The 72,089-nt window shown below is 44.3% G+C and overlaps 1 protein-coding gene across 1 annotated transcript; it reads left to right on the forward strand.

Annotated features, from left to right (window-relative positions):
• Nucleotides 1-23,059: 23,059 nt before the first annotated feature.
• On the forward strand, nucleotides 23,060-51,546 carry RETREG2 (reticulophagy regulator family member 2). Its single transcript, XM_082261012.1, has 9 exons — nucleotides 23,060-23,583; nucleotides 28,146-28,252; nucleotides 34,727-34,757; nucleotides 35,071-35,212; nucleotides 39,940-40,024; nucleotides 40,110-40,241; nucleotides 44,641-44,735; nucleotides 46,681-46,816; nucleotides 50,268-51,546. The coding sequence occupies exons 1-9, from the start codon at nucleotides 23,318-23,320 to the stop codon at nucleotides 50,741-50,743; spliced, it is 1,470 nt and encodes a 489-aa protein (XP_082117138.1). The 5' UTR covers nucleotides 23,060-23,317; the 3' UTR covers nucleotides 50,744-51,546.
• The last annotated feature ends 20,543 nt before the right edge of the window (nucleotides 51,547-72,089 follow it).

Here is a 72,089-nt window from a genome sequence, read left to right on the forward strand (position 1 = left end):
CTAGCACATTATGACTTTACTATCCAGGTAAGGAAAAAGAAAAAAAAAACAACAGACTTTACGTCCTCTTTAAAGATTTAGAGAAGATCTGTAAAGAAGAGAGGACCAAAATCCCTCCTGAGATGTGTGCAAACCTGGTCACCAACTACAAGAAACGTCTTATCTCTGTGCTTGCCAACAAGGATTTCTCCACCAATCACTACTAAGTCATGTTTTGCTTGGGATCAAATACTTATTTTACTCACTGAACTGCAACTCAATTTATAACATTTGTATCGTGTTTTTTCTGGATTGATATTCTGTCTCTGCCAATTAAAATACACCTATGATAAAAATTATAGACCCTTAATTTCTTTGTAAGTGGGTAAACTTACAAAATCTGCAGGGATCAAATAATTATTTTCCCCACTTTAAATAAAACGTAGGCACAAATATCTGTGTATATTGCGGTTTATTTACTGAAGGCAAATATGCTGTGCACTTTGCAAAGTACAGTTGCAGTCTACAAGTGCAGTTGCTCCAGAGCTTAGTAAATGAGGTAAATTGCAATGACCAGGCTGCCCTTATACCCAAATTCCCAAACACCGACGTCTCCCTAAATGTGTGACCCCAATGCTCTATGGGTGTTTTCTTACTGCATGCAGGCGCTATTAAGATGAGTTCTGTCATCCTCTCTGCTGCCGACTGCTGAGACAAGATTGGTTGAGACTAGGGGGGGGGGGGGGGGGCGTAGTTGCACTAGGGGTGTGAGGGCCACATGAAATGACCTGGGGGGGCCGCATTCAGCCCGCGGGCCTTGTGTTTGACACCTGTGAGTTAGAAGGTGCACATGAAAAGCGCACGTTATGCGGACATGGCGGCAATCCAAGAATGTGTGACAGCAGTTCTGCGATCGATTCCTAAGGAGGTCTTTGATGACCGTTTCCAGAAGCTTTATGAACGTTGCCAAAAGTGCGTTGTGAAATATGGCGATTATGCTGTTTAGTTTGTTTTCTGATACCATTCACCAAACTTTTTAGACACACCTCGTTCACTAGTAGAACCTCGCCTGAAAATTCTTATTTTGAGAAAGTTTGTTAGATTTCCTAATGGTTAGAGGCCGTCTAATCGACATTCATTTATGACCACAGTGACCAGAAAATTAGAAGGAGCAAGATGGAAAATTTTTCTTAAACTAAAGAATTTCCAACAGCGAACGTGGTTTTTATTCAGCAAAATCTATTCTTTCCAAAACTGAAAGCTGAAAGCAAATGAAATTTCGGAAAGCACTTTCCAACAACCTTTATCAAATCATCGAATGTCCTGAAAATATGAATTATAAATTATTCATAAATCTACGAAGGTATGGCCAGTAACATGGGAGCCGCTGTCAATCACCGCTGTGAAAGAGGAGGAGAGGAATGGCTTTGGCTCAGTCATACCTCCCAACTTTTTGAGATGGGAACGAGGGACACCTATTGGCAAAAGTATGTAGGCATAGGACACACCCCCCTACCACACCCCCTTAAAGGAGAATTATATTTGTAGCACCCTCCTAGGTAGGTGCTAGTGAGAGAGTATAGTTTTGAGCTCTGTCTGCTTACCAGAAGGACTGCAGGTAAATCTATGTTGCTCTCTGCCTATCAGGGAGCAGGATCGGTTAGTGAGGTCTTCTCATTGTGCTCAGTATACGATTCATTCAGTCTGAAGAGTGTTTCACGCTGGTCCAATAGGGACAGTGGGAGGAAACCTGACGAATGGGTGCATAGGCTTTTGATACAGTCCTGGTGATTGGCAGAGGGAAGATCGCCTCGGTGCATTCTGGGATACTGTATAAAAGCCGGGAGCACATGTGCTGCAGGGTCTTTGGCTGGAGAGCAAAGTCCCGGAGGGAGGGGGCGGCTGCCTCCTCCTCTGCAGAGGTGCCATATGGTCCCAGGAATTCGTCCTGAGGGCCAGAGAAGCGGTTGAGAGGAGCTGAACCCAGAGGTCCAGGGAAGCTGACTGATAGGGAAGACACTGGAGACCCTGGGACTGCAGTATTGTGAGTACAGAGACTCGTGTCAAGGGGCCTGACCTGAGGAGGGCCACCCCTGCTAGAAGGACAGTCAGTGGACTGGTGTCAGCAGAGGAAGAGAGCGAGGATACTAGGGAGAGTGTCTTGAAGATAACTAGTTGTTCACCAAGTCATCTTAAGAATAAGAGACTTAATCCACATTCATCCAAAGTGGCAGGATGAAGCAACAGCCTGGCTGTTCCACACCTATAGAGAAGCAGAGAAGATAGGAGTTCTTAATCACTGTGAATAGTTAAAGTTGGAGTATCCCACTATTTCCTTCTCCTATCCCCATTTTACAATAAACAACAAAAACAACCAAATACCCCTGGACTGATTATTGGAGTGTGAGCCAAGGAGAATTAAGGACTTGTCTTGACTTATGGCTGGTTGCTGGTAACCAGGGGGGAACCCACAGAGTGAATATCAAGCAGTCCCTACAGGGGCAGTGCTACATACAAAAAAAAAAATAATTAGTTAATCCCACAATTTTTTTTACCACTACTATTCCTTTATATCGGCTTTTGAAATTTACAAACGCAGCAATTTAGAAATTGGATGAAAGGTTTAGCACTGGGAAACACTTATTGAAAAAAGTGCTTTTTTGTACAACTATATAGATCAGACCAAAATGAGGGACAAATGAGGAGGAAAGAGGGACAGAGGGACTTTGTTCCAAATCAGGGACTGTCCCTCGAAATCAGGGACAGTTGGGAGCTATGCTCAGTGTCCCTCTTGTTCTGCCTGTGTGTGCTGCTCTGAGAATGGTGTCAGGTAAGGATGTAGTCCTGAACAGGAGCAGGCACATAGTGATGACTCTAGCAGGCCATTATTGGCCCTGGCAGGTACAGGGGCCATCCACGTACCTGGCAGTGTGACCTGTGTGCAGCTAGAAAATTCTAGTTGCCTGGCTGCCATGTTTAGCCAAAGTGTACAGTACTTTTCTAGCCAGTGCTCAAGAACAGGTATACAGATCAGCAGTTCTGACCCCCCCCCTCGGCTTACTGATTTTAATCGTGCACCCAGGAAATGATCTGATGGGCTGCGCGGCTGGCCTTAGAGGCTCACAGAGACCAGATTGTCTCTGATCGCCTCTATAGTCATGGAGGACCGGAGAGACATCATGGTGTCACTTCTGATCGAGGGCGGAAGTAAACAATTAATTTTTTTTTTTTAAAAACAAAAGATCAAAAAAATTATTTATTTTTAGCTAGAGGGGAGATTTGGGATCTTATTGACCCCAGATCTCTCCATACAGAGGACCTGTCATCCCGTATTTCTATTACAAGAGATGTTTATATTCCTTGTAATAGGAATAAAAGTGCTAAAAAAAAAAAAAAAAAATCAAAGGAAAAGTTAAAAAAAATAAAAATAAATAAATAATATAAGAATAAGAATAAAAAGAAAATAATGAGAAAATAGGAAAAAATCTTTTTAAAGCACCCCCATCCCTCCGTGCTCATCTGGAGAAGCGAACGCATACATAAGTAATGTAATATAATATGTAAATGGTGTTCGCACCACACATGTGAGCTATCCCCTCGAATGCTATAGCAATAGCAATAGTTCTAGCGCTAGACCGCCTCTGTAACTATAAACAGGTAACCTGTAAAAAATTTTAAAGCATCGCCTATGGAGATTTTTAGGTATCGTAGTTTTTCGCCATTCCTTTGCGCCATTTTAAAGCATGACATACTAGCTACATATCGCTGTAACATCATCTTTCATATTTTACAAAACATTGGGGTATATTTTATGTTTTGTTGTTTTTTAACCACCTCAATACTGCGCACTTTCACCCCCTTCCTGCCCAGGCCAATTTCCAGCTTTCAGTGCTCTCTCTTTTCACAAATAAAGCTTTATTTTGGGGGTATTAAATCACCAACGGGGGTTTTATTTTTTGCACTACAAAGAAAAAGAGAAGGACAATTTTGAAATAAAAAATGTTTTTCGTAGATTCTGTTTTAAAATTTTGCAATTTTTTTGCATTTTTCTTCATACATTTTGACCAAAAATTATACTACTATATTTCTTTGATAAAAATAGCCCAAATCTGTGTATATTATTTGGTCTTTGTGAAGGTTATAGAGTCTACAAGCTATGGTGCCAATCATGAAAAATTATTCATACCTGATGGCCTATCTCATTTCTTGAGGCCCTAACATGTCAGGACAGTACAAATACCCCCAGATGACCCCTTTTTGGAAAGTAGACAGTCCAAGGTATTTAGTAAGAGGCAAGTTTTTTTCAATTAATATTTTTTTCCCACAATTCTTGAAAAAAAATGTTCACAAAAATGTCATATTAAGTTATTTCTAACACATGGCATAGGCATACTTGCAACTACACCCCAAAGCACATTCTGCTGCTTGTACTTAGTGTGGTAATACCACATGTGTATGACTTTTTCACAGCCTGGCCACACAGAGAAGTGTGAATTGAAATCCAAGGAGTACTTTTAGCCAAATGCTTCAGAACTCATTGGATGGCGCTTCACAGTGCAGATGGACAATGACCCGAAGTATACTGCGAAAGCGACCAAAGAGTTTTTTTAAGGGAAAGAAGTGGAATGTTATGCAATGGCCAAGTTAATCACCTGACCTGAATCCGATTGAGCATGCATTTCACTTGCTGAAGACAAAACTGAAGGGAAAATGCCCCAAGAACAAGCAGGAACTGAAGACAGTTGCAGTAGAGGCCTGGCAGAGCATCACCAGGGATGAAACCCAGCGTCTGGTGATGTCTATGCGTTCCAGACTACAGGCTGTAATTGACTGCAAAGGATTTGCAACCAAGTATTAAAAAGTGAAAGTTTGATTTATGATTGTTAATCTGTCCCATTACTTTTGGTCCCTTAAAAAGTGGGAGGCACATATACAAACTGTTGTAATTCCTACACTGTTCACCTGATTTGGATGTAAATACCCTCAAATTAAAGCTGAAAGACTGCAGTTAAAGCACATCTTGTTTGTTTAATTTCAAATCCATTGTGGTGGTGTATAGAGCCAAAAAGATTAGAATTGTGTCGATGTCACATTATTTATGGACCTGACTGTATATGAAGGACTTGATCGATGGACTTTTTCGTTGTTTATTTAATTGCTAAGTTTTTTTTTTGGTGTTGATGAGATATAACATAGTAAAGGCATTAAAAGAGAAGCATTGTATTATTGCTTATAAAATATATTTTTGGTTATATTTTCTTGACCTAGGGGAGATTGCAATTTGGGTTAAAAGTTCTGCAGCACTTTTTGACATGTTGTATATTGGTGGATGTGGGAAACACATTACAGTGTGAGCAGCAACACACATTAATAGAGGTAATAGGATTGCACTTTGTACACAATTATAGTATGTATTCAGATTGCATTCGGGTGGCAACAGAGAAGAATAACATTTGCATATTCCAAGTTAGGGAAGCCAAATAATCAGCACGACAGCCAGCCAACTAGCATTTTTAAATGTTTAGCTATTGCAATCCCTGTAGTTTTCTTAATTCTGGTTTACTTGAAAAGACAAATTTAGCAGATTTTCACAGTAATTTATATAAAATGTACAGCCTTGCAAATGTTTAATAAATACCATGGACAGCGCTTGTCTCTGTACAGCTGAATCTGTGAATGCTAGTAGAGGGCTCCCTCTGCTGGAATATGACTGTGATGACAACTGAATAAAGTTTTAACACAAGTAGATTTTAGTATTGTGTGTCAGAGTGACTCTAATGAATGGCCTTCTTTAGTAGATGCTTTCTTTGATTATTTATTTCCTATTTATGTATGTTTATTAAAACTCCACTTGTGTAGGTACTTTGGACAAATATTTACAAATTCTTAAAGGGCCACTCCAATGCAGCATATTTTGTTTGTTGCAACCCTTTTGCTGCCAGAGCCCTTTTTTCTTCTGCACACATATTAAAATGACAATTTTAGGTCTGAAGATTAGTTAAAACTTCAAGACAGGTGAGAATGAAGGTGTATAGAGAATAAACAAGGATGATGTAATATGATGGATCACATTCTCCACCTCCTTCCCAAGCCTATTCTGACACTTCGCTCCTACATGTAAAAATCTACTTTTTTTTTGCTAGAAAATTACTTAGAACCCCCAAACATTATATGTATATATATATATATATATATATATATATATATATATATATATACACACACATATACAGTGCCTTGCGAAAGTATTCGGCCCCCTTGAACTTTGAGACCTTTTGCCACATTTCAGGCTTCAAACATAAAGATATAAAACTGTATTTTTTTCTGAAGAATCAACAACAAGTGGGACACAATCATGAAGTGGAACGAAATTTATTGGATATTTCAAACTTTTTTAACAAATAAAAAACTGAAAAATTGGGCGTGCAAAATTATTCAGCCCCTTTACTTTCAGTGTAGCAAACTCTCTCCAGAAGTTCAGTGAGGATCTCTGAATGATCCAATGTTGACCTAAATGACGAATGATGATAAATAGAATCCACCTGTGTGTAGTCAAGTCTCTGTATAAATGCTCCTGCACTGTGATAGTCTCAGAGGTCCGTTTAAAGCGCAGAGAGCATCATGAAGAACAAGGAACACAGCAGGCAGGTCCGAGATACTGTTGTGGAGAAGTTTAAAGCCGGATTTGGATACAAAAAGATTTCCCAAGCTTTAAACATCCCAAGGAGCACTGTGCAAGCGATAATATTGAAATGGAAAGAGTATCAGACCACTGCAAATCTACGAAGACCTGGCCGTCCCTCTAAACTTTCAGCTCATACAAGGAGAAGACTGATCAGAGATGCAGCCAAGAGGCCCATGATCACTCTGGATGAACTGCAGAGATCTACAGCTGAGGTGGGAGACTCTGTCCATAGGACAACAATCAGTTGTATACTGCACAAATCTGGCCTTTATAGAAGAGTGGCAAGAAGAAAGCCATTTCTTAAAGATATCCATAAAAAGTGTCTTTTAAAGTTTGCCACAAGCCACCTGGGAGACACCAAACATGTGGAAGAAGGTGCTCTGGTCAGATGAAACCAAAATCCGACTTTTGGCAACAATGCAAAACGTTATGTTTGGCGTAAAAGCAACACAGCTCATCACCCTGAACACACCATCCCCACTGTCAAACATGGTGGTGGCAGCATCATGGTTTGGGCCTGCTTTTCTTCAGCAGGGACAGGGAAGATGGTTAAAATTGATGGGAAGATGGATGGAGCCAAATACAGGACCATTCTGGAAGAAAACCTGATGGAGTCTGCAAAAGACCTGAGACTGGGACGGAGATTTGTCTTCCAACAAGACAATGATCCAAAACATAAAGCAAAATCTACAATGGAATGGTTCACAAATAAACATATCCAGGTGTTGGAATGGCCAAGTCAAAGTCCAGAACTGAATCCAATCGAGAATCTGTGGAAAGAACTGAAAACTGCTGTTCACAAACGCTCTCCATCCAACCTCACTGAGCTCGAGCTGTTTTGCAAGGAGGAATGGGCAAAAATTTCAGTCTTTCGATGTGCAAAACTGATAGAGACATACCCCAAGCGACTTACAGCTGTAATCGCAGCAAAAGGTGGCGCTACAAAGTATTAACTTAAGGGGCTGAATAATTTTGCACGCCCAACTTTTCAGTTTTTTATTTGTTAAAAAGTTTGAAATATCCAATAAATTTCGTTCCACTTCATGATTGTGTCCCACTTGTTTTTGATTCTTCACAAAAAATTACAGTTGTATATCTTTATGTTTGAAGCCTGAAATGTAGCAAAAGTTCGCAAAGTTCAAGGGGGGCCCAATACTTTTGCAAGGCACTGTGTGTATATATATATATATTTTTTTTTTTTTAGCAGAGACCCTATCGAATAAAATGGTGGGTGTTGCAATTTTTTATGTCACATGGTATTTGCAGCAGTTTTTCAAACGTAATTTTTTTGGGGAAAAAAACACTTTAATTAATTTAAAAAAAAAACTGAACAGTAAAGTTAGCCTACTTTTTTTGCATAATGTGAAAGATGAGGTCAGACCGAGTAAACAGATCCCTAACATGTTACGCTTTAAAATTGTGCCTGCCGTGGAATGGCGGCAAACTACAGTGCTTAAAATTCTCTATAGGCGACACTTTAAACGCCTTTATAGGGTACCAGTTTAGAGTTGAGCAGGAGGTCTGGGGCTAGAATTTTTGCTCTCGGTCTTAGGGTCCTTTCACACGGGCGTTCCGTTTTTTTCTTCCATTCAGTCACTTTTCTTTTTTTTTTTTTAAACGGACACGGATGTCACTTTTTAGGGTCCGTTCCGTATGTCCATTTTTCCTCCATCATTGCATATTTAAACTGTAATGGCACCACACATGTGAGGTATTGTCGAGAACATTAGGGTCCTTTCACATGGGCGTTCCGTATGCCATTTTTCCTCCATCCGTTTGCAGATGAAAAACGAACATAATGTATGTTTATGGGCTAATGGACGTTAGCGTACGACATCCGCTGACATCCGTTTTTCGTCCGTACCATTTTTTAAACGGAAGAAAAATAGGGTTCTCTTCCATCTCAAAAAACGGAACTTAACGGAACGGATGAAAAACGGATGTCAGCGGATGTCGTACGCTAACGTCCATTAGCCCATAAACATACATTATGTTCGTTTTTCATCCACAAATGGATGGAGGAAAAACAGACATACGGAACGCCCGTGTGAAAGGGCCCTATTGTTCTCGACAATACCTCACATGTGTGGTGCCATTACAATTTAAATATGCAAGCAGGAGTAAGGTGTGCGTTCGCATTTGCGCGTAAGCACAATCACTTTATTGCTATCACAACGGATGAACAACATCCCTTGTGACAGCATGGGCTGTGACAGGTCCTCTTTATGGAGAGATTTGGGGTCTATTAGACCCCAGATCTCTCCTCTGGCACCCCAGAGGAGCAGCAGCTGAACAGACTGAGATCGGTCCAAAGATACTATGTACTATGGAGTTACTCTTGAAGCAATTTTTGTTTGAATAGACCCCTATGTATTAAAGCGAAGTTCCGCGGATTTCCACCCCCCCCTGCAAAAATTAAAAGTCAGCAGCTACACACACTGTACACATACTGTAGCTGCTGACTTTTAATATTAGGACACTTACCTGTCCTGGAGTCCAGCGATGTCGGCACTGCAGATGTTTCCATCCGCTGTTGGGTGCTGCCGCCGCCATTGCCGGTAAAGGAACCCGGCAGTGAAGCCTTGCGGCTTCACGGGCGGGTACCTACTGCGCATGCGCGAAGAGCGCTGCGCATTCCTATTGGTTGGGCGGCGGTGGAAGGAGGAGGGGGCCAAAACTTCAGAGGGACGGCGCCACAGTGCCATATCCCGGAAGTGGGGAACGGTACCTGTCAAAAACAGGTACCCGTTTCCCCCTCCCCCCTGAAAGGTGCCAAATGTGGCATCGGAGGGGGGGAGGAAACAAATGAGCGGTAGATACACTTTTGGGTGGAACTCCGCTTTAAGTGCATGCAACAAGATATGAGACGAAACTCAAATGTTTATGTAGCACCACATCCCGATATGTATAATGCAAAAAGAGAAAAAAAGAAAGGTAGGACTTTGTAGGTAGCTACTGGTAATCCCATTAAGGAACTCAAGCACTCAATTATTAAAATGTATATGTTTATTAGGACGACATTAAAAAATGTACCGTATATACTCAAGTATAAGCCGACTCTTTCAACGTGTTTTTTTATGCTGAAAAAGCCCCCCTCTGCTTATACTCGAGTCACAGTCTCACTTACCGGTTCTCCGGTTAGTGCGCATGGGCCACCGCCGCTCGGAAAAGCCCGTACATGTTCAGCTATTCCCAGGCAGATGGCGCATGCGCAGTGAGGTGTTGGCACCGGGGCGGCGCCATTTTTAAATGTAAAGCGCCTCACCGAAAGGTAAGTGAGACTCCTCCGCAGCCCCTGCACTGCATCTGGTTAGGGGATGCAGTGCTGCGGGCATGGTACAGGACTCCTGTACCATGCCCGTAGCACTGCATCTCCTGTACCATCTCCTGTGCCATGCCTATACCATCTCTTGTGCCATGCCTGTACCATCTCCTGTGCCATGCCTGTACCATTTCCTGTGCCATGCCTGTACCATCTCCTATACCATTTCCTGTACCATCTTCTGTGCCATGCCTGTACCATCTCCTATACCATTTCCTGTACCATGCCCACAGCCCTGCATCTCCTGTACCATGTCCACAGCCCCTGTTTTGGGTCTCGTGGTGGTCCAGTTGGATCCAGTAGCTGCTGCATTTCCCACCCTAGGCTTATACCCAAGTCAATATGTTTTCCCAGTTTTTTGTGGTAAAATTAGGTGCCTCGGCTTATATTTGGGTCGGCTTATACTCGAGTATATACGGTATATCAAAACCAAATCATGAACAAACCTTCCCTGGTCAGGGTACATGTGTAGCTGGGGGACCTGTGGGAATACCCATTTAATAATAACCGCAGATTTTGCGAAAATCTAGAAGGTATTTAGGTCTTACGGGTATTCCAGGTCACTATTGTCAAAAGATCGCTACGCGTTTCGCTTAAAGCTTCTTCAGGAGGTCCAATTGTAGTTGGGAGATACAGTGTAAAAATGTATACATTAATTACCACACATTACATCACATTTTTCATATATTATATTCTTCAATATTACAACAATATATTATGATATCAAAATTTAAATTTAAGAAATATCATATAAGTATGAACATACTGGAGAGTAGAGCTGCACGATTCTGGCCAAAATGAGAATCACGATTTTTTAGCTTGGAATAAAGATCACGATTCTCTCACGATTCTCTGTGTAACAAAAAAAAATTGGGATAACTTTACTGTTACGTTTTTTTTTATTCATTAAAGTCTATTAATTGCGTTTGAAAGACTGCTGCGCAAATACAGTGTGACATAAAATATTACAACAATCGCCATTTTATTCTGTAGGGTCTCTGCTTAAAAAAATATATAAAATGTTTGGGGGTTCTAAGTACTTTTCTAGCAAAAAAAACTGATTTTAACTTGCAAGCAACAAATGTCAGAAAAAGATCCAGTCTTTAAGAAGTTAAACTTCCTTTCTCCCTGGCAGAGGGAAGGAAAAGTTACAATGTAATCATTTTTGTTTATAGTTACTGGGAGACTTTGCTGATAGCCGTTTGTCAGGAGGCTTTTTTTTTTTTTCAACAGCTGTTCTCTCTGCTATGCAGCTATGCAAAGAATCGAGCATATTTCAGGGTTAGATCGTCAAGAGGGGTGAATCGAGATCGCGATTTTCATACGATTAATCGTGCAGCTCTACTGGAGAGTACTCAAGGTACCTACCCAAATCCCAGGGGGAAGAAAAGAAGAAGAGGCATGAAGCACCCCGAACCATATGGTGGCACAAAAAAGAACCCCAGACACACAAACTTCAACCGGAAAGGGGGGGGGGGGCATGGGAGGTACAAACACCACAAAAAAAAATCTCTTTCTATGGTCAGGGCCTCAGGAGTATTGTTCAGGAGCCAATGACACTTATCAAAAATAATATAGGTGTAAACAGTATATAAATCCAAAAATACAATAAATTACTGTCCCAGATGCATATTCCCATGAATGAAAGAGGAAAAAAGTGGTTAATTAGAATATGTATTAAGCTGAATTATACTGTAAATTTGATAACACAAATCGGCTCTTCGTTTGATGGTAACTGTTGATGGATATCTCCAGATTTTGTTTATTATCAAATAAAAATTGGCCCATTATGGTAAAAAAAAAAAAATATATATATATATATATATATATATATATATTGTGATATTTGGGGGCGATAGCTCCAAGGGATCACGTGCACGAGCCAGGTAAACTTAAACAAAACGTGGTTTATTTTCTTCCACAACAGAAATAAAGCTTCTAGCAGCAAACAGTTCAGAAAACAGGTATAAAATAAAAGTCCACTTAACTCCAGCATAAATGGTAAATGAAAATATGATACCGGCTTTTGGCAGGGGCTTGTACCCCAAGTATGCAGTCCCAAGCAGCCGTCAAGTCTCCAGCCACCATGCAGCAAACAAACACTTGTCTTTAGCAGTTCAGTCTCCCAGGTGTATCTCCAGCTCCTTACTCTCCCACCCCCACTGACACCACTTCCTGTCTTTAACCACTTGCCGACCGCCGCACGACTATCTACGTCGGCGGTCAGCCCCTCACAGGCAAACTAACGTAGGGCTACGTTGCTTGCTTGTGAGGGTCTAGGGAGCGAGCGCGCGCCCCCGGGGGCGCGCTCCCGCTCCCGCGTGGTCACGGACCCCCCCGCGCGTGTGACCAGCGGACCCGATGTCCGCCGGTCACTCGGCGATCGGCGGGGGAGAGGGAGAATGTCAGGCAGCTTGTGTAAACAAACTGCCTGTCATTCTCCTCGCTGCAAAGACACTGATAAAACGGATCTGGTATGTAGATCCGTTGATCAGTGTCCTTACAGCTAGAGCCACAGCCAATCACAGTAGAAACCACGCCCCTAGGGACACACACAGCCCCTCCCTTCCAAATAAAGTTAACCCCTTCACTACCAGTGTATTTTTACAGTAACAGTGCATATGTATAGCACTGATTACTGTAGAAATGTCACTGGTAACCCCAAAAGTATCAAAAATGTCAGTCAAGGGTCCGATCTGTCCGCCGCAATGTCGCAGTACCGCAAAAAAAATCGCAGATCGCCGCGTTAAAAAAAAAAACAACAAAAATGACAAAAATCTTTCCCTTTGTTAGTAAACGCGATAACTTTTGCGCAAACCAATCAAAATACGCTTTTTGCGATTTTTTTTACCAAACATAGGTAGCATAAAACAAATTGGCCGAAAATTTTTAAAAATTTTGATTTTTACATTTTTTTTTGGGGGAATTTCATATAAAAAAATGTGAAAAATATTGCTATTTTTGCAAAATTGACGCTCTTTTTTTGTTTATAGCGCGTGATCAAAAAATCGCACAGGTGATCAAATACCACCAAAAGAAAGCTCTGTTTGTGGGAAAAAAAGGACGTCAAATTCGTTTAGGTACAGCGTCGCACGACCGCGCAATTGTGCGTTAAATTCACGCAGTGCCGAATCGCAAAATACCCCCTGGTCGGAATGGGGGTAAAATCTTCCGGGGCTTAAGTGGTTAAGAGCTGTTCTCTCTGGGAGAGGGCTTAACCCTTGCCTTTCTGAGATCCCATACTTCCCTTACAGGGACCACAGTCCAAATATTGGTGCAATGTAACATCCATCCAGGATCCAACCTCTATGACCTCCACAACATATATATAAATATTTTTTTTTTTTTTTTAAACTTTGGCTGTGTATTTCTTGTCATTCCGATGACCCACCACCAGGGGCTGATGGGCAACTTTCGGCCCGGGAGGCAAATACAAACCAGAGGCCCATGGTGCAGCGACTCGGCCCCCCCTCCCACTCTCCCTATTCCCAGGCCTCCTCCTGACCCTCATTCCAGGCTGAAGCCCTGCTCCAGGTACTCCCTACTTACTGGCCGAATCCAGGTTCCCGACCTGGCCAGCAGGGGGCGGTTTGGGGGACCTGGGACAGTTGGGTCGGGGCTAGGGGAGGAGCGTCTCCAGTGGGGCATGGAACCAGCCTCTGCTCAGACACAGTGTACACCATCCATGTTGGGGGGGGGGGGGGCGCTCTGTCCTTGTCTTCATCCCGCACTCAGTAGTTCAACAGTGGGGACTTTTAACTTCTCTTCACCAGGAATCATTTAGGCATGTCTGTAGCAGAAGTGGTGCAGCCTTTTTACGGGGCATCAGAGCAGCCCGGGGGGGCAATTGCCCCCCTGCTCCCTGGCCCCGTCCTCCCCTGCCCACCACCAACAACCCAAAATTAATTCTCCCACGTTAATGTGTGTTATTTGTAGCAATTAGAAAATAGTCCAAACTGCTAAATAAATATGAATGTAAGTTGGCGATTTTTTTGTTCATTAATGTGGCATAAATAGTTCCTGTCCTTTAGAATGAGGGATGCTGATCATTACAGAGGAAGGGGCTGGAATGGGAATGACTGTGATAAGGTCAGATTTGCTGTCACTGCATCTTTATGTCTAATTAGAGCTTCCATAGAAGTGTCTGCAATCAGGGTGATGAATATGTATATGGAGTCGGAGCGCGTGCAAAGGCACCGTACAATACTGGAGTCACAGGAACATGTTAGGGCTCATCTGCACACGCATGTATTGTTGTTACAACAACATCAAGTAGAAAATATGGAGGATGCTAACAACCAATATGTCATTATTCACCCTGGGGTCATCATCCCATAATATTCTTATAACCAAAAAAAAAGACATGTGCAGAACAGAAAAAATTGTTTCATTTTGGTTCACCAAGTACCTAATTTTGTTTTGTTGAATTTGTTAAATTCGTTTTCAGAATTTGTTTAGTTTTTGTTTTGTTTATTCATTTTCAAATTTGATTCAAATTTTCCGAATTCAACCGAATTTGGAAAATATTCAAATTCAAATTTTTGCCAATTAGAATGCGGCTGCCGGTGTTCTGTCAGAATAGCGCTACCTATCAGATTCTGCCACCGGAAGTGACATACGGACTAGAACAACTTACTGTGCATGCGCCGTGCGTTCCAACATGGCCGCTATGCGTTCCAATAGGTCGCCGCCACACAATAAATTATTAAATATTAGAGTACCAACATGGCCACAGCCCGTTTGTTTTGGCCTTTTTGTTTTTTTGCACAGATTTACAAAGAAATTTTAGGCCTGAAGATTTGTTAAAGCCCCTAAATAGTATTAACTTTCCTCAAGCAGAGGCCCTGGAGAATAAAATAGTGGCAGTCCCAAATTTCATGTCACACGATTATTGGAAATACTGTTTTTTAAGGAGATTTTTTTTCCTGTGTGCCCGATGGTTGTCCTTGATAGACATTTGAAATTGAAATTCGGACAAATTTTTCGTCATGCAGAATTTCGATTGTATTGCGAAATCCCAATAATAGCGAATGTTAATGAATTCTCTGAAGTAACGAAATAAGTATAAGTACTCAACAGTGCATTCAACAAAAACTGATAACATTGGATTCACCTTTATTTCCAATATTAGGAAACCCTTAATTTATTCTAGGCTTAGACAGGCGGCGTTTTAATGGATTACGAGTAACAGGGCAAGAACAAGCATCAACATTTTTGTTACAGAAGAAGTGGCCCTCGATTATTAGGTTAATGGATGAAAAGGGAAATCTCCCTTTCTGGCAGGCAAATCAGTTACATCATTTTTTAGCTTCAATTCCGCGCCCCATGCGTTTCGTAAGGCCTTTAACAAATTTTGAGAAATACTGTAAGGAACCTGGGAATTCACTACGTACGTTATCAATCTCGTATAAATTACTGACTACCGGGATAGAACAACCACGTTTATCTTGGGTGGAGAAATGGAAAATTGATCCAAACCGAGAATTTACACAGGAGCAGATCCAAAGGAGATTTAGGTTTGTTTTTAACCGCTTGCCGACCGCTCACAGTATATTTACTGCGGCAGTCAGCCCCTCACAGGCAAAGCGACGTATTACTACGTCGCTAGCCTGTGAAGCTCTAGGGGGCGAGCGCGCGCCACCGGAGCTCCCGCCCCCGCTCATTCACGGACCCCCCCCCCCCCGCGCGCGTGTGCCCGGCAGACCCGATGTCCGCCGGTCACTCGCGATCGTCCGCTGTGAAGGGAGAAAGGCAGGCAGCTAATGTAAACAAAACCGCCTGTCATTCTCCCCTGTGTAAGAACAGAGATCATACGGTCCTGCTATGCAGGATCATATATCTCTGTTGTTACACACACAGCCACATCCAATCACAGTTAGAAACACGTCCCTAGGGACACAGTTAACCCCTCCCTCTCCAATAAAGTTAACCCCTTTCCTGCCAGTGTCATTTTTACAGTAACAGTGCATATGTATAGCACTGATTACTGTAGTAATGTCACTGGTAACCCCAAAAGAGTCAAAAATGTCAGTCAAAGGTCCGATCTGTCCGCTGCAATGTCGCAGTCCCGCAAAAAAAAATCGCAGATCGCCGCCATTACATGTTAAATAAAAAAAACAACAAAAATGACAAAAATCTTTCCCTTAGTTAGTAAACGCAATAACTGTAAGCAAACCAATCAAAATACGCTATTTGCGATTTATTTTACCAAACATATGTAGCAGAAAACAAATTGGCCTAAAATTTTAAAAAATTTTGATTTTTACATTATTTTGGGGGGGAATTTCATATAAAAAAAATGTGAAAAATATTGTTATTTTTGCAAAATTGTCGCTTTTTTTTGTTTATAGCGCATGATCAAAAAATCGCACAGGTGATCAAATACCACCAAAAGCTCTGTTTGTGGGAAAAAAAGGACGTCAAATTCGTTTAGTTACAGCGTCGCACGACCGCGCAATTATCCGTTAAAATCACGCAAAATAGGGCCTGGTCAGGAAGGGGGTAAAATCTTCCGGGGCTTAAGTGGTTAAGCCTTTAAGATGTACTAAAATCCAGGAAACGAACTTCAAGATACTTACTAGGTGGTATAGAACGCCAGAGAGACTGCATAGATGGTACCCACAAGAGACAGATAGACGCTGGAGATGCAGGAGAGAGAAGGGCACACTCTTCCATATTTTCTGGACCTGCCCTGATATAAAGTTCTTTCGGTCAGGACTCAGGAGTAAGACCTATAATCCAGAAATTTACAAGTTATAAGATTAAAGAAGATCCAGCCCTCCTCCTCCTTCATATCTCCGAGATACCGGCTAGAAATGATGAGAGATCCATTATCCCTTATCTGTTAAACGCCGCAAAAGCCTGCATTCCATTATATTGGAAAAGAGTACAAGCCCCGTCAATGGCGGATTGGGAACGGAAGGTGGAAAGTATTAATAAGATGGGGGATTTAATTTTGTCCTCACAACATAAACAATATAATAAAATTTGGGGTATATGGAATTTTTTTATTGCCTCAGAGGAGGAGAAACAACTCTTGGTAAATGGGCTATCATAAATGTAGGAGGGGGTAGATGTGGAGGATTGTGTCCTCCATCTCTGGTTTTTATAAAAAAAAAAAAAAATTTATTGGGGGGGGGGGTTGTTTTGTTTTGATTTTATAAATAAAATGGGATGTTGAAATGAAGACAGACATCTCAAGTCTCCCGCAAGTCGCGGGAGACTCCCGCTTTCCTCCCTGAGCTCACGGACACCCGCCAGCTCAGGGCAATATCCCGGTCACAGTCAGGAGATGTCGGTGAAGAGTGTCAGCGCCTGTGCAGTGAGAGTAAGAACACCCGACGCAGCCGCTGTAGATTCGGCTCACATATGATCACATGCACTCCGCCTGTGGGAGGAGCCGCAGAGAGGAAGCAGTAGCTTTGCTCTCTACTTCAGCCGCATCTTCCACTCCAGAGGCATTTTGACGCGCGCTGAATCATCGGCCACAACACTGACCAACTCTGACCTAACCTAAACTCAGAGGCCAGCACAGACAAGAGAGCAGCACCAGTGACCAGGCCAGTACCAGCACCAGCACCAGTTACCAGGGCAGCACCAGTGACCAGGCCAGTACAGTACCAGCACCAGTGACCAGGCCAGTACCAGCACCAGTGACCAGTACCAGCACAAGTTACCAGGGCAGCACCAGTGACCAGTACCAGCCCCAGTTACCAGGGCAGCACCAGTGACCAGGCCAGTACCAGCACCAGTTACCAGGGCAGCACCAGTGACCAGGCCAGTACAGTACCAGCACCAGTGACCAGGCCAGTACCATCACCAGTGACCAGCACCAGTGACCCGTACCAGCACCAGTTACCAGGGCAGCACCAGTGACCAGGCCAGTATAGTACCAGCACCAGTGACCAGGCCAGTACCAGCACCAGTGACCAGTACCAGCACAAGTTACCAGGGCAGCACCAGTGACCAGTACCAGCACCAGTTACCAGGGCAGCACCAGTGACCAGGCCAGTACCAGCACCAGTTACCAGGGCAGCACCAGTGACCAGGCCAGTACAGTACCAGCACCAGTGACCAGGCCAGTACCATCACCAGTGACCAGCACCAGTGACCCGTACCAGCACCAGTTACCAGGGCAGCACCAGTGACCAGGCCAGTATAGTACCAGCACCAGTGACCAGGCCAGTACCAGCACCAGTGACCCGTACCAGCACCAGTGACCAGGCCAGTACCAGCATCAGTGACCCGTACCAGCACCAGTTACCAGGGCAGCACCAGTGACCAGGCCAGTATAGTACCAGCACCAGTGACCAGGCCAGTACCAGCACCAGTGACCCGTACCAGCACCAGTGACCAGGCCAGTACCAGCACCAGTGACCCGTACCAGCACCAGTTACCAGGGCAGCACCAGTGACCAGGCCAGTACAGTACCAGCTCCAGTGACCAGACCAGTACCAGCACCAGTGACCAGCACCAGTGACCAGGCCAGTACCAGCACCTGTGACCAGCACCAGTGACCAGTACCAGCACCAGTGACCAGTACCAGCACCAGTGACCAGACCAGTACCAGCACCTGTGACCTGCACCAGCACCAGTGACCAGTACCAGCACCAGTGACCAGTACCAGCACAAGTGACCAGGCCAGTACCAGCACCTGTGACCAGCACCAGTGACCAGGCCAGTACCAGCACCAGTGACCCGTACCAGCGCCAGTTACCAGGGCAGCACCAGTGACCAGGCCAGTACAGTACCAGCACCAGTGACCAGACCAGTACCAGCACCAGTGACCAGTACCAGCACCAGTGACCAGGCCAGTACCAGCACCTGTGACCAGCACCAGTGACCAGTACCAGCACCAGTGACCAGTACCAGCACCAGTGACCAGGCCAGTACCAGCACCTGTGACCAGCACCAGTGACCAGTACCAGCACCAGTGACCAGTACCAGCACCTGTGACCAGCACCAGTGACCAGTACCAGCACCAGTGACCAGACCAGTACCAGCACCTGTGACCAGCACCAGTGACCAGTACCAGCACCAGTGACCAGGTATACTGTTACATTTCATTTCATTATTCTCTGGTTGTGTTAAATTGGAAAGTGGGGGGGGGGGGGCGGAGGGGTGCGTGGGGGGGGGTGCAGCGGCGTGCGTGGGGGGCACGGCGGCGGGCGTGCATGGGGGGGTGGGGCAGCGTCAAGGGTGGGGGGTGGGGGGCCCTCCCAGAAATGACTTTGCCACCTTCCTGAAATTAGTTTTTGCAGGTTGGGATGTCTGTGAAGAGATGAGGGGAATGGTAGTATAGGAGGGGGTAAGGAAAATGGATGGTTAGGATATCGATATGAAAGATTGAATAAGTAATATAAAGCTAGAATATGATGGATAATTGTTGGATATGACTTGGTAAGCTATGGATATCTATCCCTTTGGATTATGTCTGATGATGTACTGGATATGTTTTGTATATTTGGTTCCCAAAATTTCAATAAAGTAATATTTGAAAAAGAAAAGAAATTTGGGGCTGCCACTATTTTATTCTCCAGGGTCTCTGCTTGAAGAAAGTTAATACTATTTGGGGGCTTTAACAAATCTTCAGGCCTAAAATTGCTTTTGTGTAAAAAAAACAAAAAGACCAAAACAAAAGGGCAGCAAAAGTTCTGCAGCCATGTTGGTACTCTAATATTTAATAATTTATTGTGTGGCTGCGGTCTATTCTTAGCGTACATGCCTTTATTTCTGATTGGATGACTCTCATACTGTAATAACAATCCTGTGTCTCCTCATATCCCAGGACATGAGTCATTATTATCACCTCACCCCCTCCCAGTGTCCTCTCCCACACACACCCAGCCAGCTGCTGAATCCAATACCGCCCATAACCACTGGGTGCCAGTAACAAACATGGCCGCCGCTGACACACCATACCACGCCTCTCCCATACAGACGTAGACACGGGTAGCACAGGGACCTGACCGCCATCTTGACTGTGGGCACAAGGTCTCCAATTCCCGGTTTCTTTGTTACTGACACAGCTCATCACATTTTGCGTTACTCCGTCATTGTGAGGGCTGACGGACACCGACCCCCCAACTAGGGGACTGTATTTCCGGGTACACAACCTAGAGCTCGCCTTTCCCGTCAGACACAGCGGAAGGAAGATGTTCCGGGCACACACGTCACTTCCGCTCAGCTGACGCACCTTCATAACAACAACATCCCAGCTGGGAGCCCCGGAGAGATGACCGCGGGGGAAGGAGGTGCTGGGCGCTGACAGGGGAGACACTGGGGGGTGACAGGAGAAGGAGGGAGTGTCATCAGAGGCTGGGGGGTGACAGGAGGGGGGAGGGGACTGAGCTGTCAGTACATCCTGGGGGGAAGGGAGAACTCTGACACTTCCATTAATAATTAGATTGGGGTCATAGAGTTCTAATTGTGGGCAGACCAGACTGGGGATAGGGGGATCTACTGTAAGCATAGAGGAGATCTATTATACAGATAGACCGGGGTCAGAGGGATCTATTATCTAGATAAGACTGGGGTCAGAGAGATCTATTATCTAGATAGTCCGGGGTCAGAGAGATCTATTGTCCAGATAGTCCGGGGTCAGAGGGATCTATTATCCAGATAGACCGGGGTCAGAGGGATCTATTATCTAGATAGACCGGGGTCAGAGGGATCTATTATCTAGATAGACCGGGGTCAGAGGGATCTATTATCTAGATAAGACTGGGGTCAGAGGGATCTATTATCTACATAGTCCGGGGTCAGAGGGATCTATTATCCAGATAGACCGGGGTCAGAGGGATCTATTATCCAGATAGACCGGGGTCAGAGGGATCTATTATCTAGATAGACCGGGGTCAGAGGGATCTATTGTTTAGATAGTCCTGGGTCAGAGGGATCTATTGTTTTGATAGTCCAGGGTCAGAAGGATCTATTGTTTTAGACTGGGGTCAGAGGGATCTATTATCCAGACAGACCGGGGTCAGAGGGATCTATTATCCAGACAGACCGGGGTCAGAGGGATCTATTATCCAGACAGACCGGGGTCAGAGGAATCTATTATCCAGATAGACCGGGGTCAGAGAGATCTTTTGTTTAGATAGTCCGGGGTCAGAGAGATCTATTATCCAGATAGTCCGGGTCAGAGAGATCTATTATCCAGATAGTCCGGGGTCAGAGAGATCTATTGTTTAGATAGACCGGGGTCAAAGGAATCTATTGTTTAGATAGACCGGGCCAGAGGGATCTATTGTTTACATAGACCGGGGTCCGAGGGATCTATTATTTAGAAAGTCTGGGGTCAGAGGGATCTATTATCTAGAAAGTCTGGGGTCAGAGGGATCTATTATCTAGATAGACCGGGGTCAGAGGGATCTATTATCCAGATAGACCGGGGTCAGAGGGATCTATTATCCAGATAGACCGGGGTCAGAGGGATCTATTATCCAGATAGACCGGGGTCAGAGGGATCTATTATCCAGATAGACCGGGGTCAGAGGGATCTATTATCCAGATAGACCCGGATCAAAGAGATCTATTCTCTAGATAGACCGGGGTCAGAGGGATCTATTATCTAGATAGACCCGGATCAAAGAGATCTATCCTCTAGATAGACCCGGATCAAAGAGATCTATTCTCTAGATAGTCCAGGGTCAGAGAGATCTATTATCCAGATAGACCGGGGTCAGAGGGATCTATTATCCAGATAGACCCGGATCAAAGAGATCTATTCTCTAGATAGTCCGGTGTCAGAGGGATCTATTATCTAGATAGACCGGGATCAAAGGGATCTATTCTCTAGATAGACCGGGGTCAGAGGGCAGTTAATATCTGGATAGACCGGGGCTAAGTAATATATAATATCTATATAGAACGGGGCCAGCAAAACTTTAATATCTAGATAGATTGGGGTAATAGGAGATCTAATATCTAGATAGATCAGGATCAGTGGAGATCTATTATCCGGATAGACCAGAGCTAGGTGATATTTAATACCTGGATAGACCAGAGTCAGGGAACCATCTAATATCTTGTAGATCAGGGCCAGGGAAGATCCAATATCTGGATAGACCAGAATCAGGGAAGATCTATCTAGACAGACCGGGGTCTGGGAATACCTAATATCTGGATAGATCAGGGTCAGGGGAGATCCAATATCTGGATAGGCCAGGATCTGGGAATACTTAATATCTAGATAGATCAGGGTCAGGGGAGATCCAATATATCTGGTTAGGTCGGGATCTGGGAATACTTAATATCTAGATAGATCGGGGTCAGGGAAGATCTAATATTTGGGCAGACCGGGGTCAGGGATTATTTTTTATCTAGATATATTTAGGAGGATCTAATATCAGCAAAGACTGGTGTTACCGAGCTTATCCATATGGATAGATTCATTTAAGAGAATCTATTATTGGGATTGGTTGGCTTCAGAGGGATCTGTTGCAGAATAAACTGTCATTGGAGGATCTGCTATAAGGAGACAATTGGTGTAATCACTGGGAAAGTCCAGTGTTGAGGAATCTACTCTATATTTGGGGAAGATTTATTATCTGGGAAGTCTTTATAAAGGGGGACTCTAATATCAGGAAAGATTGTTGTTAGGGGGGGGGGGGATCACCCACGGTATAGGGAGGATCTAGTATAGGGATAGGCTGGCTAAGGTGGGACCTCTTCACAGAATAGGTGTATATTGTGGGATCTGGTGATTGAGGATCTTCTCCCAGGATAGGTTTAGGTTTGGAGGAATCTGATGGTCTTCACCCAGTAGATCTGGCTGAGTGAGGTCACTATGGAGGTTTAGAGGGCTGCAGTGAAGTTTAGGAAGAGATCCGGTGTCCTCATAGGCTGGGTTAGTTTTGCTTCTATAACTATTAGAGCCAAAAGAAAAGAGGTCACGTTCTAGCATGCTGAGGGCACAGCCCGGGCTGTAATTATACGTGGATTAAGGAATAATTGATTGATTGCTGGTTATTAGTAGCACTGTTGCATGTAAAATAAGGGAAGGATTAGATTAGAAGATAAAAAAATAAAGTATTTGAGGTTGGTAAATAAAATGAAGTTCTGAGTTGGGTTTAAAGGGAGAAACTCAGTGAATAATTTGCCAACCAAAGTTGTGGGGATGCCAGGCATCTGAGGGGACAGTGCAAACCCAACGTCTGGAACATTCGTTTACATTTTTGCACTTCTGCTGGATCGGTTGGCAGTCTGTAGATCCAGGGAATGTTGCGGAGAGACTCAGGAGGAACCTTGCTGTATCTGAGTGCCGACTGCTTACCTTGGCTGCGGAGTTGGAGGAACTGCTAAGCAAAGTTTGAATCACAATTAAAACCATGAGTGGCAGCAATGGAGAGTCCTCGGCTACTTCAGCAAGAAGGATGCCTAGGGAGGACATTGCACTGGGAGATCCATCGCAGAATGAAGAGAGGAGTGGAGGCCTCCCTGGAGCCTCAGAGGAGGACATGAGCTACCTAGAGGCCGACCTGCATTGTAGACTGAAGGAATGGGGACCTTTACTTATCGCAGGGCAGCGACTTCTGGTGTGGGAGAGACCCCTGCCTAGCCTGATAACAGCTGCTGCTGTCCATGGAGTGTTTTGGTAAGATTCCTGGAACCATAGAGGACACCATCAAGTGGTGTATTGTCTGTAATGTTATACGCCAGGTATTCAAATTAGTGATCGACCGATATCGGTTTTTGGTTACCGATATTTTGGCAATTGAATATCGGTATTGGCCGATATTTTCGTACATTTAAAACATTTTTTTTTATTTTTAGCACTTGACAGGTACTGTTGTGGAGGGATCTGGGGGTCTAAAACCCAAACCCCTCCTTTGCACTTAAAAGCATTCAAAACGCCAAGTTTGGCTGTTTTGAATGCTGTCATTTTTTTTAATCTGGCGCCGAGTACCCGGAAGTGATGATATGACATCACTTCCAGGTTTTTACATGGAGACCCGATCAGAGCCCAATGCAGCTTTGATCGGGTCTTCTCTTCAGTGGCCGTGCAGGCTATTTGCCGGGGTCTCCCGGCGGGACGGGAGACCCGGGCGAGCCGCGGGAGGGGGGTCGCCCCCTCCCGCTCCTCTTAGCCGCATCGGTTGTCATTACAAGACAGCCGACCGTCTGCTATGGACACCGGTACCGGGGTGATGCCTCTAGCTGCAGGCATCACTCCTGTACAAGCACTTTCCTGAAATATTGATAACCTCAGGGGCCGATTCCGATATATCGGGGAAGGTGCATATTGGCCCTCAATATATCGGCTTTGCCGATAATCGGTCGATCCCTAATCCAAATGTGCAGTATTCTTGCAACTTTTATTTACTGTAAGGTGGCGTTTACACTTGCCTCAAAATGTGGCATTGGACATGCTTTTTTTAAAGCACTCTGTCTGAGGGCCAATCAAAGCACCTTTCCCTTAATATAATGGTTACCTTACAGTCCTCTTCACACGTTGCCTTTGCTTTGCTTCAAATGTTATTCCCCATGCCGCTTTCTTGGTGATTCAAAGCTTCTCCAAAGCCTCCATAGAAGTTTATGGCAGCGCTTGCTAACAGCAGCTGCAGCTTTTGAGAGAGGTTTTTTTTCCAGAGTCAGCTTCATTTTGTTTTAGAAGTATTGCAGGTATGCGCTATACCAGGATGCACCAGGAAACCAACAAGCGAACCAGAAAGACGTCACTTCGTTTCATGTGTATATATTTAGGGAGTGTTTGGTGCAGACATCACATCTGATGTGCAGCGTGGAGCAGCAGGAAGGTGAGCGGGGTCCAGACTGGAGCAGAGCAAATAGCAGAAAGCTAAAGGGATCAGCAAAGCTGGGGGCTACTACTGAATGGGGGATCAGCAAAGCTGGGGGTTGCTACTGAGTGGGGGATCAGCAAAGCTGGGGGTTACTACTGAGTGGGGGATCAGCAAAGCTGGGGGTTACTACTGAGTGGGAGATCAGCAAAGCTGGGGGTTACTACTGAGTGGGAGATCAGCAAAGCTGGGGTTACTACTGAGTGGGGGATCAGCAAAGCTGGGGGTTACTACTGAGTGGGGGATCAGCAAAGCTGGGGGTTACTACTGAGTGGGGGATCAGCAAAGCTGGGGGTTACTACTGTGTGGGGGATCAGCAAAGCTGGGGGTTACTTCTGAGAGGAGATCGGCAAAGCTGGGGTTACTACTGTGTGTGGGATCAGCAAAGCTGGGGGTTACTTCTGAGAGGAGATCGGCAAATCTGGGGTTACTACTGAGTGGAGGATCAACAGAGCTGAGGGGTACTACTGGGTGGGAGATTAGCAAAGCTGGGGGTTACTTCTGAGAGGAGATCAGCAAAGCTGGGGTTACTACTGAGTAGAGGATCAGCAGAGCTGGGGGGGTACTACTGGGTGGGGGATCAACAAAGCTGGGGGTACTACTGAGTGGGGCATCCGCAGAGCTGGGGTACTACTGAGCAGGGGATCTGCTGAACGAAAGTACTAATAAGCTGGGGATCTGCTAAACAGGGATACTAATAAGCTGGGGTACTTTTTGAGCTGTGGTTCCACTGAACGGAGGTACTAATGAGCTAGGGTTCTACTGGGCCCCTCTAAAACAACTAGCAAGTCAACTCACACACAAGGCATGTGCCAAGCTTCATTAAAGCTTCAAAAAAGCGCCACAAAGCATCAAAAACCTTTAAAAAAGCATGTTGAAGCTGTAAGCGCTTTAATGTGTGTTAAAGTTGAAGCGAGTGTAAAAGAGCCCTAACATGCAATTTTACAATATTGATATATTCAAAGTAGAATTCCAGCCTAAACCTTAAGGCTCCGTTCACATCTAGGCGTTTTGGGGCGTTTTTGGGGCGTTTTTCTGCTCTAGGATCAGCTCTCAAAACGCCCAACAAGACAAATCCTATTCATTTCAATGGCCCCTGTTCACATCTGAGCGTTTTGACGCTGTATACAAAACGCCCAACGCTCAAAAAAGTACATGAGCTTCTTTTTGGGCAGATTACAGGCGTTTTCCATTGATCTCTATTCAATCTAAAAACGCCTGCACAAAAATCGCGGTAAAAATCGCGGTAAAATCGCGGTAAAAAACGCCGCAAAAATCGCGGTAAAATCGCGGTAAAAAACGCGCGAAAAACGCTACGCTCAGGTGTGAATGTAGCCTAACAGTCTTAAAAATGTCCCCCCTCTCCCCTCCTAACACGTATGTTTACTAACGTGTGCGAAAAGATTGTATATACGTGTACCTATTCTTCCCCCCCCCCCCCCAAAAAAAAAAAAACAATGTAAAGTATATCAAAAGATGAAGTTCGTATATAGTTAAATACAGGCATAATACAAGAGATGGTCAGAGGTTGGCCAGGACACAAGAGATGGTCATTGACTGGTGACATGATACAAGAGATGGTCAGAGACTGCAGACAGGATACAAGAGATGGTCAGAGACTGCAGTCAGGATACAAGAGATGGTCAGAGACTGCAGACAGGATACAAGAGATGGTCAGAGACTGCAGACATGATACAGGACATGGTCGGAGACTGCAGACATGATACAGGAGATGGTCGGAGACTGCAGACATGATACAGGAGATGGTCAGAGACTGCAGACATGATACAGGAGATGGTCAGAGACTGCAGACATGATACAGGAGATGGTCAGAGACTGCAGACAGGATACAAGAGATGGTCAGAGACTGCAGACAGGATACAAGAGATGGTCAGAGACTGCAGACAGGATACAAGAGATGGTCAGAGACTGCAGACATGATACAGGAGATGGTCAGAGACTGCAGACATCATACGAGAGATGGTCAGAGACTGCAGACATCATACGAGAGATGGTCAGAGACTGCAGACATCATACGAGAGATGGTCAGAGACTGCAGACATCATACGAGAGATGGTCAGAGACTGCAGACAAGATACAAGAGATGGTCAGAGACTGCAGATATATTACAGGAGATGGTCAGAGACTGCAGACATGATACAGGAGATGGTCAGAGACTGCAGACATATTACAGGACATGGTCAGAGACTGCAGACATATTACAAGAGATGGTCAGAGACTGCAGACATATTACAGGAGATGGTCAGAGACTGCAGACATATTACAGGAGATGGTCAGAGACTGCAGACAGGATACAAGAGATGGGTATAGACTGCAGACAAGATACAAGAGATGGTCAGAGACTGAACACGACACAATAGATCAGTGTTTCTCAACTCCGGTCCTCAGGGCACACTAACAGGCCAGGTTTGCAAGAAAACTGAAATAAATCACAGGTGATATCATTTGCTGCTCAGTGATTGCAGTATTCTAGTCTGCATCTCCCCAAGGTAATACTTAAATTCTGGCCTGTTAGTGTGCCCTGAGGACCGGAGTTGAGAAACACTGCAATAGATTGTCAAAGACTGCAGACATGATACAAGAAATAGTCAAAGATTGCGGGCATTATACAAGAGATGGTCAGAGACTTCGGGCATAATGAGGGCCGCACATAAAGTGTCAAAAAGCTGCATGCGGCCCCTGGGTCATAGGCTGGGTACCAGGGATCTAACAAAGAAAATGGCCTCTGCCCCACCTATAACTGGCCTTCATAGCAAAGAACACATGGAAGGGCAACGCACATGAAACAAACAAAGATAAAATTCCCAGTTCAATTTGCCAACCAGTCTGCTTACCAACCAAATTGGCCTGTCTAACAGTTTGCGTCAATACAGGGTTACAGGGGTACAGGGAGCCTTGACGTGGCCCTGCAGCTTTCACATGCGTTTGCAAATGTGTGCTAACTAAACCCCTGTATTGACGCAAACTGTTAGACAGGCCAATTTGGTTGGTAAGCAGACTGGTTGGCAAATTGAACTGGGAATTTTATCTTTGTTTGTTTCATACCAGGGATCTAACCCTTTCCTCGCCACCCTGACCGTCCATGGCCCGCCCATTTCATTCATTGGATTTCAGTTCTTTCAACATGGAGGCTCAGCATCACATTTAAAAATCCATCCTCCTTAGGATCAGCCACTCCTCCACACACTGACTGCTTATTTTAGGATATTTGGATCTTGCGTGAACATAATTAGAGACAGGTTCTCTTTACCATCCAGTTGATTGCTGTATTTCAGTATATTTGTGCTGATAAATAGAAGAGGACTGATTTAGGTTTTGACTTTTCTTGTAATTGCAGGCTGTTCTCCTACTTGTCCCCGCGACCTCTCTTCCTCATCAGCTTCTTCCTTCTGTGTATCCTGGGTGTGCAGCACTGGAAGACCTGGCTACTTCAGCACTGTAAAGGTAACACACCTCTGTCTGATCTTATATAATATCGCTCGGGTGGAGTGTTGTTTTTTTTTTTTTTTTTTTTTTTAATTGTCTTTTAAATAGAGAAGCAAGAATAATAGCTGCATTGAATCATATATTTAACCCTTTCACTGCCAGGTCCGTGCAGTGTATGGACTACAGCACTGTTTGCAGCTGGCCAGGTCTGTACGCCATACGGACCTCATTTATCCTTTTCCTATAAACTCATGGTCCCTTCAATGACCATAAACTTATAGCAGAATTGTTCAGCAAACTCTGCTGTACAATTCTTTAACTCTGATCAGTGGATTACAATCCACTGATCAGAGTTATTAACCTCCAAATATGACTGCCCCCCCCCCCCCCCAATGCTACTGCTTCCCTGTCCCCAGCCTCTCCACCTCCCACTGTTTACTATGGAGTTCATCTAGAACTGCTCCCCCCACTCCTCTTTACTATCCCCTTCAACCCCCCCCCCCCTGCGCATCTTCACCTACCTCACGATTCAATTCGATTACGATTATTAGGGTCACAATTCGATACGATTCGATTCGGCGATGCATCACGATTACTGCCCACTGCCCAATGGTTTTCAAAACTTTAAAAAAAAAAAAAAAAACAATCAAGCAGTCACAAATTAAAGCGGTAGTATCCTGCTTTTTTGACTTTTAACTACAGGTAAGCCTATAATAAGGCTTACCTGTAGGTACAATTAATATCTCCTAAACCGGCACGGTTTAGGAGATATTTGCAGTGCATGCAGCCGCTCACGAGAGCTCATTATGCCTTTGTCTTGCAGGTTTTTTTGTTTGTGTTTTTGGGTTTACAACCGCTTTAAAGAATCATTTTTATTTTCATTAAAGCGGAGTTCCAGCCATTTACTCACCTGTCCAACGGTCCAGCGATGCGGCCGCCGGAAGCCTCGATCCTCTCCCTCGGCGCCGGCATCACTGCTGTGGGCACCCGGCTGTTACAGTTTGCGGCTTCACAGCCGGGTACCCACTGCGCATGCGCGAGTCGCGCTGCGAGCCGTGATTGGCCGGCAATCTTCTGGGACCTCTGACGTGTCCCAGAAGATTGCAGGGAGGGAGGGGGAGAGGAGAACTTCCGCTCAGGGCGCCGCGACGCTCCGAGCGGAAGTGGGAGCGGGTACCTGTCAAAACTAGGTACCCGCTCCCCCCCCCCCCCAAAAAATGACATGCCAAATGTGGCATGTCGGGGGGTCAGGACTCCCTAAAGCGGAAGTTCCACTTTTGGGTGGAACTCCGCTTTAAGTAGTGGATGTGTATGGATTGTTTTTGGAGAATATGGATATTGGTTAGTTTCATTGTGCTTCTTTGTTCTCTGAAAAAATTTTGAATATTATTTTATTTCAGTTACATAAGTTGACTCAATATATTTCAGTATTGTCTTCAATATTATATGACCGGTGTGCTAAATTGTCAGTTATATTTTGCAGTATGTCATACAAATGACTATGTGGTTTCTCAAAGAAAGGAAGGACAAAGGCATAGATTACATAATCCCCATTGTTATTTATTTATAGGGTACCTCTTCTGCTGTAGAGAGCTGTACAGAGAAGTGGCACTGTACACAATAAATAGCACAGACAGGCTATAATAGATTCATTGCAGGGGGTTTTGCAGCAGTTCGTTTTTGATCTGTGTAATTCACCAGTCCCATTATGTTGGGGCTCTAAAATAAAAATACAATCTAAAATGAATACAATCTTACTGACACCAAACTCCCGAAGGCTTGAAAACTTCTCCTTGCAGTGGATTCTGCACCCCTACTGCAAGGTTTAAGAGCTCATTTAGGCCTATGGGGCATAGAACATAATGATTTACTTACTTGCTAGAGTAAGTCCTGGCAGCTTCTTCTCAGCATTTTGAGATTCTGACATCATCAAGACAAGTGCAGGGTCCATAGCCATAGAATGTACATTTTGACACCTAGGGAACGCCCACTGCTTGAATGTGGCGGAGGGCTGTCTACCGGTGGAGGGGATGATTGGGTAACAAAAAAGCTTTTACTCTCCCCTAGACCTAAACGAGCAGTAAACTCCTGAACTGCTCCACTGCATAGGGAAAAATGTCCTGGGGAGGATGAACAGACACTCACGATACTCTGGCGGTACAGCCCGGCCTGGCGTTCCTGATAGCTGCCGTCCTCCGATGATTTCCCCTAGAGCTGGGGGCAGGCAGTCCAAGAGCGGCCCGACGTCACACCGGACGTATGAGGCGGGGAACGTTCCTACTGCGGCCGTAGAGCGTCCGTCGATCGGAATAGTCACACTCCCATTGGTGGATGCCGCCGCCACTCTCATCCAGCCCCACCCCCCGGAAATTACGTCACTAGCAATCGATTTTGCAGTCACCCCGAATCGATGCAGAATCGCGAAGGGTCGCATCGCGATGCATCGATTCGGCGATTATATTCCGCAGCCCTCATATATATATATATAAAAAATTATAATTTTAGGTAGAAATAAATCTTCCATATGTATATTTCCTGTTATATATTTTACCAGCCTATGCGTGGAGCTGTAGCCTACTTCTTGCATGCTTATATAGCTATTCCTACTGACTTTGCTAAAAACATTGGTTGTTTATGGAGATCAATAGCTTAAGCTCAAGTTAGGCAAAAAGCTGAAAATGTGCTTCATGAAATGATTCATCACCTCTCCTTCTCTCTCTGCTCCCTATTGTTCCATTAAATCAACCATACATGGATCAAAAATGCGCTGGTTCAGCAGGGACCAGCTGAGATTCGATCCATCTATGGGCAGGCTGACTGTACCCAAATCGATCCATTAATCAACTTTGGTACAACCAGCCTGTTGAATTTTTTACATGCGATTACTGCCAGCTGCTATAGCGGCCAACAGTAATTCATTGTATTCTATCAGCCAGGAAGGCTCCCCGAGCCGAGACTCCGCCAACCCCGCTGGCAGAACACAATAGAACTGCAGGTGGCATTCAACATTGACTGTGTTGATGGGGAAATCAAGCATTTTTCTTTCCTTCCACCCATGGTTTTTAAAAGTATTTTAAAAATAAATAAAACTGCCTGTAATACACAATGGGGTTGATTTACTAAGACTGGAGAGTGCAAAATTTGGTGCAGCTGTGCAAAGTAACCAATCAGCTTCTAAGGGTCCTTTCACACGGGCTTTCTGCCCGGCGAACTTCGTTTTTCTCAGCAGGGATCGATCCGCAAATCCCCATGGAGCAGGCGGATGACAGCTTCATCGCCGCTCTCTTTGCAGAGACTGAGCTGTCAGATCCCCGCTCTCCTCTATGGGAGATTGGATGAAAAACAGACCGCCTGCCTGTTCACTTCTGATCCAATCCTCCAGACGGATTGAATATTCGTCTGGATTTTACAGACAGGATCAAATCGGATAGCAGCGGGTGTCCGTGAAGATGTCACCGCTGACATCCGCTGCTCCATAGAGGTGCAGGTGCATGGAGCATCCGATCCGGTCCGCCTGAAAAAACTGACAGGCGGACCTGAGCGGAAAGCCCATGTGAAGGGGGCCTAACTTCAGATTGTTCAATTAAGTTTTGACAAAAAAAAAAAAAAAAAACCTGGAAGCTAGATTTTGCAATCTCCAGTTTTAGTAAACCACCCCCAGCGCTTTAGCAATCTGTCACTTACCCCTCGTTCCCATTGAATGCGGCTTCGAAATTGTGCATCTTCATCTGAACTCCCATGATTTCAAAGGCGCATTTCAGTCCGACTTGGGGGGTTACGTGAAAGACATCTGTGTGGGTTCCTGCACAGATGACTATTAAAGTCACCCCTGGAAGTCAACAAAAGTAGAGCAGGAAGTACTTTTGGAAATCGGTGCTGTGCTGCAAAGTCGGCATCCCATCCACTTCCTGCCTACATGTGCTCCAGCACTGACTACTTGTCAACTCTCAGGGCATGTTTCCTGATGGGGGGATAAAACTGCCACTTGTAGTCTCCATCAGAAACCCATGTGATAGGGTGAATAGGCAGAAGAACAATAGGGACACAGGGACAGAACGTTGCCACCCTACAACAGGAAGTGCCTGAACAACAGTCGGGTCATTCAGTATTCTTTTAACCACTTTACCACCGGAGGATTTTGCTGTCTTACGTCCAGGCCACTTTTTGCGATTCGGCACTGTGCGAATTTAACTGACAATTGCGCGGTCGTGCAACGCCGTACCCAAACGAAATTTACATCCTTTTTTTCCCACAAACAGAGCTTTCTTTTGGTGGTATTTGATCACCTGTGCGATTTTTACTTTTTGCGCTATAAACAAAAAAAGAGCGTAAATTTTAAAAAAAAACAATATTTTTCACATTTTTTTTTATATGAAATTCCCCCCCAAAAAATGTAAAAATGGCCAATTTGTTTTCTGCTACCTATGTTTGGTAAAAAAAATCACAATAAGCTTATTTTGATTGGTTTGCGCAAAAGTTATTGCGTTTACTAACTAAGGGAAAGATTTTTGTCATTTTTGGTGGTTTTTTTTTTTCTTTTTAACGAGTAATGGCGGCAATCTGCGATTTTTTTTTTTTTTTTTTTTTTTTCTTTTGCGGGACTGCGACATTATGGCGGACAGATCGGACCCTTGACTGACATTTTTGACACTTTTGGGGGTACCAGTGACATTACTGCAGTAATCAGTGCTATAAATATGCACTGTTACTGTAAAAATGACACTGGCAGGGAAGGGGTTAATTTTATTGGAGAGGGAGGGGTTAATGTATGCCTGGTGCTTACTAACGTGTGTGGGGGGAGGTGACTGAGTGACACAGGGACAGATCACAGGTTCAGCTATGCTGAACCCTGCAATCTGTCACTGTCTGTCACTTAGGAGATCCGCCCGCTTTGTTTACACAAGTGGGCGGATCTCCAGACTCGATTCCCCGTCGATCGGGGAAGAGCGGCGGTGATCACCACCGCTCCTCCCCTGGCCCGACTCCCGCTGTGACTGAAAACAGCGGGAGCGAGCCTCCGGCGGTGCGTGCGCGCCGCCCACAAGGGGAGGAGTCTACACCCACAAGGTCTACGTCGCTGGACGGGAACGAGCCACTGTGCCGCAGTAGAGGCACAGTGAGCGGGGGTAAAGTGGTTAATAAAGGCTGCAAATTTAAAACATTAAAAAAAAAAATTCTAAAATGACATTTGCTTGGTAAAGATTATGTGAGATTGTATTGATTTGGTGTTCATATACTTTAATGTATTAAAAGAGATGTATGAGGTGTTTTTTTTTTTTTTTTAAGATTTATGCTTGCCTAGGTGGATGCAGCATCTGTCCCCCGGCACCTCTAAATCTGAGAACTGAGCGATCAAACACTGCCGATCACTCAGTACTATCAGCTTCCCAAGCAGAGAGCTGCTGACTATCAGTCACTGGCTCTGCTCTGCCCCTCCTTGCTTACTGGAGCGCTGGGCTGTGGAGGGGGCAGAAGGGGCCGGCTCAGGCTCTCAGCGGCTCGCTAAGAGGCTGAGCCAGGTGGCGGTCTAAGCAAGTGGGCGGATCTCGACTCCATTGTCGCGATCTTGCCCAAGCCTGGACCTGTTCTGTGACGTCAGCAGACAGTAGGCTTTAGCCCGCTCTTTGCTGAAAACTGGTCACCGGAGTGCAAAACAAACTGCACTTCTGTGATCCACTGGAGCTTTGGCTGTACTTAGGCAGACTTCTCTTCATTGCCAAATGTGGTCAATGTACGATGTTTGTAGGCACGGGAAGGTGAAGGGGGGGGATGATTCGGCAGCTTGCAGGAGGAGAGAAGAACAGGGAGACCATTACCAATGTGATGATGGCCATTCACTGTCCAGTGTGCAGACAGGTGACTCTACAATAGGGAAGAGTGCTTTCGCCCTGCTGGCTGTGCTGTCTGGCAAAAAAGTATGAATCAAAAGACTGGCTGAACAGTTAAAGTTATTGTAAAGTCTTGGTTATTTTTCTTTTTAAAAATAAACATGTAATACTTACCTGCTCTGTGTAATGGTTTTGCACAGAGCAGTCTGGATCCTCCTCTTCTGGGGTCCCTCGCCGGTGCTCCTAGTCCCTCCCTCCTTGCTATGGGGGCACCTGAGCCGAGCCACAGCTCTGTGTGTCCATTCAGAAATGGAGCTGCGGTTTGGCCCTGCCCCCTCTACCTTCTGATTGGCTAACTGACTTTGACAGCAGTGAGAGCCAATGGTGCCGCTGCTGTGTTTTAGCCAATCAGGAGGGAGAGTCCTAGAGGGCCGACGGATTCAGTCACATCGCTGGACCGAGATGGGGGCTCAGGTTAACTATGAGGGGGGCTGCTGCATACAGAAGCTTTTGTATCCTAATGCATAAAATAGATTAAGATAAAAAAAAAAAAACCTTTGGAATTTACAACCAATTTAATATGTTTGCAAGGAAAATGGGTCTCATATCTGTATTGGGCTTTATGGCTGGATATCTTTTTAATTGCCTGATTCTTGTTTTACAGTTCAGACTCGGGCAGAACTATCCAGTGACAGGTGAGCACAAGTAAAATGTTTTCTGTCACCAGGTTTGTTTTAAATAAATGATATGACTTCATGTTACATAATGACAAAGCAGAATTGTGAAGATTGCGCGGTCTGTAATGGTTATAAAGCTGTCAGAGCTCGACTTGGTAAATGAAAATTTAAAACATGGCAGCAAGTAGAAAGAGAGACACCCGTATTCCATCCACATATTCTATAGTAACCAAAATATTGTCTGGAATCCAGCATATGTCATTTTAAGGAAATGGTACAAATAAAGAGTCGAGTATCCTTGTCTAAACTTACCTCCGCTGTGTATTTGTAGTGAGCTGGTCGGGGCAGGAGGCTCGAGTCAGCATCGGCTGCTGAGTGTGCGTGAGCTGTGCCATTACCTGGCTGAGACATGGCTCACCTGCCATCAGTACAGCCAGGAACTGCTATTCTACAAAAAGCAGAACCCAGGGAAGGTGAGTCAGAATTACAGGTTATTCACATTGGGTTGGGGGGGGGGGGGGGGGCATGACTTTAAAAGATAAATGTATTTGTGTTGGATTGGGGATTTGCTGGTTTCTGTGGGTTGCCTTTGTTAGAGACATGCTTGGGATAAATTGTGCATTTTAAAACAAAGTGCATTCATACTTTTTTTGCTCCTCTCCCCCTCCACAGTTGCATACTTACCTTGATCTGACATTTGTGGTTCTGCTGTTTGTTTGCATCCAGAACCACAAGGCCTCATATGTACACTGGACGTTTGGAAACCTCTTTTGAGTGCTGGAACTTGGCAGCTAGTGAAAAAAGTTAAAAAAACTCTCTCTCGCTCTCTCGCTCTCGCGCTCTCGCTCTCTCGCTCTCTCTTTCTCGCTCTCTCTTTCTCGCTCTCTCTTTCTCGCTCTCTCTTTCTCGCTCTCTCTTTCTCGCTCTCTCTTTCTCGCTCTCTCTCTCTCTCTCTCGCTCTCTCTCTCTCTCGCTCTCTCTCTCTCTCGCTCTCTCTCTCTCTCGCTCTCTCTCTCTCTCGCTCTCTCTCTCTCTCGCTCTCTCTCTCTCTCGCTCTCTCTCTCTCTCGCTCTCTCTCTCTCTCGCTCTCTCTTTCTTGCTCTCTCTCTCTCTCTCGCTCTCTCTTTCTTTCTTTCTCTTTCGCTCTCTCTTTCTTTCTTTCTCTCTTTCGCTCTCTCTTTCTCTCTTTCGCTCTCTCTTTCTCTCTTTCGCTCTCTCTTTCTCTCTTTCGCTCTCTCTTTCTCTCTTTCTCTCTTTCGCTCTCTCTTTCTCTCTTTCTCCCTTTCGCTCTCTCTTTCTCTCTTTCGCTCTTTCGCTCTCTCTTTCTCTCTTTCGCTCTCTCTTTCGCTCTCTCTTTCTCTCTTTCGCTCTCTCTTTCTCTCTTTCTCCCTTTCGCTCTCTCTTTCTCTCTTTCGCTCTTTCGCTCTCTCTTTCTCTCTTTCGCTCTCTCTTTCTCTCTTTCTCTCTTTGCCTCTAAATGACAGATAAGATAACACAACTGCTCCTGAACGTCTGTTTATCAGCAGCACTGTACATGAGGCCTAACCGACCGTTCGTCCGACTTTTGTCCAGAGTGTTGTTTTGTTGGTTGGAATGTGCTCTAGACTGCACACGAATTTTCTCGGCCAACAAAAACCAACTTAAGAAGTGATGTCATGTGCTGGTTTACTTTCCGTGTGTTTTTTCTTCTCTGAGCATGCCCAGTCTTGCTCATCCGATTTTTGTCTGCCGAAATCTGTACTGACTGACTGAAAATCGGCCGTTGTGTTGACGGCCAACAAAAATTTTATAGCCTGCACACCAGATTTTTTTCGGCCGAAAAGTCGGAGTCGGTTGTCGGAAGCATCATACTAACAAGCCGAAAATCGGCCGATCGGATGTTGGCCGAAAATTCCCGGCCAATAATCGATGCATGTGTACAAGGCTTTAGTCTTTACTGTCCTGGCTGTGCATGTGTATAGCAGCCCCACAAACTTCGAGGTAAGAATGCATCTGTGGAGGGGGAGGGTGGGTTAGATTAGGGAAGGAGGCAAAAAGGATAAGTGCACACTTAAAGTGCACATTTTTGACCCAAGGAATACTAGTTGAGTCGTCTGTAATTCTCGGTTCCTTTGCTATGTCTGTGTGACATCTCAATAAAGTTTGTTAAAAAAAAAAAAAAGGAAACGCTGCATTGATCTTAGCCGGATTACACCGCACTCCAGTACAGTGACCGGTGCGATCCAGCCCTAATGCATTAAATTTATGCCTTAATGCAAACATATGCTTTGCTGATGGAAAGCATTCCATTTGCTTCAACTCCACTCCCCCCATTGCAACTCCCTATTGCATCGCTGGCCTTCCAGGAGGAGAGAAAATACCCAGTACTTCTGTTTGAAGAATTATGTGATTCACTCTGTGACTGCACTGGGCCAATTACCAAGCCCCAGCACTGTCACATGGGTGGAATCTATAGCTCTGTGTAAGCTACAACTTGAACAAAGAGCTTGGGCGAAGGCCTCTCATAAAGTTCAGTTGCCAGCCACGTGGTTTGGGTCAATGTATTTCCTCACACTGTGCTGTGCTGAAAAAAAGTACTGCACAACGCAATAGTGTGAACTGGGCACATAGGGGACAATGCATTTTGCCCTGTCCATGCGGTGGGACTGTGCTGGAATAGCTCTCCAATGCAGTCTGACTGCATCTGGTGTGAGCCAGCCCTTGCCTTTGCACTTGCCCTTTGGAATAGTGGCAGGAGGTGTATCTATTCTCCACTGCCAGGAAATGGGGGCACGGTGGGGTTGCTCCAGGTGATGCTGGAGTGACAAATGTTAAGATCGGAAATATGTGCTGCTAGCTATCTGGTCCTGCTGTTAGCTCAGGATTTTTTGCTGGCCGCCGTCATTGAACACTTCTTCTGAAATTGCTAGATGTTTGGCTGTCATGCTAATTCTCATGCTCACTACTTTGAGTAAAGCTTAGTATGTACAGGCCAAATGTCGGGTGGCACCCGTCAGTTCAATAGAAAGCGGCACGTGTGTATGGCAGCCTCCTTCTTTTGAAGGGTCATGACTGAAAAAGGTCTGCCGACTGGATCCCGATCAGTGCTCTCAGCCAACTGCTGAGAGCACTGGGCGGAGTGTTCTGGCGGGGGGGAGGGGCAGCATCCCCTTCTCAGAGCACAATAGAACAGCAGGGGAGATCACTGTACTAACATCGGATTGTTAGTACGGCGGCTCTGACCCGAGCTGTCAGATTTATTTTTTTTTTTTTTATTAACAAAAAAAAAAACTAGTAGTATGTACAAGGCTTAACTGACCAAGAATTAAAACTTCTGAATTTATTGTCACTTTAGATATGACTAGTACAGATATGCAAATTAGAAGAGTCAGAGTGAAGTCCGAGGGTTAATCCCTGCCTCTCCCTACTCTGAGCCCTACCCCTGTCAGTCAGCTGTCAAATGCCAGAACCATTATTGATCTCCAGGGCTGTCTTTTGACAGGTGAATGTTGATCTCTCCGAACACCTCCTGGCCAACTAATACCAGGATTAAAAATTTACAGAGTTAGTTCACCGTTACCAAAAAACTGCCTATGCAGATAAGGGGCGTCTGTTAAAAAAAATAACAAAAAAAAAACAGCAGCTTTGACTAAAGTTGAAGAATGCCCTTGCTATAGGTGTAGACCATTGATGTATCTCATGAAGCCTGACCTGAAAACTCCTAGGATGTTGCTAAACAAGGCCCTGTTCACCGACACCATCACATGGGTGATCTCTTTTTTTTTTTTTTTTTTTTCTTTTTTTTTTGTATTTATTTTTTTTTTTATTCAAACCCCCCCATCACATGCACTTTCTCTATCCTGATGCAGTAGCTCTGAACTCAGAGTTTGAGAGCTCGCTCCTGTGATGGTGGAGGTGAGCATTAATAACTGGGCCTCACTTAGCAACATCCTGGAAGTATTCCAGTCAGGCTTCATGGGGTACGTGAATTGCCTACACCAGGCATGTCCAACCTGCGGCCCGGAACCTCAGGCAATGCGACCCACTGCCCCCTGACAATTTTTTTTTTTTTGCTGGGGAGGAAGGAAGTCAGGTCGGGGGCACGGCCACAGCAGCTTCCCAACTAACGGTAGGCAGAGGCTGCCTCAGAGGGGAGGGGAGCATGTGCAGTGTTTCTGACTCCTACCACCATGACCACTTCAAATCACTGAAGTGGTCATGGTGGTTAGAGTATTCCTTTATTATCTCTCAGAAGAAGTAAACCTCTGTATACTGATTCCATTTCATTTGATCATCCTCTAGTTGTGTTAAATTAGTGCGGGGGGCGCGGCGGCGCGGGAAGGGGCACGGCGGCATTTTATTACTTATATACCTTAACTATAGTATATATTTAATATGCGGCCCGAGAAAATTTCTCTACACTCATTGTAGCCCAGAGAAGCCAAAAGGTTGGACACCCATGGCCTACACCTATAGCAAGGGCATTACCCAACTTCAGTCAGGGCTGCACATTTTTCATCTACAGACCCCCTGATCTATGATCTACAAGGCAGTTTTTTAATAAAGGTCAACTATCCCTTTTATCCTGGGTTCACACTATTTCGAACACAGACATCGCATGTGATTTGCACCACGTTGCTGTGCAGATCACGTGCAGTGTCTGTGCAATGTGAATTCAGCATACAGTTGTATGGTTGAACTCGCATCCCATTCGCACGAAAATGCTGCAAGAACCTTTTTTTTCCCGTACTGGAATGAGATTGCATTCTTGTCCGAATTCACAGTTCGCACTGCAATCTGCAAACCGATCTGGCGGTGTCATTAACTTTTGTATTGACTTCCACAGCGGTTCGCAGAGAGCAGAGTGAACTGCCTGCAGGGAAGATGAGATGCAGAAAATAAAATTGCGCTGGTTCCCGCATATCGCAGTGGTGTGAACCCAGGCTAAATCATCCGAAATTTATTTTCCCTGATTATTGCCCTTCTGTCTTGGAGATGGGGGTACAGCCAGGGTTGCCTGCTTCATAAGCAAACAGGCATGCTCACCTAAAGCAGTGGTGCATGGTAACACCACAACTGTTTTATTGAGCAAATCAGATCTTCTGGCCTCCATCTCCCATCTAGGTTAGCCTAACCCTTCCTTTCCTTCACTGGGACCTAGGGGCTGGTAACTTCATCTTTGCATATCCAGTTTATTCATTTTCTTCTCTCTCTGCCTCAGTTCTGTGCCATGGTTTGTTCGTGCTGTGCAGTGCTGACTGTTGTTGGACATTATGTTCCGGGCATTATGATTTCCTACATAATACGTAAGATCTCCCATAATTGTTCTAGCATTTTTGTACGCACATACACACCTATGCCTGTGACTGCAGCACTCTATCTCCCTTACAGTACTCAGCGTCCTATTGTGGCCACTAGTTGTATACCGGGAGCTGATCCAGAGGATGTACACTGCTCTAGAACCTGTTCTGATGAAGATCGATTATACTATGAAGGGGGAGGACCTGCCTCGCTCACACAAGAGTAAGTGTTACTCTCTCAGAGGGTTTAAAGAGACGTGGGGGTTTTTAAAAAAAAAAAGAATAAACATTTTTACTCAGGTGGATGCAGCATTGTTCCCCCACCACTTCTGAGACTGAGAACTGAGCGATCAAAGACCGATGTTTGCTCAGTCTTCAGTGAGCAGAGGGACAGTCACTGATCTTCAGCTCTGCCCCTTCAGTGCTTAAAGCGGAGTTCCAGACCTTTTTGTGTTTATTAAAAGTCAGCAGCTACAAAAAGTGACTTTTAATAAACACTCACTCACCTGTCCCACGATTCAGCAATGCGGCCGCCCCAAGCCTCGATCTTCTACCTCTCCTCTGGGCGGCGCTGGCACCTCTGACGTATCCCAGAAGATTGCAGGCAGAGAAGAGGAGAATTTTTGCTCAGGCCGCCTAGGGTGAAAAGTGGGAGCGGGTGCCTGTCAAATCTAGGTATCCGCTACGCCCCCCCCCCCCCCCAAAAAATGACATGTCAGGGGGTCAGGAGCACTTAGAGAGGAAGTTCAACTTTTGGGTGGAACCCTGCTTGAAAGAGGTTGTATCCTAACGGATAGATGCGGGTTCTTAACCACCTCCTTCCCGAGCCTATTCTGACACTTCTGACAACTTTTTTTTTTTTGCTAGAAAATTACTTGGAACCCCCAAAAATACATATATATATATTTTTTTTTTTTTAGCAGAGACCCTATAGAATAAAATGGTGCGTGTTGCAATTTTATATGTCCCATGGTATTTTGCACAGCGGTTTTTCAAACGCAGTTTTTGCACAGTTTTTTTGTATAAGGTAAAAGATGATGTTACACCGAGTAAATAATTACCTAACATGTCATGCTTTAAAATTGCGTCAAACTATGGTGCGGTGGGTTGGCGGCGCTTTTTACATTTTATTTATTTTTTTTTACACTTTTTCTTTTTGTGCTAGCTTCCTCTCTCTAACTGTTCCTCTTTCTCTGTACAGGGCTCCCATTGCAGCCGGCCACATTGCTCCCGGCCTCCGCGATGGGACCAGAGACCCCCTTCCTCCACCTGCAGAAGTGATGAAGTGGCTAATTAGCCACACGGATCACTTCTGCATTAAAAGAGAATCGCCGGCTGAAAAAAAAAAAGGGTACGGGGATGATTCCTGAAGGTGCCAGCATCATCCCGGTTTAACCACTGAAACCCAAGGACACACAGGAAAATCCTTGGGTGGAAAGTGGTTAAACAGGCTCGCATTGGTACCAGTACTTTTATCCATGGGTTATGTTGTTTCTATTTCTGTGGATACAATGTATTCTTGATTACACTGTCCCTGTATTACTATGTTTGCTGTTATCATTACGATCTCACGTCCTGTCATTTGTGTGCCTGTATCTTGCTGCTATATTCAATAAACTACTATTCTGTTCGTTAACAGGTTGTAATCCAAAAAAAAAAAAAGATCCTGTTCATTTAAAGCAGTTTAAACAGCATAGTGCTTGTGTTGTCTAATTTTTCCCTTTCTATGCTGTAAAAAAACCTGGTTGATCCTGCTGCTGCTCCATGATACGGTGGTCTATTTATGTGCCTCCGTCATCCCTCTGTGTTAATGGGCATACACACTATAAGATTTTCTGAGGACTTTTTCCTTCAGATTTACCTTTTCTATGTAGTGCAAGGGCCTGCCAGATTGCATACAAATTGAAAGTGTTTAGGTTTGACCTCATATTATCTGGTTTTGGTAAGTCTAAAGGAAAAAGTCTTCAGAAAATCTTATAGTGTGTATGGCCCATTAGTCTTTCCTCTCTCCCCCTCCCTCCCTACCTGTCAGTTCCTAGTCCGTGAGTGATCGCTGAACCCACCCCTCCCCTCCCCTTCTGCTGCTTCTCTGGTGACAGAAAAGCCAGTGAATAGCATTACTGCCAGCTCCTTTTGTTATAATAAGGTTTAATACAGCATCAATGTTTCTTTTAAATGATGCAGCTAAATACATTATTTCAGCGCACCGCTGTACGGTTACGTGACCTCCCGCTGCTCTCCTCCCCCATCTAAAGACTACAGCGGGAGGGGCTGAGCGGACAGCACAGCGGGCACGTGTTCTCCCGGCTGACGTCAGAGGGGAATCTAAGCACCTCCCGCTGTAGTCCTTAGATCGGGGGAAGAGAGCGGCGGAAGCTCACGTGACCGCACAGCGGCACTCCGAAATAAGGTATTTATTAGCATCATTTTTTAAAAACATGGACACTGTGTACTATACCTTGTTATCACAGAGGGGCTGGCAGTAATGCTATTCACTGACTTTACAACCACCTTATTGGAGCTCTGGTCTTTGGAGAGCAACTGGCTCAGGCTCTCAGCAGCATCCTAAAAGCCCGTGCCAGCTGCCCGTCCAGACATCTTGGTGAACTGCCAGGATCTTTCCCAAACCTGGATCGGCTGAGTGACATCAGGCGACAACGGTTTTTAGCCCACTGTAGGCTGAAAACGGGTCACAGGTGAGCAGAACGAACTGCACTTCTGTTATCCATAGGAGAACTGCAGCCAAAATAGCTTTGACTTTAGTTCTCCTTTTAAAGTGTAATGAAGGTTGAGAAACATTAGCCATAAAACATTCAGGCTACGGTCACATGTGGGCGTAGCGGATCACGGAATCATTGCAAATCGCGGGACGCCTGTGGGATGCCCGTGATTTGCAATGGCACCCCAAACGCTGTGCGATGTTGCAGCGATTTCCGCCTACCGAATCGCGGTAACATCGCGCAAACAGAATTGCGGGACGCCTGACGCCCAAAAGAAGCTCTTGTACCTTTTTGCTCTTGTATGGGGCACTATTCCTCCCACTGACATCAATGATTGGGAACTATTCCTTCACTGACCCCAGCAGTGGGACATCATTTCTCCCGCTGACACCACCAATGGGGCACTATTCCTCCTAGTTTTCCCAATGATGGGGCACTATTCCTCCCACTGACACCAATGATAGGGCACTATTCCTCCCACTGATACCAATGATGGGGCACTATTCCTCCCACTGACACCAATGATGGGGCACTATTCCTCCCACTGAGACCAATGATGGGGCACTATTCTTCCCACTAACACCAATGATGGGGCACTATTCCTCCCACTGACACCAATGATGTGGCACTATTCCTTCCACTGATACCAATGATCGGGCACTATTCTTTCCACTGATATCAACAATTGGGCACTAATCCTCCCACTGATATCAATGATGGGGCACTATTCCTCCCACTGACACCAATGATGGGACATTATTCCTCCCACTGACACCAATGATGGGACATTATTCCTCCCACTGACACCAATGATGGGACATTATTCCTCCCACTGACACCAATGATGGGACATTATTCCTCCCACTGACACCAATGATGGGGCACTATTCCTCCCACTGACACCAATGATGGGACATTATTCCTCCCACTGACACCAATGATGGGGCAATATTCCTCCCACTGACACCAATGATGGGGCAATATTCTTCCCACTGACACCAATGATGGGGCACTATTCCTCCCACTGACACCAATGATGGGGCACTATTTCTCCCACTGACACCAATGATGGGGCACTATTCCTCCCACTGATACCAATGATGGGACACTATTCCTCCCACTGATACCAATGATGGGACACTATTCCCCCCCACTGATACCAATGATGGGGCACTATTCCTCCCACTGACACCAATGATGGGGCAATATTCTTCCCACTGACACCAATGATGGGGCACTATTCCTCCCACTGACACCAATGATGGGGCACTATTCCTCCCACTGACACCAATGATGGGGCACTATTTCTCCCACTGACACCAATGATGGGGCACTATTCCTCCCACTGATACCAATGATGGGGCACTATTCCTCCCACTGACACCAATGATGGGGCACTATTTCTCCCACTGACACCAATGATGGGGCACTATTCCTCCCACTGATACCAATGATGGGACACTATTCCTCCCACTGACACCAATGATGGGGCACTATTCCTCCCACTGATACCAATGATGGGGCACTATTCCTCACACTGACACCAAGGATGGGACACTATTCCTCCCACTGATACCAATGATGGGGAACTATTCCTCCCACAGACACCAATGATGGGGCACTATTCCTCCCACTAACACCAATGATGGGGCACTATTCCTTCTACTGACACCAATGATGGGGCACTATTCCTCCCACTGATTTCAATGATGGGGCGCTATTCCTCCCACTGATTGCAATGATGGGGCACTGTTCCTCCCACAAAAACAAAGACATTTGCTCTTGCAGTGCATTCCGTGTTCAGCTTTAACAGAGTTCCTGCTTAGCATACCATTTGCAGTCAGCCTTTGTGATTCAGCAATATTGCCCTCTATCTCTCTCACTCTCTCTCTCCTCTCTTAGAGAGACAAGTGAAAAAGGAGCAGGAGGAAGGAGAGGAGCCTACAGCAGAGACAGACAGCGAGAGTGAGATTGAGCTCTCCGGCTTCTCTCCAGAGGTAAGTAATCCCATCATGGATTCCAACTGCAAAGAAAATTAAACATGAATAAGCTCATTTAAAATTATTAATGTCCATTGCGGTGTTCTGTGAGGCTTCTAAAAAGAAAAATAAGAGCTGCTATAGCTGACTTGTATTAGAGGTGTTCCTGGGCTTGCATCTCTTTGATGGAAGCAAAAAAATATCTGTTGATAACTTCCTTTCCTCCCTGCCTTTGATCACTGTGATCAGTGCCATTGTTCCAAGCTATCTCTGTGGACTACAGTACTTTACTCCCTGGGTGTGGAGAGGGGGAGATGTTCTGTAGTCCTAACACACTCAATCAAGCTATAGATTATACAATTTTCTTTCTGGAAAGAAGGAAAATTGCTTGATTCACCATCAACAATGACTCCCTCAGCACCATTGTATTCTGCCGGCAGTGAGCCTTCCCTGCCACAATGATTACTGCTAGTGGCTATAGCCGCCAACAGTGATTGCATGCAGAAAATCCAACAGGCTAGTTGTACTGAAGTCGATATATGAATCGACTTCAGTACAACCAGCCTGCCCATACATGGATTGAATCTTGGCCGGTCCATGCTGAATCGGCTGAGGTTCAAACCATCTATAGGGGCTTTATTGTCCTAGGGCAGTGTTGGCGAACCTTGGCACCCCAGATGTTTTGGAACTACATTTCCCATGATGCTCAACTACAATGCAGAGTGCATGAGCATCATGGGACATGTAGTTCCAAAACATCTGGGGTGCCAAGGTTCGCTATCACTGTCCTAGGGTGTAAATGCTGTTTTTCCATGGATACAGTATGGTGACTGAGTGTTGTCACCTTAGAACAGGAAGCATGGTAGGGTCACCAGGTGAAAATAAAGGATAAAAACAAAATGCATTAAAAAAGAAAATGAAAGCAGGCAAAACATCTAAGGACTAGTACGTTGTAATAAAATTAATTTTTGTCCTTGGGATTAGGTAGGCTTTAAAGAAGATGTTAAATCAGAATATGACTCTAGGTCCCCATGTCTACTGTGCTACACCTGTTATTTAAAAGCAGGGTAAGATGCTATCCTGTCATGCACTGAGCGCTCCTCCAGATTCTGCTGGCAAGCTGGTCCCTGCTAATTGGTGCCTCTGTCCCACACAGAGCTGGAGCAGTAAGCCGGGAATAGAGGTGATCAATGTGCCAATAAAGTATGTAAACACCTTAACTTTTTCCTTTTTCCTTTTTAAGGTCCAGTAGGATAAAGAAGCAGAATAAATAATGTCACAATTTGGTTGGCTTCATTCAGGTGGAGTGTATTACAGTATACACCTGCGTGAGAGCCATGTTTACCTGCATGGAGATGCACAGGTATGCCATGCATTCCTGTGCAGGCAGTCCCGTTGATGTCAATTGGGACACAACGGCCACATGGGCACAGCTGACAACACAGACGCTGTGTTTGCAGTACTTTTCCCTGTTTTGATTGATGCTGTGTATGCTGAGCTAGTATCATTGACGGCACCCCCCAGCAGGTGTGTGCTTAAGACCAGCTCCGTAACTAATAATGCGGGGGGAGGGGGGGCTCAACAATGTCTGAAAGACCTACAATACATCAGTAGAGGGGGCGGTAACAACTAGGTTTAGCTTGAGCTCTGCAGTAAGTACTGCACAGACAGTACTGGCACAGCTAAAGATGGGATTTTATGTAGTATTCAACGTTCCAATTGAGCAGGGATATGCAAACTGTGGCCCTCCAGCTGTTGCAAAACTGCAAGTCCCATCATGCCTCTGCCTCTGGGTGTCATGCTTGTGGCTGTCAGTCTTGCTATGCATCATGGGACGTGTAGTTCTGCAACATCTGGAGGACCACAGTTTGCATATACCTGCAATAGAGGATTATTATTTTTTATTTTTTTTGTAGAAGTTGTATGAGTTGACTTGTTACCCAATTTAAATGTTTCTTTCCAGATGGATGTGCGGATCACAGCCTTGGCTCTTTCTATTACTGACTCAGAGCTATCAGATGAAGAGGCCTCTATACTGGAGAGTGGAGGGTTTTCTGTATCCAGAGCAACTACACCACAGCTGACCGACGTGTCAGAAGGTGAGATAATACATCTTACACAACAGAGTGGGCAAAATCATTTAAAGCTAAACTCCAGGCAGATCTAGGAAAATATATATACTGTATATTATATGCTGTAGATGTGTGTATTTCTAAAAGCAGCTTGTATTAATTAATTGTAGTCTCAGCAGCCTTCAGAACCGGTATCCTGAGCTGGCTGGTAATTTGCAGACCTTCATTGAGAGCTGACAGCTGCACAGATATAAACTTATTAGCAGACATTTTGGAGTGCTAGCTCTTAGGTAGAACTTACATTTTTTTTTTTTTTTTAACCACTTTAGCTCCTGAATGTTTTCCCTCTTTAATGACCAGGCCATTTTTTGATATTTAGCACTGTGCTAATTTAGGCCAATGACAGCGCGGGTCAGCAGGGCAAACCCAGAAGAGAGGCCGCAGTGTACAGGTGTGTCTCCTAGCCTGGCTGTACCGTCCATCCGCACTAAATGTACTGTGGGCGGGCGGAAAGCGGTTAAACTTTAAAATAGCTGACTGGTTTACTATAATGCAGAACTTTAGCTTCGAGGTGAACCCCAACCTTCCTCCCCACCTCGAAACCCCCTTAAATCTTTTTATTTTTTTTTGCTTATCATTACCCTCTTACATATTTTCTTTTTTCTGCAGTCTTCAGGTTGGTTCATTTAGGTCTGGGGTCCTTCCTAGGTGGCATTAGTGAGCTGCCTCAGTCTGTTCAGGAGCACTGTGCGCCCCCTGGCTGTGTGATGATGCTTCACCATGAGATTTAAGTCTTAAGACTGAAGCGCCACACCATAATTTTCAAGTCCAGAGATTTTTTTTTTTTTTTTCAATTCTTTATTTTTCATCACAAGGCATCAATACAGAGACCGTATAGCAAAACATCAGAAATGCACATTACTGGAGGACTTCTATCTCTTGGTACAGCCAGGCTGTTGATCCACTTTGCCACTGAGGTGAATTTAGATTTAAGTCTCTTTCCTAAGATGACTTGATGAACTAAGGTTATCTTCAGGACACTCTCCTCCGTATCCTCTTTCTTGACTGCTGACACCCGTCCACTGACTATCCTGCTCTTGGGGTGGCCCCCCTCAGGTCAGGCCCCTTGACACAAGCAAAAAGAACAAAAAAGGGCGCACCGACCTAGCGCATTATCCTCAATAAAAGGCTTTATTTAAATAACATAAAAAATGGCTACTCACAGACGTAGATAAAAGTAAAGCATATCAAGCTGGATTGCTCGAAAGTCCGTGTTTTAGTCCATATGGTTGTCCATGATGAGATGACTGACGCGTTTCGAGGCCTAGCCTCTTCCTCAGAGCCACCAAACACAAGCCCATGTACTTTCAATACTGTTTTTCTAGGGTCTCCAGTGTCTCCCCCTCAGTCAGCTCTCCTGGACCTCTGGGTTTAGCTCCGTTCCTCTGGCCCTCAGGTCCACCCTCCTGAGGCCAAGTGCCACTGCTACAGAGGAGGAGGCAGCCATCACCCTCCCTCCGGGACTCCGCTCCCCAGCCAAAGACCCTGCAGCACATGTACTCCTGGCTTTTATACAGTATCCCAGAATGCACAGAGGCAACCTGCCCCTGCCAATCACCAGGACTGTACCAAAGCCTATGCATCCATTTGTCAGGTTTCCTCCCACTGTCCAACATGCCTCCCTATTGGACCAGCGTGAAACACTCTCTAGACCTAACGAATCACATACCGAGCACAATGAGCAGACCTCACTAACAGAACCTGCTCTCCATAAAGCAGAGAGCAATATAGATTTGCCTGCTGCTCCTCTGATAGGCAGACAGAGCCAACAACTATACTCTCTCACTAGCACCTACCTAGGAGGGTGCTACAATAGTAATATCTATTGAGGTAGCCTATGAGGTATTTAGATTAAGACTTTGAAATAAGATTACATCTGGACTTGGACATCACTGTGTGGCACTTTAATCCTAGATTTACCCTCAACACAACTCAGGGTGATTATGGAAATCCTTTACCAACATCATACCACTGAATGATCCAATGGCTCCCGCTGCTACCTGAGTCTCCTGTGAGACCAGGAAGAGGGGAGAATGGAGATGCAGGAAGGCACAGTGCTGAATCCAGAGAGGGCTTGGGTAAGTGTTCAGGGAATGCATTTAGGTAAATAAAACATTTTAACTTTAGAACCACTTTACCGCTGCTCACTAGAGTTCTACTGCGGCAAAGTGGCTCTTGTAGGTCTGACGACATAGACCTACGTCGCCAGACACTCCCCTTGGCTCGCTCCCGCTGTATTCAGTCAAAGCGGGAGTCGGGCCAGGGGAGGAGCGGGGGCAATCGCCGCTGCTCTTCCCCAATCGTCGGGGAATCGAGTCTGGAGATCCGCCCGCTTGTGTAAACACAAGCAGGCAGATCTCCTAAGTGACAGGCAGGGTCAGATTGCAGGGTTCAGCATAGCTGAACCTGCGATCTGTCCCTGTGTCACTCAGTCACCTCCCCCCACACACATCAGTAAGCACCAGGCATACATTAACCCCTCCCTCTCCAATAAAATTAACCCCTCCCCTGCCAGTGTCATTTTTGCAGTAACCGTGCATATGTATAGCACTGATTACTGTAGTAATGTCACTGGTACCCCTAAAAGTGTCAAAAATGTCAGTCAAGGGTCCGATTTGTCCGCCGCAATGTCGCAGTCCCGCAAAAAAAATCGCAGATCGCCGCCATTACATGTTAAAACTTAGTTAGTAAACGCAATAACTTTTGCGCAAACCAATCAAAATACGCTTATTGCAATTTTTTTTTTTTTTTTTTTTTTTTTACCAAAAATATGTAGCAGAAAACAAATTGGCCTAAAATGATAAAAAAAATTTGATTTTTACATTTTTTTGGGGGGAAATTTCATATAAAAAAATGTGAAAAATATTGTTATTTTTTCAAAATTGTCGCTCTTTTTTTGTTTATAGCGCAAAAAGTAAAAATCGTATAGGTGATCAAATACCACCAAAAGAAAGCTCTGTTTGTGGTAAAAAAAGGACGTGAATTTCGTTTGGGTACGGCGTTGCACAACCGCGCAATTGTCAGTTAAATTCGCACAGTGCCGAATCGCAAAAAGTGGCCCAGACGTAAGACAGCAAAATCCTCCGGTGGTAAATAATAAATAAATGTATAAATAAATAAATGTAATAAAACTCCAGGGTTCCAGCACGTATAACTTTCTTTAGCACATAGTAGGGGACGTGTCCATTACAGCCTGGGCTCATTGAAGGTGGGTTGGATGATACTGGCCATTATTCAACCTGGAAGACCAGCAGCACTGTACCTCTGAGCAGTAGGTTTGCAGGAAGTAGTGCCTGGGATGAGAATAGTATTGCAGTAAAAGTTGCCTTTTTTATTGTCACAGGTGCTAGGTAGCAATGTAAAAGGATAGAATTCTGCTTACTGTATCTGGAACATTTATTGTTTTCCTTGCTTATAGATTTGGACCAGCCGAGCGCTGTGCCTGAAGACACTGTTCCTGCCACTGATTCTCCACTTTGGTTGGGACACCATACAGGAGACGGGAAACACTTGCCAGCTGCTGAGACCTCCCTTTTACCGACTCAAACTCTGTCCCTGACCCTAGAAGAGTTGTTGCCCACACTGACCTCCCCGCTTCACTTTGTCAACACTCATTTCAACGGAAGGGGCCAAGCCGCAGGACTGGAGATTGAAATCCAGGCCCGGAGCCAGGAAGACACCCTGCAGAGCCCAGTAGCACCTCATGGCCGTCCGGTACTTTCACGTCCTGAAAGTCAAGAATCTGGAGGAGACGGGGAAGATTTCGAGCTCCTGGAGCAGGGAGAGTTGGATCTGCTGAAAGAGGAGGTGGAGGAAGCTGAAAAGCACCTAGCTGCCATTAGTTCCTCCTCTCCAGCCTCTTCTCATCTACAGCCAGAAGACAAGGCTTCCTAGGCCAGAGAAGCACTCAGAGAAAGCTTGTCCCTTTTCCTCGTAACTTCTCTGTCACTCAAAGGTTTATACACCGCTGTTCATGCTGCCCCCTGCGGGATGAAAGCGGTGTACACACACTGAGCATTGGCTAAAAGCACAGAATATCACCAGTTTTCTCTAAGGAGGAATGGTTTTTATCCAAACAATCCACCTCTGCCTTTTTAATTTAATCCCGTGAATTTGCATATAGTGTTATTACATGCCTATTACATACTATTCTGTTTTTTTTTTTTTTTTTTTTAACAAAATCCCTAATAATCCAGCCAGCTGGCTTCATGACTGGGAACCTCACCAACCCAATTACTTGGTGATCTGACTCGGTTTCATGGAAGAGCGTTGTGCTGGCTGCATGAGGTTTTATTCTGGCTATTGTTTATCAAGTTCTGTAGGTAGCAAATGTCCTCAAATGAATTGTCATAAATGTTCCTCCTGTATTCATCTATTTTAATGGGAAGAGAGGCCAAAAACATGACCGCTGCAATAATGGAAGTGTACGTTGGCACTTCTTTACCCTTTTTTTGTCCGTTCTTTGTATTGTTAAGCCGGTATTGGAGACAGTAGAAATGCAGCATGATAGGGCTCTGTGTTATGACTCTTTAGGAATATCGCAAGCTTCATTTTAGGTGCATTTCTGCCACATCCAAGTGAACTGAGAAGAGATGAAAGTGGAATGGAAGGAGTTACGGATGTTTGCATTTAGGCTCCCAATAGATTTCAATGGTTAAATGCTTGTTTTTGCCTAGGGCAGTGACGGCAAACCTTGGCACCCCGGATGTTTTGGAACTACATTTCCCATGATGCTCATGCACTGTACAGTGTAAATAAGCATCATGGGAAATGTAGTTCCAAAATATCTGGGGTGCCAAGGTTCACCATCAGTGGCCTAGGGTATCACTGAAAAGCACTTTTACTTACTGTCTCCTTCTCCCCCCCAGGCACCAGGAACTCTCCTCTTCCCTTCTAGCTCCTGGCTCGTTGTCCTCACTTAAGCCTCGTACACACGCACCGATTGTTGGCCGTAAATTTTCGGCCAACGTCCGATTGGCCGATTGTAGGCTTGTTAGTATGATGCTTCCGACAACCGACTGCGACTTTTCGGCCGAACAAAATCTGTTGTGCATGCTATAAAATTTTTGTTGGCCGTCAACAGAACGGCCGATTGTTCGTCAGTCAGTACAGATTTCAGCCGACAAAAATCAGATGAGCAAGACTGGGCATGCTCAGAGAAGAAAAAACACACGAAAAGTAAACCATCACATGACATCACTTCTGAAGTTGGTTGTTGTTGGCCGAAAAAATTAGTGTGCAGTCTAGAGCACATTCCAACCAACACAACAACACTGGACAAAAGTCGGCCAACAATCGGTGCGTGTGTACGAGGCTTTAGGCAAGCCATACATGAATTATTATTTTTTTTAACTCCATTCCCCTATCCACACACTCGATGTGGATGAGGAAATCACTCCCATTTCCAATCAGTTATTGCATCCTGACAGTAAGGAGCCTCCCCTGCCGTCAGAACACACTGCTTAGTGCCACTGGGTATAGCTGGCAGTACTGATCGTTCGGGAAAAACCCAACAGCCTGCCCATACATAAATTGAAATTCGGCCTGTCCCTGCTGAAGCAGCCAAAATTCGATCCATGTGTGTCCGCCTTTACAATACTCAATTGTTGGTTCTGCATCGTTAGTAATGATGCCAGAGTAAGATCAACAGACAGAGCATCAAAATAGGTGCTTTGGGGGACTAAAGCCAGCAGGAGTGAGGAATGAGGTAAGCAAATCTACTTTGTAATGGTACCCTAGGCAAAAACGACCATTTATCCCTTGAAGCGCCAGCCTGTCACCTCACTAGGAACCAGTGATGTCACTCAGTCACTTTAGGCCACATTCTTTAAAACTTTGGTGTGGCCCATGATTTCTATTGTATACATTGGTGACTTGTACATCTTAAAGGATAGTTCCAAAAAGTTCTTTCTTTTCTCTATTGTTTATCAGCACAGAGTGCCCTCAAATTGCATCCTGCCAGACACAGCAGGGATTCTTGCCCAGTTATTGTTTAAAGTGCATGGCATAATAAAGACTGAAAATAGTGACCCTATAAGGGAGTAATAGTATTTGTAGGTTGTGCTGCAGAATCCTATTTTACCACTAGATGCTGCTGTGGTTGAAATTTAAAATTGCAGATTGTCGTCCCAAGAAAAGAGTTGTTGGAAAGTATATGTATAATAATATATTATTATATAGGATTTATATAGCGCCAACAGTTTGTGCATTGCTTTACAAAATGAAGGCAGACATTACAGTTACAATACAATTTGGTATAAGAGAGATCACTGGGCCCTGCTCATTATTAAAGAGGAAGTAAACTCTTAACTTTTTTTTTTTTTCTTTTTTTTCCCTGCAAAGTAAATGCATTGCATACTAGCACATTATTTGACACTTACCTGCAACAAAGCCTTTGTTGTCCCTGCTGCCGGCCACATCCATCTTCACCCTTCTTCTTTCCGGGTCTGCGGACTCCGGCTGTATTACTGGCCGGAGCCGCATGACGTCACTCACGGCACAGGGCTCTGAAGAAACGGCACGGGCAGCCGTTTCTTCAGAGTGCATGCACCGATGGCGTCATCGGCTGCATGCAATGTAAATATCTCCTAAACAGTGCATGTTTAGGAGATATTTACAGCACCTATAGGTAAAAGTCATCAAAGTGGGTTTACAACCACTTTAATATTATTTGGCATTTATATGGTGCCATCAATTTACACAAAGCTTTACATACTATCAATCCATCTCAGTCCCTGCCCTCAAGGAGCTTACAGTCTAAAGTCCTTATCTCATGAGCTCACATACTAGGTGGCAATTTATACAGGAGCCAATTGACCTACCAACATGTGTGGGAGGAAACCCATAAAAGCACAGGGAGAACATGCAGTTTCCATGCAGATTGTGTGCTGACCAGGATTCAAAGAGGATACCAGTACTCAAAAGGCAGAAGTCCGAACCACTGGGCTTTCTGGTTATACTACATAGAATATCCCAAAAGTGGAATTTCCAGTTATCCTGGTAATACCTCTAACTTGATCCTGGTAGGATAGTGTCTGATACCGACTCAGCAATCGGACCGTACATTACCAATACCAGCACACTGCAAATATATTCTATGATTTCCTTGAGCTTTTCTCATTTGGCTCGACTCCTGTTAAGATAAATTTATTCTCAGATTTCCGTCTGCTGGTGAAGGAATATGTGCTGATAAATCCTCTGTGAATAAGCTATGATGTCTGTAAAGGCAGGACAAGTCCCCTCCTGTCACCGGGAAGTGGCCGCTTCTGAAATGTTTAGACAAAATTAAATCCTTAAAAAATGTTCTTAAATTGGAGCTCTAATATTTATTACATAATTATTTTTAGTTATCTAAATTAAGGTGAAATATTTAGCTTTTTTGGAACTGCTGTACCTTCTTGTATATGTATATAATTAGAGACTGAAAATGTATTTTGTGTTATGCAGATCACCAGTGTTTTGGCTCCAAGACTTCCTTAAAGGAAAATTCTACCTTTTGCAAAAGAAAATAATAAATGCACCGATGTTACAAAAAAGCCATAATGTGCATTTATAGATTGATTTTTTTTTTTTTGCATTTGAGCCTGCAAAGCATTGCAAGCATGATCAGTACATTGCAGGTGCAATGCTCAGGCTCCAACAGAATATTCTTCCAGCTCCAGTCCGTATTTTGGACCTTCAGCTATGGGGCTGGGTGAAGTATCAGTGAGCTGGCAGTGCGGTGCTGTTACTCACTTGTGCTCCATTGGGAACCACAGTCTTTCTGCCTTGATGGAAGATGGGACTTGTAGTCTTTTCCCAACTCGTCAAGAATGAAGAATCACGCACAACCACTCTAAATGTAAAATTTGACAGAAGCCAGCAGGGAGAAGAACCCCAAATTCTGTAGGTGGGGAGCGGGGGAGGCTGTGTTCTCTGACCATGTTTCATGTTAAATATAATGTTCGCCTCCAACCAAAGGTTTTCTTTTAACCACTTAAGCCCCGGAGGATTTGGCTGCTAAACGACCAGGGGGTATTTTGCGATTCAGCACTGCGTGACTTTAACGGACAATTGCGCGGTCGTGCGACGCTGTACCTAAACGAATTTGGCGTCCTTTTTTTCCCACAAACAGAGCTTTCTTTTGGTGGTATTTGATCACCTGTGCGATTTTTTGATCACGCGCTATAAACAAAAAAAAGAGCGTCAATTTTGCAAAAATAACAATATTTTTCACATTTTTTTATATGAAATTCCCCAAAAAAAAAATGTAAAAATCAAAATTTTTTAACATTTTCGGCCAATTTGTTTTATCCTACCTATGTTTGGTAAAAAAAATCGCAAAAAGCGTATTTTTATTGGTTTGCGCAAAAGTTATCGCGTTTACTAACAAAGGGAAAGATTTCTGTCATTTTTGTTGTTTTTTTTTTTTAACGCGTAATGGCGGCGATCTGCGTTTTTTTTTTTTTTTTATGCCGTACTGCGACATTGGGGCGGACAGATCGGACCCTTGACTGACATTTTTGACACTTTTGGGGTTACCAGTGACATTTCTACAGTAATCAGTGCTATACATATGCACTGTTACTGTAAAAATACACTGGTAGTGAAGGGGTTAACTTTATTTGGGAGGGAGGGGCTGTGTGTGTCCCTAGGGGCGTGCTTTCTACTGTGATTGGCTGTGGCTTGAGCTGTAAGGACACTGATCAACGGATCTACATACTAGATCCGTGTGATCAGTGTCTTTACACTGAGGAGAATGACAGGCAGCTTGTTTACACAAGCTGCCTGACTTTCTCCCTCTCCCCCGCCGATCGCAGAGTGGCCGGCGGACATCGGGTCCGCCAGTCACACGCGCGGGGGGGTCCGTGACCGCGCGGGAGCGCGCCGGCGGCGGCACGCGCTCGCTCCCCAGACCCTCCCAGGCTAGTGACGTACCGCTACGTCACTCTGCCTGTGAGGGGCTGACCGCCGCAGTATATAGTCGTGCGGCGGTCGGCAAGCGGTTAAAGAGGTTGTAAACCCATAAAATTTTTAATTTTTTTTTGGCAACCTGAAAGAGAAACGCATAATGAGCTAGTATGCATACTAGCTCATTATGAAATACTTACCTTAGAACGAGCCCCCGCCGTGCCGCCCGCTTACCCCCGGGATCGCGGCATCCGGTCATCTGATTGGCCGGAGCCGCGGTGACGTCACTCCTGCACACGCATGCGGGAGCCGACGGTCACGGCACGGAGCTCTGAAGGAACGGCACCAGCAGCCGTTCCTTCAGAGCGCATGCGCCAGTGATGTCACTGGCTGCATGTAAGGTAAATATCTCCTAAACGGTACATGTTTAGGAGATATTTACAGTACCTATAGGTAAGCCTTATCATAGGCTTACCTATAGGTACAAGTTACAGAGGAGGGTTTACTTCCTCTTTAAAGCCTAACTCTATCCTAGGTAAAGATTTAAAAAAATGCATGTCCGGCTACAATACTCGCTCAATCTCCGATGCTTACCCCTACAGACTCAGCCAGTTACCGATCCAGTGCCGCTCCTGTTCCTGGACTGGATGTCATTTAACTTGCTTTCTATGAGCCCAGTAGGTCAAGGCTTCATCCCCAGGCCCGGGAAATGCTGCAAAATGTGGAACCATATCATCTTTTGGGAGTCGCGGGCTAGCAGGGGGCTTTATATTCTGGTTAGATCGGGGTAGGACTATAACCTTTTATCAGGTTTTTTTTTTTTAAATTCTGTTTATTTGAACAATAAAGAAAAGTGCCCACGCAGGGGCTGGCACCGGCCAATCAAATAGGCCCAAAAGCAACATTTTACAGTCAGATAAAAAAACAGAAATCAAAAACAAAATCCAGTGTGTGTGTGGCACACATCTCACCCAGAACATGATCAGAAGGAGAAGTGTAAAGTACCCAACCTGATCCCCTGACCCCCAATCACCCCAACCTGACAATAATTATGAAGCTTTAGAAAGCAGTATCACATTATCCTCTCTATCAGGTTTTTACTGCTATCCCTAGGGGAGCAATGTTCTTCACTGGCCACCACTTTACAGGGCATTATTCCCACTGACCACCAATGTGGGGGACATTCTTCCCACTGACCATCAATGTAAGGGATGTTCTTCGCACTGACCACCAATGAAAGGGATGTTCTTCCCACTGACCACCAATGTAAGGGACTTTCTTCCCACTGACCACCAATGTAAGGAACGTTCTTCTCACTAACCACCAATGTAGAGGGACGTTCTTCCCACTGATCACCAATGTAGAGGGACGTTCTTCCCACTGACCACCAATGTAGAGGGACGTTCTTCCCACTGACCACCAATGTAAGGAGCATTCTTCCTATTGACCACCAATGTAAGGAGCATTCTTCTTATTGACCACCAATGTAAGGGACATTCTTCCCACTGACCACCAATGTAAGGGACATTCTTCCAACTGACCACCAATGTAAGGGGCATTTTTCCCACTGACCACCAATGTAAGGGACATTCTTCCCACTGACCACCAATGTAAGGGACATTCTTTCCACTGACCACCAATGTAAGGAGCATTCTTCCCACTGACCACCAATGTAAGGAGCATTCTTCCCACTGACCACCAATGTAAGGGGCGTTCTTCCCATTGACCACCAATGTAAGGAGCATTCTTCATTATTCCTGTGCTGCTGGAACTGGAATCACAGTCCTGCGCTGGGAGTGCGCTCAGTCACATGCTCCCAGCACTGTGACCATGCTCTCACCACCAGCTCCCAGTTTGCAGTTGGGAGCTGGTAGGATGGGCTCCTGATTACATGACCACTATTACAGCCAATCACATGATCAGGAAACCTCTCCATTGTTAAGATCACCCTAAACAGCCATCTCCCACCAGCAGTTAGAGTGTGAAAGGCCCTTAACATGGTTCCAACCCTTTATAAATAGCAGGGAGACACTTTTAAAGCTTGACCAATGAAGCCACAGCAATTTTCTTAGTAATAAGATATTCTGCTTTCTTATCATTGACTGCTCCCAACAGCGGAATGTTTCTGTTTTGTGACGCCCAAAGCAGCTGAAAAAAATGTGTCCCTTCCACGGGTACAATAAAGAGTAAGAAATAAGAACAGAGATTTATGTCATTCAAGTGTGCACTTTTCTCAGTAACTGTAGCTGCGGAGAAATGGGGAGGGAATGCAAGAAACTCCTCCCCTATAGAGGGCGCCACTAGAGACAACATTCTCACCAATATCAAAGGAACGTCCTTTCAGTGCGTGACAGGTGCTCTTTATTCATTTTCTAATTTTCTTTTTTTTTTTTTCCCACTGGTTGACATAGCCTAAATGATTTGTATAACGGAGCCATACTAATGGTCATCCAGCTTTTCTGGGGAATTATTTAAAACAATTCCCTTATATATTCATTAGACGTAAGGCACTTCACCATGTATCATAAATTAAGGTGCAGGTATTTTTTATTCTGTAAAGTAATGAAAAAAAGCAAAGTTATCACTGACTACCTTCTATAACTCGCATTGGGAAATGTGAGGCTTCAGCTGTTATGGAACTACAAGTCTCAGCATACCCATCTACCCACCCGCACACTGGGACTTGTAGTGTCACACCAGCTGGGGGATGTGTATTGCCTAATTTTGCTTTGATATGTGCTGTCCTGTGTGTGTGGGGTCTGTGTATATATGGGGTGTGTGTGAGGTCATATTACACTGTATATATGTGTTTGTAGAGGTGTGTCTAGTTATATCTGTGTGTGTGTGTAGGTGTGCTGGGATGGCCGTATACAGTTTATATGTGTGTACAGTGTATAATAATTAAACTAACCCAATAGTTACAAAAAGAGAGACCGCAATGTACTTAGAGATCACTCTTGTTACCCTCCAACTCATTAATAAACTTCAGTTGTTAATTTCCTCAGCATGTGTCAGAGAATTCTTATTTATACAGATAACTACACAGACTGCTGTCTGCTGCTACAGTCTAATGGGTAAATGTTACAAAAAAATAAACTTTATTGTCAAAATGTGTGTAAAGTTCTTTCAATTTACAAACCCGATTCCAAAAAAGTTGGGACACTGTACAAATTGTGAATAAAAACCGAATGCAATGATGTGGAAGTTTTTAAATTTCAATATTCAGAATATAACATAGATGACATATCAAATGTTTAAACCAGGGCTCAACAAACCCCAGGCGCCAGGTCGCATTGGCGACTAGAATTAGCGACCTGGCGCCTGGGGTGCACTGCAAGAGGTGTCCTGTCCCTTTTGCGCCCCCCCAACCACTCACCGAGTGCACGGACTACCACGCCATCCGATAATTGAGGCTGCGGCTTTTCGGCCTTCTTCAGTGAGAGAACGGGGAACTGGCACCCTCTTGTGGTGGCTGGGAGTTTGACAAGCAGTAACTAATGGCTGTTTGCCCTGCCTGTACTCAATGCCTGCCCATCTCCTTCCCCAAGAGGAGATGAGAGGGACGTTTTTGCAGCCTTCATCTCCCCGTCCACTTACCTTTGCTTAAAAGGTAAGTGGACAGGGAGTGTGGTTATTATGAATTATTATTTTATTTTTTTAAATTATTAAAAAAAAAATTATTTTTTCAATTATAAAAAGAAAAAATGTATTTTTCTATTTTTTTTTTTTCAATTATTATAAAAAAAATTATATAATAATATATAATTTTTTTTTCCTCATCGCCATGCCACAGCCGAAGGCCCCTTTTACACGGGCTGTCTGATCAGGTCCACCTGTCAGTTTTTCAGGCAGACCTAATGGGACCCTTCAGTCTCCTCTATTGAACAGTAATTTGCCGCCATCTGATCCTGTCTGCCAAAAACAGACGGATGGTGGTTCTATTTTCTATCCATCCCGTGGATCGGATCAGATGGCATTGGATGGAAACTGACAGACAGTCTGTTTCCATCCGATTGCACTATAGAGGAAAGTGGGGTTCTAGTCCTCTTTATGTGTAAATTTAGTATGTTATTTTTTTGGAAATAAAGCTTGGTTGTTTGTTTGTTTAAAAAAAATAAATGGCTCTTAACTTTTTTAGCTGGCTCCTAGATTTCAGGAAAATTTGTCAAGCCCTGGTTTAAACTGAGAAAATGTGTCATTTTAAGGGAAAAATAAGTTGATTTTCAATTTCAGGGCATCAACATCTCAAAAAAGTTGGGACAAGGCCATGTTTACCACTGTGTGGCCTCCCCTCTTCTTTTTATAACAGTCTGCAAACGTCTGGGGACTGAGGAGACAAGTTGCTCAAATTTAGGAATAGGAATGTTGTCCCATTCTTGTCTAATACAGGCTTCTAGTTGCTCAACTGTGTTAGGTCTTCTTTGTTGCATCTTCCTCTTTATGATGCGCCAAATGTTTTCTATGGGTGAAAGATCTGGACTGCAGGCTGGCCATTTCAGTACCCGGATCCTTCTTCTACACAGCCATGATGTTGTAATTGATGGCCTGGCATTGCCATGTTGGAAAATTGGAAAATGCAAGGTCTTCCCTGAAAGAGACGACATCTGGATGGGAGCATATGTTGTTCTAGAACTTGGATATACCTTTCAGCATTGATGGTGCCTTTCCAGATGTGTAAGCTGCCCATGCCACACGCACTCATGTAACCCCATACCATCAGAGATGCCGGCTTCTGAACTGAGCGCTGAGAACAACTTGGGTTGTCCTTGTCCTCTTTAGTCCGGATGACATGGCGTCCCAGTTTTCCAAAAAGAACTTCAAATTTTGATTCGTCTGACCACAGAACAGTTTTCCACTTTGCCACAGACCATTTTAAATGAGCCTTGGCCCAGAGAAAACGCCTGCGCTTCTGGATCATGTTTAGATATGGCTTCTTTTTTGGCCTATAGAGTTTTAGCCGGCAACGGCGAATGGCACGGTGGATTGTGTTCACCGACAATGTTTTCTGGCAGTAATCCTGAGCCCATGTTGTGATTTCCATTACAGTAGCATTCCTGTATGTGATGCAGTGCCGTCTAAGGGCCCGAAGATCACGGGGCATCCAGTATGTTTTTCGGCCTGGACCCTTACGCAGAGATTGTTCCAGATTCTCTGAATCTTTGGATGATATTATGCACTGTAGATGATGATAACTTCAAACTCTTTGCAATTTTTCTCTGAGAAACTCCTTTCTGATATTGCTCCACTATTTTTTGCCGCAGCATTGGGGGAATTGGTGATCCTCTGCCCATCTTGACTTCTGAGAGACACTGCCACTCTGAGAGGCTCTTTTTATACCCAATCATGTTGCCAATTGACCTAATAAGTTGCAAATTGGTCCTCCAGCTGTTCCTTATATGTACATTTAACTTTTCCGGCCTCTTATTGCTACCTGTCCCAACTTTTTTGGAATGTGTAGCTCTCATGAAATCCAAATGAGCCAATATTTGGCATGACATTTCAAAATGTCTCACTTTCAACATTTGATATGTTATCTATATTATATTGTGAATAAAATATAATTTTATGAGATTTGTAAATTAGTCCATTCCTTTTTTTACTCACAATTTGTACAGTGTCCCAACTTTTTTGGAATTGGGTTTGTACACAAAAGGTGCATTATGCCGTTTATTAAGGCTCGGTTCAAACATGCTTTTTTTTTTTTTTTTTTTTTTTTTTTTTTTTAGTGCGTTTTGCAGAAACGCATTACAGTTAATTTAACATGGTTTCCTATGGGACACGTTCACATCCGTGTGTTTTTCAGCTGCTGCATTTTTGGAAAGGGCCAGGGACTTTTTCCTGCAGCAGATTGCATTTTGCATGTAATAGACTTCAATGGACCCGCACCAAAAACGCAAGTGTTTGATGTGTTTTGCAGTTGTTTTTTTTCCCCTCCATAACAAACTGTGAATAGCCGGTTGTTAAGGAGCAGGCGGCTAACATGCCCTTAACAACCGATGAGTCAACAGCTGTCAGTGGGGTTCCCTGCTGACAGCTCAATGTAAAAAAAAAGAATTGCCGGCAAAGAAAAAATAGGGACAAAAACAGCGTGTGGTTTCCCCCAATCCATACCAGACCCTTCGCTGCCTTCATGCTCTTTAAAAAAAAAAAAAATTAAGTGGGGCCCCCCCAAAATCCGTACCAGACCCAAAAAGCCTGTAATGGATTGAGGGGGACTCAACGTTGCTTTTTTTCTTTGCAGGAAATTCTTTTTTTTTTTTTTTTTTTTTTTACACCCTGCTGACTGCTGATGACTGGTTGTTAGGGACCTGGCTGTCATCCGCTCCTTAACAACCCACTTTTCACAGTTTGTTAACCACTTAAGCCCCGGAAGATTTTACCCCCTTCCTGACCAGGCCCTATTTTGCATTTCGGCACTGCGTGACTTTAACGGACAATTGCGCGGTCGTGTGACGCTGTACCCAAATGAAATTGACATCCTTTTTTTCTCACAAACAGAGCTTTCTTTTGGTGGTATTTGATCACCCGAGCGATTTTTACTTTTTGCGCTATAAACAAAAAAAGAGCGACAATTTTGAAAAAATAATATTTTTCACATTTTTTTATATGAAATTCCAAAAAAAAAATGTAAAAATCAAAATTTTTTAACATTTTTGGCCATTTTGTTTTCTGCTACATATGTTTGGTAAAAAAAAATCGCAATAAGCGTATTTTGATTAGTTTGCGCAAAAGTTATTGCGTTTACTAAGGGAAAGATTTTTGTCATTTTTGGTGTTTTTTTTTTTTTTAACGAGTAATTGCGGGACTGCGACATTGCGGCGGACAGATCGGACCCTTGACTGACATTTTTGACACTTTTGGGGTTACCAGTGACATTACTACAGTAATCAGTGCTATACATATGCACTGTTACTGTAAAAATGACACTGGCAGGGAAGGGGTTAACTTTATTGGTGATGCAGTGTTTTAATGTGTCCCTAGGGGCGTGCTTCTAACTGTAAAGGGGTGTGGCTAGTGATGTAACCATGGAGACATATGATCCTACATAGCAGGATCGTATGATCTCTGCAGTTAGATCAGGGAGAATGACAGGCGGCTTTACATTAGCCGCCTGCCTTTCTCCCTCTGCATGGGGAGATCGCGAGTGACCGGCGGACATCGGGTCCGCCGGTCACACGCGTGGACTTGTTAAGGAAATGAGCGGGAGCGGGAGCGCGCCTCCGGCGGCGCGCGCTCGCCCCCTAGAGGCTCACAGGCTAGCGATGTAGTCCTACGTCACTTTGCCTGTACGGGGCTGACCGCCGCAGTAAATAGTCTTGCGGCGGTCGGCAAGCGGTTAAGGGGAACAAAAAAAACATGCAAAACGCATGAAAACTGCAGGCAGGTGAACCTAGCCTTAAGCTGAACTCCAGGTAAAATTCTAAATTCACAGATGAAATACAAATATGAGATCTGTGTTACCTGCCAAATGACCAATGTAAGGGGCATTCTTCCCACTGACCACCAATGTAAGGAACTTTCCTCCAACTGACTACCAATGTAAGGAGCATTCTTCCCACTGACCACCAATGTAAGGAGCATTCTTCCCACTGACCACCAATGTAAGGGGCATTCTTCCCACTGACCACCAATGTAAGGAGCATTCTTCCCACTGACCACCAATGTAAGGAGCATTCTTCCCACTGATTACCAATGTATGAACATTCTTCCCATCCCAAATCCATCACTTACTGTTAATATCCCATGAGTGTTAGATATGATAATCATTGGCAGGGGTATTCAGGGGCCTAAACGTTATTTCAAGGGTTCCTCCATGTTAAAAAAAAAAAACATTGAAAAGGCTGATATAGGGTCTTTTTTGGTCCTTGTACCATTAGACAATACAGAACAGTAGTGTGACCATCAAATACATCCCCTGATTACTTACATGCTCTATATATGTATTTTGGAATCTGATTTAGATCCGACAATAGCATTATATTAGTTATGTAATGCTGACATGCCTGTTCCTGAAATACACATTTTATGCCTGGCAGCTGCACCATCCTGATAAGGGAGGCCAAGGGAGGGGAGGACCGCTCAAGAAATGAGACACATAAAGTTCTCCAAGAAGCTTCTAATGTTCAAAAACGAGATTCCAAATCTAGATTTGGGAGCCTCGGGGAAAGGACGTGTCTGCCCTGCTTCAGCAGCCAATCGTACTGTACTTTTAATAATTGGACACTTACCTGTCCAGGGATCCAGCGCTGGCCTCACCCGAGCTCGCTCTTCAGCTGTCTTTAGTTCCAGGCGCCAGCATGTTTACTTTGGGAAGTCGGCTGTGACTGCTTGCGGCTTCACAGCCGGCTTCCCACTGTGCATGTACGAGCCACACTGCCCTCTGTGAATAGTCCTGTAGTTTTCTGGGACTTGGTACGTGTCCCAGAAGGCTGCGGTGGAAGGAGGGACCGAATGTTCACTTGGATCGCTGCAGGGATCCGACCAGAAGTGGGAGTGGGTACTTGTCATAACAAGTTACCCGCAAACAAAAACAAAGTGCCCAAACTTAAAGGGGGAGGGGGGAAGCAGACAAGTGGAGCTACCCCTTTTGGGTGAAGTTCCATTATAAAGAACATAAATGGATGCTGTGGGCAACTATACTATTTTCCAAAGTGTATAAATGTGGTAGTAGGTTGCCACCTATTGGTAAAAATAAGGAAATTACAGGGTGCAGCTGCTGCAATCACCAAATGTGTTCCCACGTCCGCAATAAATCAATATTAAAATGTATGATTGCGCTGCCTCTAAATCAAGGTAAAAATAATAACTAGAAAGTGACAAAGAAAATAACTAAATAGGTAATTGTTTCATATATATAAAGTGCCAGTGAAAATTAAATCCATAAACAAACATATAATGCAAAAAAAGGCCAATGCAATAAATAATAGAGCTTATACAAATTATCAAATACGGTAATTTTCCTTTCCTGAGTTTTTGGTTTAGACCTGCCTTCATTCCTACCCTATAGGACCCCACTCCCATAAATCTTTGCTCCGGTTCAGCATCCATGTTCTGTAACTACTCAGGAACTTGGAGGAGACTACTGATGCCATGGAGTCCATCAGGAAAGGAAAATTACAATATTTGATAACAATTTTCAGTTTTCCTGGCAGACTCCATGGCAGCATATGATTTGGGAAATAACTTGCCCTACACACCCGGGTGGGCAGATGCTGAACAAAAAAGTTTAATTGACCCCATCAACTGACAGGACTTGTAAGCCAAAATTAACAGAAGACAGGACAGCTGCTTTAGCACAATAATCGGACTGGAACGTGTTGTTAGAAGACCAAGAGGCTGCCCTACAGATTACTTCGGAAGCGACATGTCTGGAAACTGCCCAGGATGTTGAGACGCTCCGAGTCAAGTGCGCTGTCACCGCCGCTGGAGGCACCAAACCCTTCGCTTTATAGGCCCACTGTATGGTCTGAACGATCCACGCAGAAATGGATCTTGATGAAGCACGTATCCATTTGCTCTTTCCACAGAAGGGAATAAATACGTATTCAGACTGCTGAAAGGAAGCTGTGGCTTCCAGATACTGCTTCAGGGTATTGCCTACATCAAGTGGATGGATGACGCAGCTCTCACTTCCTGTTTGACTATGGGACAGGAAGTGAAGAGAAATCTTCCTAATGGGATACAGATGGCAAAAAAAACCTGATGGGTCAGTTTAGGCAGCCTGAAAAAGTCTATATGAGGCTGCAGCTGGACGAGGCTGAACAACGGTTTCAGCGTTTAGGACCCTGTCCATTTATGGATGAGGTTCTGGAATGCAAAAGACCTAGGAGAAGTCTAGGGAGACCAGCAAATAGGACTCTGTCCACTCAGTGATGAGGCTTGGAAAGCAGAAGACCTAGATGAAGTCTTGGAAGACCAGCGTTTTGGGCTCTCCACATTCAGGCCCTGTCTGTTCAGGAATGAGGTTCTGGAATGCAGAAGACCTAGGAGAAGTCCTTGAAGACTGGTATTTGGGGCCCTGTCAGTTCGGGGATGAGGTTCCGGAATGTAGAAGTCCTTGAAGACCAGTATTTGGGGCCCTGTCTATTCAGGGATGAGGTTCCAGAATACAGAGGACCAGGGCAGCCATCAGAAATGTTGGGGCCCCTTACACAGCTTTAGGCCTGGGTCTCTCTGGGCCTGACCACCAACATTCTGCAGGGCCCGCCCTCTGATCGTCCCACCAAATCCGCCCACTGGCCATCCCACGAGTCCTTCAGTGCACCCACTTCTATTTTAACACTCTTACAACCTATTACATGAAAATGAATCCAATCCAGCATAGAGACATCCCCATATATTCAGCAAAGAGACATCCCGATCCAGTAAAGAGACGGCCTCATAAATTCAGCAAAGTGACGTCCCAATCCAACAAATAGCCTTATATATTCAGCAAAGTGGCATCCCAATCCAGTAAAGAGACAGCCTCATATATATTCAGAAAAGACACATCCCAATCCATAAAGAGACAAACTCTTATATTCAGCAAAGAGACATCTCAATCCAGTAAAGAGACAAACTCTTATATTCAGCAAAGAGACATCTCAATCCAGTAAAGAGACGACCTCATATATTCAGCAAAGAGACATCCCAATCCAGCAAAGAGACATCCCTTCAGCTGCATCGGCTAACTCTGCAGCTGCCCTGCTTTAGCAATTGCTAGTTACTACAGCAACAACAACTCTGTCCCTTTGGTGGGGGCCTGGGCGGCTGAGCCCCTCGAAACGCCTGGGTGTATGGGCTGTCCCCCCCCCTGATGGCTGCCCTGCAGAGGACCTAAAAAAAAGTCCTGGAAGACCGGCATTTAGGGCCCTCTCCATTCAGTGATGAGGTTCTGGAATGCAGGGGACCTAGGAGAAGTTCTGGAAGACCAGCATTCAGGATTCTATCAATAAAATGATGACATTTCCTGAATTCAGAAGTCCTGGAAGATTAGTGTTTAGAGCCCCGTCTGTTCGGGGACAGGGTTCCAGAACCTTATCCTGAAAGTACAGGGCCCTAAATGCTGGTAGCACTCAGTACAGCCCTCTCAAGATCAATCCTTTCATAGACTTTGACAGGCTGCCTGCAGTGGGACTGAATGCTGCCATTGTCCCTCCTGGATGCACTAGGCTAGGAGGGATGCACTGCAGCATGGTTTTATTCTAAAAATTACTTACAGATGTTTATGAATGCGTATGCAAAGCTGCACACGGCATGGATTGGTGGTCATGGTCTATTTACAGGACACAAGTCATGATGCAGAAGATGAAGCATGGCCACAAAAAGATCAAATCCCCTTTAACCACTTGCCGACCAGTCACGTTGACTGCACTGCGGCAAAGTGGCTCGTTATCGTCTGGCGACGTAGACCTACGTCACCAGACATTCCCCTCTCTCGGCGGCGGGAGTCGGGCCAGGGGAGGAGAGGTGGTGATCACCGCCGCTCTTCCCCAATCTTTGGGGATCTTGTGTGGAAATTTACACAAGCGGGCGGATCTCCTAAGTGACAGGCAGGGTCAGATTGCAGAGTTCAGCATAGCTGAACCTGCGATCTGTCCCTGTGTCACTCAGTCACCTCCCCCCCCCCCACACATGTTAGTAAGCACCAGGCATACATTAACCCCTCCCTCTCCAATGAAAATTAACCCCTTCCCTGCCCGTGTCATTTTTACAGTAACAGTGCATATTTATAGCACTGATTACTGTAGTAATGTCACTGGTACCCCCAAAAGTGTCAAAAATGTCAGTCAAGGGTCTGATCTGTCCGCCGCAATGTCGCAGTCCCGCAAAAAAAAAAATCGCAGATCGCCGACATTACTCGTTAAAAAAAAAAAACACCAAAAATGACAGAAATCTTTCCCGTAGTTAGTAAACGCAATAACTTTTGCGCAAACCAATCAATTTTTTTTACCAAAAATATGTAGCAGAAAACAAATTGGCCTAAAATGATAAAAAAAAATTTGATTTTTACATTTTTTTGGGGGGGAATTTCATATAAAAAAATGTGAAAAATATTGTTATTTTTTCAAAATTGTCGCTCTTTTTTTGTTTAAAACGCAAAAAGTAAAAATCGCACAGGTGATCAAATACCACCAAAAGAAAGCTCTATTTGTGGGGAAAACAAGGACATAAATTTAATTTGGGTACAGTGTTGCACGACCGTGCAATTATCCGTTAAAGTAACGCAGTGCCGAATCGCAAAATATGGCCTGGTCAGGAATGGGGTAAAACCTTCCAGTCATAAAGCGGTTAAGAATTCGCTCATTGAGAATTTTTTTGTCAAAGACATGTAGCTAAATACATTTTGGCCTAAATATATGACAAAAATTTAATATATTGGATATTTTTTAACTATCAAAGTAGAAAAATACTGTTATTTTTTCAAAATTGTTGATTTTTTTTAATTAATATCGCAAAAAATTAAAATCGCAAAGGTGATAAAATACCACCAAAAGAAAGCTCTGTTTGTGGGGAAAAAAAGGACATAAATTTCGTTTGGGTACGACGTTGCATGACCGCGCAATTGTCAGTTAAATTCGCACAGTGCCGAAATGCAAAAAGTGGCCTGGACGTAACAGCAAAATCCTCCGGTGGTAAAGTGGTTAAAGTGTTTTGACTTGAAGACCGTGTCCCGTGTCCCCAAACATAGCACTTCCTCTCTTCATTGGGCCTATATCACAAGCCAACAGGACACCACTATGGACCAGTAATAATAAAGTATCTGAGTTCTATTACCTCGTGTAGAATTGACCACAAATCTCAGTTTTATCACCAGCTATTTATTGAGCCAGATACAGATCAGGATCCAGCATCTGCCATTGGAAAATCACAAATCAGACTCGTAGTAAGTGCTCGGTAATAAAGCCATCATAGATCTAGCTCCTGGTACATGCCAAGTATCGAACTGATCACCAATTAATGTACTGGTACAAGCCAGCTATTGAGCTGGGTCATGCTGGGTGCCCATAGCACTTCTCGGGGACGTTGCCACTTTAAAGCAGAAAAATGGTTATTAACCACTTAAGCCCTGGAAGATTTTACCCCCTTCCTGACCAGGGCCAATTTTGCGATTCGGCACTGTGTGACTTTAACGGACAATTGCGCGGTCGTGCGACGCTGTACCTAAACGAATTTCACGTCCTTTTTTTCCCACAAACAGAGCTTTCTTTTGGTGGTATTTGATCACCTGTGCGATTTTTTGATCATGCGCTATAAACAAAAAAAGAGCATAAATTTTGCAAAAATAACAATATTTTTCAAATTTTTTTATATGAAATTCCCCCCAAAAAAATGTAAAAATCAAAATTTTTTAACATTTTCGGCCAATTTGTTTTCTGCTACCTATGTTTGGTAAAAAAAATCGCAAAAAGCGTATTTTCATTGGTTTGCGCAAAAGTTATCGTGTTTACTAACTAAGGGAAAGATTTTTGTCATTTTTGGTGTTTTTTTTTTTTAACGAGTAATGGCGGCGATCTGCGTTTTTTTTTTTTTTTTGCGGGACTGCGACATTGCGGTGGACAGATCGGACCCTTGATTGACATTTTTGACACTTTTGGGGTTACCAGCCGCCCCGGCTCAATCACTAAGGAGTCCGTGCGTGTGACCGGCGGTCCCGATGTCCGCCGGTCACACTGCGATCGTCGGTAGAGAGGGAGAAAGGCAGGCGGCTTATGTAAACAAGCCGCCTGTCATTCTCCCTGTGTAAAAATGGAGATCAGACGGTTCTACTATGTAGGACCGTTGATGTCTGTTTTTACAGTAGTAGCCACAGCCAATCACAGTTAGAAGCACACCCCTAGGGACACACTTAACCCCTCCTTCTCCAATAAAGTTAACCCCTTCCCTGCCAGTGTCATTTTTACAGTAACAGTGCATATATATAGCACTGATTACTGTAGTAATGTCACTGGTACTCCCAAAAGTGTCAAAAATGTCAGTCAAGGGTCCAATCTGTCCGCCGCAATGTCGCAGTCCCGCAAAAAAAATCGCACATCGCCGCCATTACTCGTTAAAAAAAAACAGCAAAAATGACAAAAATCTTTCCCTTAGTTAGTAAACGCAATAACTTTTGCGCAAACCATTTAAAATATGCTTATTGCGATTTTTTTCACCAAACATAGGCAGCAGAAAACAAATTGGCCTAAAATGTTAAAAAATTTTGATTTTTACATTTTTTTTGGGGAATTTCATATAAAAAAAATGTGAAAAATATTGTTATTTTTTCAAAATTTACGCTCTTTTTTTGCTTATAGAGCAAAAAGTAAAAATCGCACAGGTGATCAAATACCACCAAAAGAAAGCTCTGTTTGTGGGAAAAAAAGAACGTCCATTTTGTTTAGGTACAGTGTCGCATGACCGCGCAATTGTCCGTTAAAGTCACGCAGTGCCAAATCGCAAAATAGGCCCTGGTCAGGAAGGGGGTAAAATCTTCCGGGGCTTAAGTGGTTAAGCAATGATAGCTTCTGAATTGTCCCCTGTTTAGCTTACCTGTAAGAAGAAAAACTTACCTTGAAAATGTCTTGTCCAGCCCTGCCATCTGCATTGTGGGCAGCTGAAGCCGGAGCGTCCTCTTCGTGTCCTCTTCCGTGATGTCGGAGTCCCAGAATGCCCTGCTCCTCACTTCCGGGCAAGCACGTCATCCCGCAGCTGGTTCTGCGCATGCCCAGAAGCTGTTCTAATTGATTCTGCAGGGAATGACGCGCCTGCCCCGGAAGTGACGAGTGACGCCGGTGCAGGCGCATTGACTCCTGGGATTGATTCATCTCCCAGGAGTCAATGCAGAGGAGGAAGTGACATCGGAGGCCACGGCCGCAGAGGGAGGAAGGGGAAGGAAGGTAAGTTAATAGAGGGTGAATCTCCCTAACGGGGGCAAAGACAGAAATAAACACCTTCAATAAGGATGCCAGAATACACCTCACATTTTTAGCCAGTCCTGGTCCCGCAGTGTGATTACTTCAGGTGGCATGAGCAGGCTCGATCACATAAATGTACGTCGCTAGCTGGTGGACATGCAGCACACCGCTCCTGTAACCATTGTGTTCGATTTGAGCGACTGTGGTATCATGTGATCACAATGTAAACACAATTGTTATGAATGGGATTCATTCATAACAGCTGTGCTTAGTGTTGTGATTCTTTGATTGGCCCACAGCTGTCACATGGTACCTGGGCCAAGCACAGCACCCTGTACCATGTGATAGCTGTGGGACAATCACAGCACACAATAGTAATCATGGCTGTTATGAATGTAACCCATTCATGACAGTTCAAAACAGCAATCAAAGTTTAAAAAAAAAAACAACAAATCACCTCCTCCCTTCAGAGTAGTAGAATGTCATTATGGTGACACTGAACTACTCTGATGAAAGTATGTAAAAAAAAAGAAACGAGAATATGTTAAAAAAAAAGATTGAAAAAGGAAATGAAAAAATATATATAATTTTTTAACATATTGTCACCAGTCAGTATCTCAGATCACCGCCACACCAGTTATATAATGATGTTGTTCTGCACTGGTGACAGCATGTGAACAAAAAAATATAAATTTTATTTATTAATTTTCAAAAAATTTGTGACAACAAATTAAACAAATTACAACTTGAAAAAAACTCACCATGGCTCTTACGAAATACCTCAGGCTGTCTACTTTCCAAAAAGGGGTCATTTGGGGGGATATTTGTACAGTCCTGGCATTTTAGAGCCTCAAGAAATGAGAATGGCCGTCAGTAGATCAGGATTAATACCTTATTGGGATTTTATTTTACCAAAGACATTGAGCAGAATACAACTTGGCCTAAATATATGATGAAATTAGATTTTTTTTTTTTAAGATATGACAGAAAGTAAAAAATATCTTTTTTTTTTAATTTTTTAGTCTTCTTTCATTTATATAATAAAGAATAAAAAAAAAAAAAAATCCCAGTGGTGATCAAATACCACCAAAAAAAAATTCTATTTGCATGAAAAAATTATATAAATTGAATTTGGGTACCCAGTGTTGATCAAAATATATATATATTTTTTTTTAAACTTTTTAGTCTTCTTTCATTTATATAATAAAGAATAAAAAAAAATCCCAGTGGTGATCAAATACCACCAAAAAAAAATTATATTTGTATGAAAAATATGATATAAATTGAATTTGGGTACCCAGTGGTGACCAAAAAATATATATTTTTTTTTAATTTTTTAGTCTTCTTTCATTTATATAATAAAGAATAAAAAAAATCCCAGTGGTGATCAAATACCACCAAAAAAAAAAAATTCTATTTGTATGAAAAAAATGATATAAATTGAATTTGGGTACCCAGTGGTGATCAAAATATCTTTT

This window comes from Pelophylax lessonae (assembly GCF_965119305.1).
Source record: "Pelophylax lessonae genome assembly, chromosome: 6".
NCBI classification, from domain to species: Eukaryota; Metazoa; Chordata; class Amphibia; order Anura; family Ranidae; genus Pelophylax; species Pelophylax lessonae.

Coding starts and splice junctions, on each gene's coding strand:
- RETREG2 (XM_082261012.1), top strand. CDS start 23,318: ATGAGTGGCAGCAATGGAGAGTCCTCGGCTACTTCAGCAAGAAGGATG. Junction 28,253..34,726: donor GCTACTTCAGCACTGTAAAG/GTAACACACCTC, acceptor CTTGTTTTACAG/TTCAGACTCGGGCAGAACTA. Junction 34,758..35,070: donor GCAGAACTATCCAGTGACAG/GTGAGCACAAGT, acceptor GTGTATTTGTAG/TGAGCTGGTCGGGGCAGGAG.